At 46.2% G+C, this 72089-nt stretch overlaps 1 protein-coding gene across 1 annotated transcript in view; it reads right to left on the bottom strand.

Annotated features, from left to right (window-relative positions):
* Positions 1 to 71239: 71239 nt before the first annotated feature.
* Positions 71240 to 72089, bottom strand: part of LOC137527298 (mucin-1-like) — a 1724-nt gene continuing 874 nt past the window's right edge. The window contains exon 2 of the mRNA XM_068247806.1: positions 71240 to 72089. This exon is cut by the window's right edge and continues 359 nt beyond it. Within this exon, the coding sequence (XP_068103907.1) occupies positions 71240 to 72089 (850 nt within the window).

Raw genomic sequence — 72089 nt, 5'->3', positions numbered from 1 at the left:
ATATGCAGTGAGGTGAGTTCACTGAACAGTAAAGGTAGTTATATCCAGTGAGGTGGGTTCACTCAACAGTAAAGGTAGTTATATGCAGTGAGCTGGATTCACTCAACAGTAAAGGTAGTTATATGCAGTGAGCTGGGTTCACTGAACACAACAGGTAGTTATATGCAGTGAGGTGGGTTCACTGAACAGTAAAGGTAGTTATATGCAGTGAGGTGGGTTCACTCAACAGTAAAGGTAGTTATATGCAGTAAGCTGGGTTCACTCAACACAACAGGTAGTTAGATGCAGTGAGGTGGGTTCACTGAACAGTAAAAGTAGTTAGATGCAGTGAGGTGAGTTCACTCAACACAAAAGGTAGTTAGATGCAGTGAGGTGGGTTCACTGAACAGTAAAGGTAGTTATATGCAGCGAGCTGGGTTCACTCAACAGTAAAGGTACTTATATGCAGTGAGCTGGGTTCACTCAACAGTAAAGGTAGTTAGATGCAGTGAGGTGAGTTCACTCAACACAAAAGGTAGTTGTAACGATTGGTGTAACACAGAGAGGGTCTGATTACCGGTGAACTGCAGTCTCACCAGGAATACAGAATATACCCGATTATTGGTGATCTGCAGTATCACCGATAATCAGATATATCTACTAACCTCTGGACACCAGGGAGAACCAGTGAGTGTTTATGCAACAGTATACTTTGAGCATTACTTCAGAAGTATGTTCCTTCCTATGGCCTAGACGCTCCAGGAGGGAGGAGCTAGGCTTAAGGGTAGGAAGGTCAGAGCGTGAGTGACACCCAAGAGGGAGGGTGTCACTAACAGGTCTGGGAACTGCCTCTAACAGTAAGGCCAGTTCTCGAGGTCGGCTAGCCAGGTCCTCAACACACAGACAGATAAAGTACAGAATCAGGATGCAAATACAAAGTCCAGGAACGAGCAGAGTTTGGCAACAGGATATCAGAAATAGCAAGGTACAAGATCAGAGTTCAGAGGGATAGTCAGACAGGCGGAAGGTCATAACAAATAATACAATGCAATGTTCCTAAAGCTAAGGTGTGAACGCCTTGATGTCAACACCTTTGGAAACTATGCTAGAACACAGATACAGACAAGGTCTGAGTGGTACCACGTAGTGATCGCAACGGCAGACAACCAGAGAATGCCCAGCACCCAGTATATATAGTAAGGTACTCTCCAGCGCCTCCCTAAGTGCTGGACCAATGGCAAGAGGTGAAAATGTCAGCTGACTGGCCTGGTCAGCTGACCCTTTTCTGGCTGTCCTATAAGCTCTGCCTCTGAGCGCGCGCGCGCGTCTTTCTGAATCTGTGTGGACTAGCAGTCCCAGCCACACCAGACATGTCTTGCAATGTGACTCTTGATTCAAGTGCGGGGACCGCCGCCCCGCTCTCTAAGGGAGCGGCGGTTTCCCCGCGTCCGGCTGCACTGTCAGCAGCTCTGCCATCCGTGCAATCTGCCGCCTCCAACGCGGACTCCACCGCTCTGCCCATGCGGCATGCGGCGGTTTCTCCGCGTTGTGCCGCCATGTTGGATTCACTCAACAGTAAAGGTAGTTATATGCAGTGAGCTGGGTTCACTCAACACAAAAGGTAGTTATATGCAGTGAGCTGGGTTCACTCAACAGTAAAGGTAGTTAGATGCAGTGAGGTGAGTTCACTCAACACAAAAGGTAGTTAGATGCAGTGAGGTGGGTTCACTGAACAGTAAAGGTAGTTATATGCAGTGAGGTGGGTTCACTCAACACAAAGGTAGGTATATGCAGTGATGAGGTGGGTTAACTAAACACAACAGGTACTGGGTATATGCAGCACTGGGTAGTACAATGTGCAGCTCCCTGTCACACACACAGGTAGTCACTGAATGTGCTGGGCTGCTGGCAGTGGCACACACAGTATGAATTAGCAATGCTGTCTATGCAACAAAAGTGTCAGTTTGACACACACACACAAAAAAAAAAAAAAAAAGAACAGGATTAGCTTTGAGAAGAGCTGTTGAGGGGTGCTATAAAAGCAATAATAATCAGCCAGGAGCAAGCTAAGCAGCCAAGAACGTAACTAATCTTTCCCTAGGAGAACAATCTGCAGCAGCTCGCCCTAGTCTGTCTAATAGCAGGCAGATGAGTGAGTGTAAGGGGGGTGGGGCTCCAGGGCTTAGTGTAGCCTGATTGGCTACAATGTGCCTGTTGACTGTGATGCAGAAGGTCAAAGTTGACCCTCATAGTGCATTATGGGGCGAATCGAACTTCCACAAAAGTTCGCCTTCTCTCGGCGAACACGAACCACCTAAGCTCGCCTGGAACCGTTCGCCGGCAAATCGTTCACAACATCTCTAATTGCAAGCATGAATCCATTAAAACAATTAAAACATAGAGGTCTCCCAGATATCGCCAATTATAATTGGCATCATAGTAATTGGCATTAATAATATTTGTACATCGTGATTAATTAAATCATTCATAGATCATTCACTGGATGACACAGACACCACAAATACTTAAATGTGTATTGCACTATCACCATTCAGTCATAAAAAGTGTCCTGTGCTGTAAACATGAATACAAAAAAGCTGGGTGCATGCCCACGTCCCCACATGAAAAGCACGGACGTGTGCATACACACATATATGCAAAATCCAATTCCACCTGTGCAAAAATCGCAAAAATTCCTAATTCATAATCAAATGATATAACTCCAAAATTGATGCATCGCAAATGTGCACAACCTCAATACATAAAAATGAATACAAATACGGTACATGTGGGCACTCCAGTTATATAAACCAGAGTCTCCGTGCTAAAGTGCTACAGTGTCAATAGAAAGTACCCAACTGTGAGAGCCTAAGTGCGGCATCTGCTTACCCAGGAAGAGTCACAGCGGGAGGCCCGGGAGATCGCTTTGCATGGTCGCAGCTAACGGCTGCTTCTGAGGAGGCTACCAAACTGAAGCAGCTTGCCTAATTTAAATACTAAATCCCATTTATGTGGTGGAAAATAGCCAACCTTACCTTCATGTCCAAACTCTTACTCGGGCAAACCCCCCTCTCTTCCTGACTTAACAAATAACTTTAATGTTCCTCCCTCTGAAGTATTCAGATGCTTCCAGCGTCATCATTTCCTCCATTCTTTCCAACCTCCCTCCCAAGACACCCCCTATACATTTTTTGAATCAATATGCCTTAATGACCCATTAACACCTGGATTAATATCTTTATTATACTCTATTCAAAACCAAGCAACTGAATCCACAAAGTATGCTTTTATGAGGTCCTGGGAAAATGATATGGGTGAAACCCTTGATTGGCCTGAATGGAGGAAATCATTTGAAACTCTATCTAAAGGAAGCCTCTAAACTACAGCCATGGAGGTGTCTCTTCGCCTCCTCCGTTGCACATACCAAGTCCCCCAGAGACTAGCCCAGATGTTCCCTAAAGGCCCATACACACGGGCTACAACTGTTGCTGGAAACACATGGCGCGCGCATGTTGCAGCAACAGGTCCTCCATGTGTATGAGGCGCGCGCAAGCAACTGTTGCTAATCAGAGCTGTCTCCAGGCGATTGACTTGTTCAATCCCCGGCAACAGCTGTTGCAGCAACCGTCCCTAGTCTCATGGCCCATACTCACGAGGGACTTTTGTCGCCTCAACACGCGGCGCGCGCGTGTTGCGGCGACAGGTCGCCCGTGAGTATGGGCCGTCGCACACGCGCGCACCCCGAACTGTCGCCCGCCGCTCTTGTCGCCATGCGATTGAAAGTTTCAATCGCATGGCAACAGTCGCCGCCGCACCTCCGCCGCAACTGTCGCTAGTCCGCGTGAGTACGCGGACTAGCGACAGCAACCTCCATTGAGGTGAATGAAGCTTCCGGCGGGGGGAGGAGGAACGTCGGCGACAGCTTCCGTCTCGCCGCTGGTCTCTCTTCCGCGTGTGTACGCGGAGGGACCTGGAGAGAAGCTGTCGCCGGCCTGTCGCTAGCACGCTCACGTGTGCTGGCGACAGGCCACTTCTGCAGCCCGTGAGTACGGGCCATCAAGTCGGTGCGGACATGTGTATGCTAGTCTCTAGCAACTCTTGTGAGTCCGACAGTTCATTGAACCTGCGACAGAAGTTGCTGAGCAACAGTTTCCGCTATGTTGCAGACAGGTTGTTGCCGCGTGTATACAATCGTTGCAACTGTCGTTGCTGGAGACTTTCAACTGTTGCTTGTCTCCATGCAACTGCAGACATCCGTGCCTCGTGTGTATGTAGCTTAACACTTCTCCCCTTTGCTTCAGGGGATGTGCCACTCCTGGGACTATGCTTCACACTTGGTGGCAATGTCCAGTACTCTCACAACTTTGGACGAAAATTGAGTCGCTCCTCTCACAGGTGTTAAATTCACTAATAACAAAAGATATTAAAATGTTCCTTCTGGGTATCAAACCCCGTGGCATGTGCCCAGCAACAGCAACCCACAACCTCTCTCAACATATCGTTGCCACAGTTAAAGTTTTTATAGCCTCACAATGTAATCCTCCCTTGACTATGCTCGTATAGAGCGCCTTATTGACCAAAAAATTATCTATGAGCGAATTAATGCCAGAATTGCTGACACTCTCCCACAATTTGAGAAGGTTTGGCAACCCGGGGTAAACTATAGAGACGGGCTACAAATGTTTCAGATACTAAATGGTTAATGAAAGGGAACCAGAGAGGATCAAGAAAAGCTTTTATACATACCTGGGGCTTCCTCCAGCCCCATACGCACGGATCGCTCCCACGCCGCCGTCCTTCACTGCCTGAATCCGCCGATACCGGGTCCCGTCATTACCGCCAGTCGGCCGGCGGACGCGGCCAATTCTCCGCATCACAGGGGGCTCCCTCCATACAGGTACGCGTGTGGCTGCCTACTGCGCAGCCGCATGCGTACGGCTATGGAGAGAGCCTCGGTGATGCGGAAAATTGGCCGCGTCCGCCGGAAGTGACGGGCCCGGTACCGGTGGATTCAGGAAGCGGAGGATGGCGGCGTGGGAGCGATCCAGGCTTATGGGGCTGGAAGAAGCCCCAGGTATGTATAAAATCTATTTCTATTTTAACAAAGCATTCCTCTCTGGTTCCCTTTAATGAATAGTAATTTCTATATGATCCTTTTTATGTATCTTTAACCCTTTCTGCACGTGTGTCTTTCAAATCATACTCTATTGTCATTTCACCGCCACTTACCAACCAGTGACCACTGTCTAATTCACTATTTGTTCTATGTTGCTGCTCATGATACTTTCTGTATTACTGTTTCATTTCTTCCTGCATATGTTATGCTTACTACTAGCTCAATGTGTATACTTTTCTGCTGGGCATGTCTAGTCCTATATTCAATACTGTTTATTGTACCATATCATGCTTGCCCAAATAAAGTTTATTTTTGAACACTAAATACTAAATCCCTGCGCTGGATGCTAAGCGCGGCCATGCCTCTGATGTCAGAGAGCGTGCGCTCTGATTGGCACATGTCATCTACATCCGGGTCATATGAAACATTGCTAGAACTTCCCTACAGTGGCATAGCAATAGGGGTTTCAGAGGTAGCCACCGCATCAGGGCCCTTGGGCCAGAGGGGCCCCGTAGGGCCCTCCCTCAACTGCAGTATTAGCTCTTTATTGGTCCTGTGCTTGTAATAATCACTTCTATAGATGCTTTGAAAGATAATAATCATTACCAAGCTGCTCCCAATGCCCTTCTTGCATATCTGGCACTGTGGTTGTCCTTGTCAGGTTTTGGTGCGCATCAATTGTTATGTATAAAATGCTGGGGGGCCCCATGTATAACTTGCACCGGGGCCCCTAGCTCCTAAGCTACGCCACTGCTTCACTATCTAGGAAATAGGACGCGCGTGCGCTATTAAACTGTATGTGCTCCAGCACAGAGTTACAATAAATCTCTATATACATCTAACTAATTGCACAAAAGAGACCTCATCTATTTATGTTACAACAACAATATGTATATATATATATATATATATATATATATATATATATATATATACGTGTATATATATTATACAAAGCTGTAATTTAGCAATATTATTCTGCTTGAAGTGCACAGTATATTATTTAATTGTCTTTCCATAAATAGGGTAAAAGCAAGGCGTTTTGAATCAGGATGATACCATTTGTTGGCTAACTTCGAGATGAATAAACAGTGAGCTTTTGGCTTATAAAAAGACTTTGTTGGACTTTGTTCCTCCAATAGTGTAATAAAGCCATCTAGTGGACAAAAAACAGTGGTGCAGCAAAGGAAAACTTCAAGGAAACAACAGAAAGTGTGCAATAAGTGTTTAAACAAAATTAAGCAGGTGCATACATTTGAGCACCACAAAAAAAGAAATGGAATCAATATTTAGTAGATCCTGCTTTTGCAGAAATTACAGCCTCTAAACGCTTCCTGTAGGTTCCAATGAGAGTCTGGATTCTGGTTGAAGGTGTTTTGGACCATTCCTCTTTACAAAACATCTCTAGTACATTCAGGTTTGATGGCTTCCGAGCATGGACAGCTCTCTTTAACTCACACCACAGATTTTCAATTATATTCAGGTCTGGGGACTGAGATGGCCATTCCAGAATGTTGTACTTGTTCCTCTGCATGAATGCCATAGTGGATTTTGAGCAGTGTTTACGGTCGTTGTCTTGTTGAAACATCCAACCCCGGCGCAGCTTCAGCTTTGTCACTGATTTCTGGACATTGGTCTCCAGAATCTGCTGATACTGAGTGGAATCCATGCGTCCCTCAACTTTGACAAGATTCCCAGTCCCTGCACTGGCCACACAGCCCCAGAGCATGATGGAACCGCCACCATATTTCACTGTAGGTAGTAGGTGTTTTTCTTGAAATGCTGTGTTGTTTTTCCTCCATGCATAACACCCCTTGTTATGCCTAAATAACTAAATTTTAGTTTCAGCAGTCCACTGCACCTTATTCCAAAATTAAGCTGGCTTGTCCAAATGTGCTTTAGCATACCTCAAGCGGCTCTGTTTGTGCTGTGGGCTGGGAAAAGGATTCCTCTGCATACAGCATCTCCTTGTGTAAAGTGCACCGAATGGTTGAACGATGCACAGTGACTCTATCTGCAGGAAGATGATGTTATAGGTCTTTGGTGCTGGTCTGTGGGTTGACTCTGACTGTTTTCACCATTTATCGCTTCTGTTTATCCAAGATTTTTCTTGGTCTGCCACTTCGAGCCTTAACTTGATCTGAGTCTGTGGTCTTCCATTTCCTTAATATGTTACTAACTGTGGAAACAGACAGCTGAAATCTCTGAGACAGCTTTCTGTATCCTTCCCCTAAACCATGATGGTGAACAATCTTTGTCTTCAGGTCATTTGAGAGTTGTTTTGAGACCCCTATGTTGCTACTCTTCAGAGAAATGTAAAAGAGGAGGGAAACGTACAATTGACCCCTTAAATACTCTTACTTATAAGTGGATTCACCTGTGTATGTAGGTCAGGGGTCACTGAGCTTACCAAGCCAATTTGAAATCCAATAATTAGTTCTAAAGGTTTTGGAATCGATAAAACAACAAAAGTGCCCAAATTTATGCACCTGCCTAATTTTATTTAAACAATTATTGCACACTTTCTGTAAATGCAATAAACTTAATTTCACTTCTCAAGTATCTATGTGTGTGTCTTCTATATGATATATTTAACTGACATTTTTTATCGTAACAACCAACGATTTATACATGGAAATCATGACAATTAACAACGTTGCCAAAACTTTTGCACCCCACTGTATTGTTTCCCTGGTTTTTGCCCTCTAAACTTCGGTACGTCTTATATTGTGGATCGTCTTATACGGCGGCAAATACGGTAGGTTTTTTTATAACATTGCATCATTCTTTAATAATTGCAGTTTCCACAATACACTCAGCATTTTAAATGATTTCACAGAGCAGGCTAATGACCTTTTGAACTTTACTCTGCAGAAAAACCATAAACAAAGATACACAGTTGAGATAAGTGCTTCAAAAGACAGTGCTGTCCACGACTCAGAAAACAGGACTGTGTTTGACTCAAGTTGGGTCGAAAAGATCAAAGAAGCTCTTTTCAATAGATAACAACTGAAGTTTCTTAACTCTTCCTGTACTGGAAAACAATATGAGACTATTTCCTTTGCTACTATTTTTATATTTCTTAGCTGTACTACACATACAATTCAATGGTCTCTATTCACAAAACTTCTCAAACAGGACTTATTTATCATCTTTTAATAAAAATAAACTTTCAGCACATTTACAAGCAAAGTAATCATTCAAAGTAAGTTGTTCCTGGTTAACTTAATTTCAATATTACTTTTCTTACCTTAATTATATTACATTTTTGCTCTTTGGGAGCTTAACCACTTCACCCCCAAGGGTTTTTACCCTAACGGACCAGAGCAATTTTCACCTGTCAGTGCTCCTCCCTTTTATTCCCTAATAACTTTATTACTACTTATCACAAGAAAATGATCTATACCTCGTTTTTTTTCGCCACCAATTAGGCTTTCTGTAGGTAGTATATTTTGTTAAGAATTTTTTTTATTCTAAATGCGTTTTAATGGGAAAAATAAAAAAAATAATGGAAAAAAATCATTATTTCTCAGTTTTCAGCCATTGTAATTTTAAAATTAAACAGTCTCCTGTGGATAAAACCAACAAATTTTATTTGCCCAGTTGTCCCGATTATTAAACCGTTTAAATTATGGCCCTATCACAATGTATGGCGACAATATATTATTTTGAAATATAGGTGTTATTTTTCTGTTTTTTTTTTTTTTTTTTTGTTCTGGCCATAATTACAAGCCCCTATGTAATAAAGTAAAATTAATTTTCCCTCATAAAATATAGATTAAAAAAGCTGAGTCCCTAAGGCAACTATTTATTTATCTATTTTAAGCTGATTTTTTTTTTACAAGTTTTTTTTTTTTTTGGGGGGGGGGGGGGGGAGAAGTGTAATTTATTAATTTTATTAATATTGTGTATATACATATTATGTATGTGCCTGTGTGTAATATACTTTTTGGCCACAAGATGGCGCTAGTGAACACTCTCCCGTTATAGGAAGTGATCACTTTTTTTTTTTTTTACAGTTTATTAAACTTAACAGTTTTCTGTTTTATGAATGGACGCGGCCACTGTTCGCGGTCACGTCCATTCACTCCAGGCAGTGCGATTGGGTAGAGGACCGCTCGGTCCTCTTCCCCAATCACTTAGCACGGGAGCCCGATGGAAACAGCAGCGGTAGCGGCACGTACACTTGGGGAGAGGCGGCGGGAACGCACAACGTATTAAAACGTCATGTTGCCGTTAATAGGCTAAAACATGACGTTTTAATATGTGCCATTGTAATTAAATGGTTAAAGGACAACCGAGGTGACATGTGACATGATGAAATAGACATGTGTATGTACAGTGCCAAGCACACAAATAACTAGGCTGTGTTCCTTGTTTTCTTTCTCTGCCTGAAAGAGTTAAACCTCAGGTATACAAGTGACAGCTTCTGTTTGGGTCGGGACTTGGTCGGACTGGGTCAGACTATAGCATAACTTTCACTGATAAGTAACTACAGCCATAAAACACTTTCCTGTCAGTAAATGGCTTTTGAAAGCAGAAAAGAGATAAAAAGGGTCAGTAATTCATAGATTTTAGGTCTGTAGGATGTCTAAAAAGTCATTTTTAGGAGGAGGAGGATAGATACAATTATTTTTCTCATCAATTTAATTTCAACTCGGATGATGATTTAACATAGATAAGGTGAAAACAGGTGAAAGAAACTTTGTGAATCATGCCCATTATGATTATCCCATAAGTTTATTTTCCCTTCAGGTTTGCTATAAGATCTTTTTTAGTTCAATTTGCATTACCCACATTTTTGGACCATAAGACGCTCTTGACCATAAGAGGCACCAAGGTTTGGAAGAAAAAATCCAGGGAAAAAAATATATACTAAACCTGGTGCAGCCATGATGCAGGGGCATCTGGAGGAGCTTCTCCCACCCCCTCCTAAGCTGTCTCTAAGCTGCACTGCCCAGCTAAAGTAGCCCCCACTACCCCCCTACCCCATCACATCAGCCCCACTAAGCTTCCTGCAGCACCACTAAGTTTCCTGCAGCCCCTTCTGCAGCCCCATGTGTGATCTCTGTAAATAAAAGGCATTTAATGGAAGAAGAGAGATCCCAAACTGTGTGGTGTGGTGTGCTCCCATGCTTTGCTCCACATTGTTCTGCTCCCCCACCAATCCTTCTGCAGTCCCGACTTATTTATGAAAAAAAGGGGGCATCTGGTGGAGGAAGAGAGTTACCAAACTGTGCGGAGGGGTGGCCTCCCATGGTTTGATCTACCTAATTGTTCCCCCACTAAGCTTTCGTGACCCCTGCAGCAAAGTGCCTCCCCCCGTTAAATTTCCCATGACCCGGCAGCTAAGTGGCTCCTCACTGGGTTTCCCGTGACCCCTGCATCAAAGCAGTTCCCTCCGCTAAGTTTACCATGATTTCAGGAAATAAAAGCGCTCCAGTGTCCACAATGCAATAAAAGTTGTGCAGGGATGTACAGTATTGCTCTAATGAATGCACTGCAACATGTCTGGCTACCAAAATGTAATATGTAAATTAATGGTTTCTAGTGCAAATCACAGTATTCTGAATCAACTTCAGTTCTTAATGTGCAGCCAATGATTTTTCAATGCAATGGGATGAGTATCCACCAACACCAGGGCACCCTTTGGGGAACAAACTCACCAAAGTTAGGGCTGGTTCAGACGGACGCTTGCGGAGAGTTTACCGCAAGCGTTCGGACCGTCGCGGTAAACGCTCCCATTCAAGTGAATGGGACCGTTTACACCGAGCTTTTGCACGTTTACCCGAACGCGGCGTTCGGGTCCCGATTTTCGCGAGCGTTCGGGCTGCCCCTGGAAGCAACATGTAGCTTCCAGGGAGCGGCCAACCGCGACGGCTAATGTTCCCCTACGGGAAAAAAAAAACGCGACCGCATCACGACGCGACCGAAGGCTACTGAAAGCCTGACCGCGCAGCCGCCGCAATGCTCCCAGACGCGACGCTACGCAGACGTCCGTCTGAACCAGCCCTTAGATGACCACCGTTAGGTTAGTCAATAGCGCTTTATCACCGGGATCCTCCGTGTCATCAGGGTCCCAGTCCCTTGTGCTTCTTTGAGTGTTGTTTATGTGCACTTCAAAAGCAAAAAGCTCCCATAGCATAATACTGTTTTATAAAAGTTTAACTTTATTAATTAAAGCCACTCACATGAACCTCCAGTTTATATGCGCATAGTAATTTCATCACTGCCTTGTGACTCATCAGGAGCACTGAGGCCTAGACAGATCACCAGGATATTTATATGTTACTAAACGCTGCTATCTCACCATCCCTCCTCCCCAAAACCCCTCCTCACCGCTGTCAATCACTTTGCAGTTAATCCATCTCCTCCGCTTTTTCTATTACAGAGGAGAATCCGTTTACATACAAGTTTCCCATGACCCGGCAGCTAAGTGGCTCCCGCTAAGATTCCCATGACCTGGCAGCTCTGAGAAGAGACTCTCAGCTGATCTGCAAAGGAAAACTGAGAGCCCAATATAGTGTAGTAAGTACTGTAGCAAATGGAAAATTTTGAACGAGTACAATAGATATACTCACAAAGCAGGGTCACCGCAAAGGCAACCACTGTATAGGCAGGTGAGGAGCATACAACAGAAATGGGTTCGGGTAATACCTGGTGCCTCTGTGTTACCCGGACCAATTTCTGTTGTATGCTCCTTCACCCTTTTGCCTGAGGAAGTAGGTCTATACCTGCGAAACTCGTTGCAGTCCCTCTTTTTGGAGTATGCCAATAAATTCTGTATCAATTGAATAGACAGTTTCTGAAGTCTGCTTGCGGGAGGTAAGTCCACCACTGCCTCCCAAGCCTTTTTAACGTTTTATCGTTTTGCTTTATCCTGTTGGCGCCTCTGACTTGTACACAGTCTCAGCTCATCTGGCCATTCCTCGGTCTTCGGTCCGCTCTTGCTTGCATCCTCGCTGGCACTGGCAACTTTTCCGCTTGTATCCTCTGACTGAGTGACCACATGATTGGGTCCAGCAGTGATAGGATGCCAGCGGGGATACAAGTTGGTGGGTTGCCAGAGCCAGCGAGGATGCAAGCAGGAGCGGACCGAAGACCGAGATATGGCCGGATCAGGTGAGAGTTTCCTCTGAGAGCTGCCGGGGTCACGGGATTGTTAGTGGGGAGCCACTTAGGCGCTGGGGTCACAGGAAACCTAGTGGGGAGCCATTTAGCTTCCGGGTCAGGGGAAAATTAGCGAGGGGAGCTGCTTTGCTGCTGGGGTCACAGGAAACATAGTGGGGAGCCAATACGCTTTTGGGTCATGGGAAACTTAGCGAGGGGAGTCACTTTTATTTATTTTATTTATTTAAGTATTTATATAGCGACGACATATTATGCAGCACGGTACAGAGTATATTGTCTTGTCTTTAACCAGAGGGGCTCACAATCTAGTCCCTATCATTGTCATATGTCTATGTATGTATCAAGTAGTGTATGTATAATAGTCTAGGGCCAATTTAGGGGGAAGCCAATTAACTTATCTGTATATTTTTGGGATGTTGGAGGAAACCGGAGTGCCTAGAGGAAACCCATGCAGACACAGGGAGAACATACAAACTCCTTGCAGATGTTGACCTGGCTGGGATTTGAACCAGGGGACCCGGCGCTGCAAGGCAAGAGCACTAACCACTATGCCACCGTGCTGCAAGGGTCATGAAGGCTTAGCAGGGCAGCAGAACAATTAGCAATCTAAACAAGAAGAAGGGAGCACTCTATGGTGCATTAACTTTAAAAACTTTTATTGCGCATAAATAAAAACATACTCACAAGATCAAAGTGAATAATCGCTTATCAGCGGAGTTGCCTTTCTGCTTATCACCCAAGCAGCTACGTCCGTCCGCACTGTGGCCAGCAGCGCGGTCTCTGATGTAGAAGGTGCTTGTCTCGCTAGGGCTCGTCATGACGCCCATCCCCTAGCGAGACGAGTTCCTTCTACATCGGTGACCGCGCTGCTGGCCACAGCACAGACGGACGTAGCTGCTTGTTTAGATTGCTGTACATTTTCCCTACTAAGGAGCAGTGCAGTGCATGACCGTATAAAAGACTGAGAGGACTTCTGGAACTGTGTTTTGACTGCAGTGGTGTGTGCGCAAGGAATTGTTGTTCAGCAGAACAATTAGGTAGATCAAAGCATGGAAGGCCACATCACCTTTTTTTTTACATAGATCACACTGCCGGGGCTGCAAGTATATTAGCGGGGGCCGAAGTGGTTATTCTCATTGTGCTGGGGGGACTCCAGGAGGCGGGCAGAAATGCACAAAATGTATTATTTCGGACTATAAAATGCAGTGCGCCTTATGGTTTGAAAAATTTGGTAAACAGAATGTCTACCTAAACATAGCTCCCAACTGTCTTTTGGAGGGACAGTCCCTCTTTGGGAGCTCTGTCCCTCTGTTCCACTTTCCTCCTCATTTGTCCCTCTTTCAGGACTGTGTCCCTCTTTCTATGTAAATATATATATATATCTACTAAAAAAGTGTTCGATTGACTCTAAAGTTTATTCCCATCCTTTAATTGATATAGTACTAGTTTTAAAATGTTAATATGAAGGAAAATGAACCAGGATAGAAAGGACCAGTGTGGTTAGAATTATAAAACAACATATTTTTCATATGAAATAGTTATGGTATGCGTGACTAGGGGTGTGGCGGGGCGTGATCAGGGGTGGGGCAGGGGAGTGGCTTAAGTGTCCCTCTTTCTCATCTCAAAAAGTTGGGAGGTATGCCTAAATTATTTGCAAAGTACTATATTCATTGACTGACATCAAACGCTGTGACAATGTACAGTATTAGGTTACAGCTTTTATTGTTTGACTCTTTTCAGGTCGAAATAAGCAGAATGAGCCCCATATTCTCCGCTCTCCTGATATGTGGGATTGTCCTGAGCTTCCCTCATCTCTCCTCATGTCAGAACTGGGCGAAGTTTCAGCAGAAGCACATCAGATCCCGTGCTGTCACCTGTAACACCGAAATGAATCAGAACCTATTCTATATTAATGGAAAGTGCAAGTCAATCAACACCTTTATCATTTCTGCTACTGCCACTGTACAGGCGATCTGTAATGGTTATGCTAACCAACAAGTCACGAGCCCGACGACATTTACACTCAACGACTGCAGCTTTCAGAGTGGCACACCTGGAAGTTGTGTGTATGGATTCCGAGCACTGACTGACCGGATATGTGTAAAATGTGAGAACAACCTGCCTGTACACTTTGTGCGTGTCGGCAGATGTTAACACGCCTTCTGTAACTTTTTAATGCAGCCCAGTAGAAAGCTCTCTCATTAAGTCTCTCTGCATTGAAAATGTCAGCTTAGCAATATTTTAACCTCAAAGGCCAAATAGCAGCTTGACATTCTAGCTTGTCCAGCAGCTCCAGATCATAAATCGCTGCACACTTTATCAGAAAAACATAATTGTATTTGTTTATAGGGTTGAGTTCTCAGACTGGAACAGTTCCGAGTGCCGAAGATTCGCATTAGATTTCAGCCGTTTCGAGTAAAATCCCAAAACTCGGACTTTTCACTTTTCGAGTACCGCGTTCCGTGGGAAAATTGGCATCAGAAGCAGGAATTTTCTGCAAACAATATCTTTAGAACAATGGCCTGTGATAGGAAGTGGAACTGAAGCTGGTATATGAAAATTGCAACAAGAGCAGAAGATTATACCACTTCGCCCCACTGTAGAGACAGAGCTGGAACCAGGGCAGCCCAGCCAGAAGAATAGATGTAGACAAGGAAGTCCGCTCAATGTCTCCAGGTGCAAGTTTATTCAGGACTTGTCCCAACACAGTAAAAGGAGCATCCCGTGGCATGAATAAACTTATACCTCCTGGAGACATTGAGCGGACTTCCTTGTCTATATATGAAAATTGGGTATTAAAACAAGAATTTTCGGACTAAAGTGATGTCAACAAAATGGTCGCCGTGTAATGACCGGTCCCCGGTGGCCATGTTACGGTGGCAGAGCGAGCAGTTTTCCATAAGAATAGGAGCTCCAGGGGACCGACCAGGGGAGAGTATGCCTTTGTCCTCATATCCATGTGGAAAACTGCTTCTTCTGCCACTGTAACGTGGCCACCGGGGATGACCGGGTAGCCATTTTGTTGGGGTCACTTTTTGCCAAAAATTCTTGTTTCAAAGTGTTATTTTACAGTTTACAAACCTATTTTTTTTTCTATGAAACTTTAAAATCGATTTTCTCAAAAACTACATGGTCTTTTCACCATTTTTTTCCACCATGTTCCTACTGTTCTCACCAACATATGTATGTATTCGGTGATGATAGCATGTATGGGGGCTTTGCTGTTAATCATGGAAATCGGCGCCATTGAATTTAATAGAAAATGCCTGCGGAACACAAAAATAGGAACACAAAATTCAGAATTTGCCTGCGGAACGTCGAATTGAAAAAAAAAACGAAATTCGGCTGTTCCGATCAACCCTCTTTGTTTAATGCTCTTTTGATTTTCTTTAAAGAGATACTCTGCCACCTAGAAATTACACCATACATATTCCTGCGTCTCCTTGCATTGGTGTCACTTTATAACTTTTAAAACGTAAAACTTGCAGATACCTTACACCAGTGTTTAATATCTTGACTATATCATCAGTCTACCTCACTGCACCATACCAGCAGAAAGGCTACTGGGAGAAGCATGATGCTCACTCCAGCGCCTCACTGCACTATATAAGCAGAAAGGCTACACAGGGAAGCACAATGCTCACTCTAGCACATCACTGCACCATACTAGCCGAAAGGCTACTGGGAGAAGCATGATGCTCACTCTAGCACATCACTGCACCATACTAGCCGAAAGGCTACTGGGAGAAGCATGATGCTCACTCTAGCGCCTCACTGCACTATATCAGCAGAAAGGCTAATGGGAGAGGCACAATGCTCACTCTAGCGCCTCACTGCACTATATCAGCAGAAAGGCTACACAGGGAAGCACAATGCTTACTCTAGCACCTCACTGCACCATACTAGCCGAAAGGCTACTGGGAGAAGCATGATGCTCACTCTAGCGCCTCACTGCACTATATCAGCAGAAAGGCTACTGGGAGAGGCACGATGCTCACTCTAGCGCATACATGTCAAACTCCAGCCCGTGGGCCAAATCTGGCCCTCAGAGCCATTAAATTTGGCCCCCAAGGGGTCTCCCCACTTTGCATTATGTGTAGCCATCTCTAGACCACCAGGGAAGCTATATTGGAAGTGAAGCCCTAGAACACCAGGGAAGCTTTATGGGGGAGGTGGGGGAATGCACTAGACACTAGGGAACTGTTTTGGGGAGGGTTGGGACCACTAAACACCAGGGTATTGTATAGGGTAGGGATGACACCTAGACACCAGGGAACTGTATGGTAGGTAGGAGGACCACTAGACACCGGGGAACTGTATAAGGGTTGGATGGGAGCGATTAGACACCAGGGAACTTTATAAGGGAGAAAGGTGGCCAGTAGACATTAAGATTGGCCCGTGACTTGGTCCCAGAGTACAGTTAAGGCCCACTTTGTGTTTGGGTTAGACATCCCTCACTGTACTATATCAGACGAAAGGCTACTGGGAGAGGCACGTTGCTCACTCTAGCACCTCACTGCACTATACCAGCATAAAGGCTACTGGGAGAGGCACGTTGCTCACTCTAGCACCTCACTGCACTATATTAGCAGAAAGGCTACTGGGAGAAGCATGGTGCTCACTCTAGCACCTCACTGCACTATACTAGCAGAAAGGCTACTGGGAGAGGCACGATGCTCAGTCTAGCACCTCTCTGCACTATGCTAGCAGATAGGTTACTGGGAGAAGCATGGTGCTCACTCTAGCCCCCGAGATGGGTAAATTAAGTTCTGACCAAGGTCACTACGTTTGCGGTTATGACACGTTGTGTGCTTAACTTGGGTGCTTGAACTCTATATATCCAAACTCCGGCTATGGTGCAGCGGAGGTGATAATCATCACTGGAATTCTGCTAGTATATAGCCAAACTCTGGAACGGTTGCAACAAAGGTATAGCCGATTAACAGTATTGGCTATATGTATAGCCGGTTACTGTTATCAGCTGGAGCAAAGTAGTATCGGCACTTGGGAATAGTGTTAGGTGAAGGTGGGAAGTTAGTGTTAAGTGTGGGTGGGGTATAAGAGTAGGTAGTGGGGCAGTTAGTGTTAGGCACAGGTGGGGGGAGTTTAGTGTTAGGCATACATGGGAAGGATATTGTTAGCCATGGGTAGGGGGTGCAGTTAGTGTTAGGTATAGGTTGGGGAGGTTATGTTAGGCCTAGGTGGGGAGGTTAGTGTTAGGCGTAGGTGGGGGGAGGTTAGTGTTAGGCATAGATGGGGGGAGGCTAGTGTGCGGCGTGGGGGGGGGACGTTATTGTTAGAGGATAGGGAGAGAGATTAGCATTACAAAAAGACGGCAATAATGGCACACAATGCTAAGCCATTATTTAAATCACAATACTTAAATAGCCCCAAAACCCAGCAGCCATTTTTTAAAATTCCTTTCAGCAACTTCTGTGAGAAAAGGACAAAAAGACTTAAAAGCTGAGCTTAGGTACAGCAATATTTCTATGTAATTGAGATAGGCGATAAGTCTTTTTATATATATTGCCCAGAGTTCCCCTTTAAATATACACAATTATAAACCAATGGTTTGCATTATGGTGCATTCATACTATGCACGCTGCCTGGTATAATAACACTGCATATCACCTCACTGCCCATACAATCATATAGGCATGTTCACATCTCTGTGTGATAACCATACATTGTATGGGATGCGGTATCACTGTGCAAGGCAATGTGCATAGTGTGAATGCACCCTTGGGGCTGGTTCATACTAGCAGCACTTTTCATAAGATACATGAGGCAAATAATCTAATATCAGATTAGATCAGTCTCCTCCTAGCGGTTGCTAACTTGGCCGGGGCAGTGCGCCACCTTCGCACCCCCACGGCCGGTAGCTGCACCTTCGCACCCCCACGGCCGGTAGCTGCACCTTCGCACCCCCACGGCCGGTAGCTGCACCTTCGCACCCCCACGGCCGGTAGCTGCACCTTCGCACCCCCACGGCCGGTAGCTGCACCTTCGCACCCCCACGGCCGGTAGCTGCACCTTCGCACCCCCACGGCCGGTAGCTGCACCTTCGCACCCCCACGACCGGTAGCTGCACCTGTGCAGAATATTTGTGTATATATATATATATATATATATATACTGTATATACACACATGAAGTGATGTAGAGGCCTGCATTGGGTTCGGGTACTCGTTTTTATTTTAATTGGGTTGTAGGTTGGGTGTGGGTAGTGGGTTTGCAGGCCGGGTACCAGATTCACCAGAAAGCGGGTGCGGGTCGGGTGTGGGTCTGAAAAATTAGACCCAGACAGGCAATCAGGTTCGTGTACCCATTTTGATTTAATCAGATTGTGGGTCAGGTGCGGGTAGTGGGTCTGCGGGTGCGGGTCGGGTGCGGGTACCAGATTCACCAGAAAACGGGTTGCAGGTCGGGTTCGGGTAGCGGGGCTGCGGGTGCGGTTCTGAAAAATTAGACCCGTCCAGGCCTCTAAAGTGATGTGTATGTTTTCCTGAGGACAGCATAATCAGTGCATTGCAATGAGTCTGGTCCCATCACACGTGATCTGAATTGTGCGCTGTTGAAATGCAGGAGTGATTTTGGTGTGCTTTTGGCCATTCTTTCCTTTTTAACTCAAGTCAAAAAAATATAAAACAATAAAGCTCAGGTTTGTTATATAAAGTAGAGCCGAGGTGAACAAGACATAAAACAATAGAACGCCCAGTGTGGCAGTCAGACAACTCTGGAAATGCTGGAAGTACTGATGTGTTAGAGTAAAGATATGTGTGCTGAAGAGCTATGGGTTGCTATAGTGCCCTTCTGGCTGAGAAAGTTATCTGTGTATCTGTGTGACCAAAGATAGGAGTGCTCCAACACACACGACAGTTCCCCTAGGGGGTACTTACATCAGGAGGGGGGAGCCTATGGCATACAGGGCCGGATTTGTACTTTCCAGTGCCCTAGGCCTGCTGTCACCAAGCGCCCCCCCCCCCCCCCCCCCAAAAAAAAAAAATTTGTCCAACACTCTGACTAGCGATCATTGGTTTGAATGGGCTCATCTCAGTTGTGCTGCTCTGTCTCCCATTCAACAAATAATTCCTGTAATTTGCGCTCCTGCCCGAATGTGCACAGCACGCGATAGTGTTCTGGGCATGCATACTTGAGAAATGACGCTGATGTATGACCGGTACTTGTCAAGAATGCATAACACTGTACCGGCCTCAGTTGCTGAGCACATCTGGGCAGGAGCGAGATATTACAGGGAGCGCGAGTGGCCAGAGCATGCGCTGCTTCTTTGTCCTCTGTGCGACTGGCTGCAGTCAGAGCCACATACAGGTGACAGGGAGCGCGAGTGGCCAGAGCATGCGCTGCTTCTTTGTCCTCTGTGCGACTGGCTGCAGTCAGAGCCACATACAGGTGACTGACAGGGAGCGCGAGTGGCCAGAGCATGCGCTGCTTCTTTGTCCTCTGTGCGACTGGCTGCAGTCAGAGCTACATACAGGTGACAGGCAGCGCGAGTGGCCAGAGCATGCGCTGCTTCTTTGTCCTCTGTGCGACTGGCTGCAGTCGGAGCCACCAACAGGTGGCAGGGCAGTGCAATGGAGAGAAGCCCATCCAAAACAGAGAACAGGTAAGTAGAAAACATCCTGTCAAGACCCACTTTGGATGTTCTGTTGTAATTACAGTGGACCTGAACTCAGAACTTCCTCTCTGCTCTAAAAGATACGCAACAACATAACCTTTCAATAAAAACATTTTTGTTACAGCTGATAAAAATCCTGCAATAAATCTGCAGTGTGTCTACTTCCTGCTTTTATGGAAGCAGACATATGTTTAACATCCTGTGCTTTCAAATGAGCTTAGCTGTTGTGGCAGTCAGGTGACACAGTGTAGAGATTAAATTACAACTTGTGACACAGAGGAGGGGGAATTAGACAGGCTCTCGAAATACATACAGGGTACAGTTCTCTGTTTTCCTTCTGTCCTGTGCAAGAGTTCAGCTTCACTTTAAAGCATCTGAATGACATTTATTTATATTTGCTGAAAAATCTATGCATCTCTTTTGAATGCTGAATGTACATATGGTGGTGTGCTCTAACATATTGGCAGTATACGGGAAAAAAGAAGGCTTATTTAAATTGCCTTTAAAACGTTTTTTAGGGTAAATGAGGCATGTAACATCATGTTTTTTTAATGATGTGGGGACTTAAAATCTCTCTCTCAGATGGGAAATCCGAGTTTTCTCGGATAGTGCAGATTTTAAAAAAATATCCGAATTGCTATTCAAAGTTCGGATAGTGGAAAAAGTTCAGATTATCTGGGTAGTTCGGATACCCAAATATTGGATGAGCACCACTGCTCAGGTGTCATTTAAAATGACAATTTAGCAATGAAAGGGAAGAAAACAGCATTTTTTATCCTGCAGTCTCATAGATGGTAGGAGCTGGAAGACAGAAAATGAGTCAGGAAAGAGTTAACTAAGGAAGAGAAGCGACCACTGCTAAAACAGTCATAAATTAGGATTAGATAAATTAGCTGAGGTCAGTGTCAAAGTTGTAAAAGTGGTGAAGAAACTGCAGAGCTCTCTGATGTTTGGGAATGCTTGGCATTAAAACTCAGCGGAACTTAGTTCTATCTGCTTTGTAATGTAAATCCCTGGTATTTCTCACATCGATCTGTAAGTCTATCATACAAAGAAAGGAATGGATTATCAGATGACCGATATGATTGATCCTGATTGTTTTAACACATCAGGAAGTGAGAGAGAGAGATGCAGGGATTGGGGAACTGTGGAATTCAGCTATTAGTGCAGAGCAGGGCGCTGGCTGGCTGTGCTGCGGGACCAGAAGAGATGATTTACTTTGACATATGACCTCTTCTCTCTCCAAGTCATGCCGCCCTTCTTATCTTATCTAATTTTATCGCCCTAGGCCGTGGCCTTTCTGGCCTTTCCAGAAATCCGGCCCTGATGGCATACCTCCCAACATTTTCAGCACAGAAAACGGGACACTTAGGCCACACACCTAACCACACCCCCAATACACCTAGACACGCCCACCATTTTTTTTTTAAATTAATATTATTAATATGACTCTTGATAGGGGTGGAGGGGAGCGTGTGGGTGCCCGTGGGTGCCCGTGGGAGGAGGCGAGGAAAAAAAAACAGATTGAGGCACCAGCCCCGGGGATCTGTATGCAGGATGGATTGCCGCCGCTATTTCTCCCTCCCTCCTAATGTGCCCCCCCCCCCCCAGTGTCGCCCCCACCTGCCTGCAGAGAGTTCAATGCGGAGCGGGCTGTCATTTAATGATCTGGCAATTGCCTCTCCGTGCGTTTCATCTGCTCTTCTCGGCTTCCTGCTTCCTGTGATGTCCCAGTGGCCGGGACAGAAGGGGGGGCAGCGTGGGATGGCGGGAGGGCCCCCTCGCCCCCTCAAATCGATACAGTCCCGATCAAATCGGGACTGTTGGGGACTATGCCTATGGATCCTAAAACAGCTTCCCTCATCCTCCTCCGCAGCCGTTCCAGTGCTGGGACCCCCGAAAAAGAGCCTATCAATGCTTGTCTACAACTTACACAGGTGCACCAGCACTGCCCTGCTTGGCTTTCTTGGGAAAACTTAGGGCCCAGTGATGGCTAACCTTGGCACTCCAGCTGTAGTGGAACTACAAGTCCCATGAGGCATTGTGATACTCTGACAGCTCTAAGCATAACTCGGGGAGGCAGAGGCATGGTGGGTTTTGTAGTTTTGTCACAGCTGGAGTGCAAAGGTTAGCCATCACTGAGCTAGGCTGTATCGGGTCTGCACTACTACACAGGTGTGAGGTGTCTGCACCTGCACAGTATAATGGACACAATCGGGCTCGGCTAATTCCACCAGAGCCAGAGTGGGGCAGTGTTAGTACGCCTGAGTAGGGAGGCCACTCTTAGGGGTCCCAGCAATGGAACGGGCTGGCTTTCAGCTTTCAGGCAGTAGGAACTTATATTTTCCACAGGAGGGGGAAGCCTCTGGATCCTAAAGAGGCTCCCCCCTCCTGAGGTAAATAGAGGTTCCTACTGCCTGAAGCCAGCTCTTTTTGGGTGTACTATCAACTTCATTCATTTGTAGGTTGTTATGTTGTGGGTTACACATAGATGTACATTGTATTACTCTGATGTAACTGAGATATACTGTATCACTAGTGTTCAGTGTCTTTGTAGTTCCACTTTGACCATACTCCTAGCTTGTCCATACTTTGTCATGTTACAGGTTCTCTTTGAGTGTGACATCTTCCTGCAGCTTTTATGTTTTCTGTATCTGAAATCTGTTCTGCTTTATGCGCTGCAATAAACTTTCTGTTATCTGCAAGCTGCCTCTGGGCCTCATTTCACCACTGAACACTCTTATTGCCTAAATATCCAAATAACATTCAAATGTATTATTTACATGTGGGTAATTGAGAACATGCCAGATTAGTCATTTTATTTAAACCACACAGCTCCTGTAACATGACATGAGCAAGACTTGTATTAATGATCCTGGGAGGAGCAGAAATGCACATGAAGGTTTTTTTTCTTGTATAAACTGCTTTACTCTGCTTACAAAAACAAAGGGGGGGGGGGGGGGGGGGCATGCAAAAGTTGTGGGGAGGTCATGGCTGGATTTCAGGCAAGGCCACAAGGGCTATGGCCTAGGGCACCAGGAAGCAAGGGGCGGGCAGTGGTCTGGCACACTCATGTAGTTAAGCTGCCAAACATGTGAACTGCAGTGGTCAGGTAAGTGGCTGGGATGTGAGCTGTCACTCACTGTCACTGCCGTCCATTCTTCTTCAAGTCCAATCTCCCACCTAGCAGAGCTGTGGCGGGCTGGAAAATTTCTCACATCAAAGCATGCGTGACCATTGACCAAGGGATGGCTGGGGAAGTCACACAGTGCCGCTGGGACCGACGGGAGTAACCCCATGGCACAGGTACAGCAAGAGTGACCTCCCTGAAGAAGAATAAAGACTTGATTTGAAGCCACAGTAGGGAAAGAGAGGAGAGAGGCATGAAGCTATCGAAATTGTCTATAATTTAAAAATAACACCTTGAGGGAAGGTGCGAGCAGGAAAAAAAATAAGAACTACTTACCTGGAGCCAGGGGCGTAACTAAAAATCACTGCCCCCCCCCCCCTCTAAAACTTTGGATGGGGCCCCTCTACACCCCCACCCCTTCTCGCTTTCTGCACAGGTAAACTGAGAAACAATGTTATTTGATTGGCTAATGCACACTTGAATGTGTTTTCCCCATGCAGATAAAAACTGACAGCTGTCAAGCACTGCACACATTTTTTTTATCAATTACATTAACTTTTGTGATAAAAGGTGCATGTTTTCACACACATGGGGCCTGATTCACAAAGCGGTGCTAACAGTTAGCACGCTAGTGAAAAGCCCTTTATCATGCCTAAACTCTGTTTAGGCATGATAAGTTTAGGTGTGATAAGTTTAGGTGTGATAAGTTTAGGTGTGATAAGTTTAGGTGTGATACGTTTTTAGGCGTGATAAGTTTAAGCACCAACTGGGTTAGCACCGCAGTGCACAACTGATCAAAAGTTTTGCGCTAGCAAAGTCTGGTGCACTTTGCATAGAGTTTAATGGCGCTGCTTTGCGTGCGGGACTTTGTGCGCGATCTAAAAACTTATCTAAACTTATCATGCCTAAACTTATCATGCCTAAACTTATCATGCCTAAACTGAGTTTAGGCATGATAAAAATGGTTATCACGCCTAAAGTCTTTAACTGGGTTATCACCGCTTTGTGAATCGAGCCCCTGGTGTGCAGAAAACTGAACAGGGACTATCTACAAGAACATTGAATAGGGACTGTCTACAAAACTTTGTCTGCAAAACGTTGTAGGATTCCTTATCAGTGGCTGAGCAGATGCAGTCATTAGAACAATTGTGCAGAGAGCAGAGTTTTTTTCTCTCGTGCTCATAGCTGTCAGTCTCTCAGGACAGGGAAAAGAAACTTCTCCGCCCATGGGGCCCCCTAAGGCTTCTGGGCCCCCCTGCAGCTCCGCCTACCCCATACAGCTACATTAATCCATGCCATGCACTGATGAGGATCAATCAATCCAAAACAGTATGTATGAATGCTGGATTATTGTGGCTCTGTACTATTAACAAAACTGACTCATCAATGCATTCCAGCGGTTCTGGAGGTGTGTTTAGCTTACAGGGACAACAAAGAATGATTTGCAAATTCATCAGTGATGCATTGTGGGAGACATCATATGCTCACTCCAATCTGAATAATTGCAAATACTTTCTGTTTTAAGAAGGCATTCTGAGTTCAAGAGTTAACATAATGGATGCAGTATCTGCTTAGGCTGAAAAGAAAAGTGGAATTAAAAACTATCATGCCAACAAATAAAATTGCTATTCTTGTTCAAAGCCTTATCCATAGTTTTGAGCCAATGTATAAATTTAGTTTTTGTTATTAGTCTTTCTTTCTGCAACTTGAAACCATTCTTAAAGGACAACTGCAGGGAGAGGTACATAGAGGCTGCCATATTTATTCCCCCTTAACCCTTTTGGGACCAACTGCCTAACCCCCCTTAAGGACCAGGCTATTTTACATGCGGGGGGAACATTTGGGGGGTCAGGCTGCCAAATCCCTGGTAGGACTATCTGAGCATGGTGTCCCCAGTGTTGCCAGGTGTCCCCACTGTGGCCAAGTGTCCCCCGTATTGCCAGCAGCCTTTACTCACCTCCCAAGCTCCAGCGATGAGCAGCTCTAGCCAGGGCGGGATTTAGCAAACTTGCAAATGCTTCAATGCAGTGAGATCAGGCGAGCGCCTGACCACAGTACTCTGCTGCCAGCAGCCTGTGCAGCGGCCACCATGCTCTCTGTACACATTTGCAATGCATTGTGGCAGGCGGCTATGGACTTGGGCAGCATTGGAGACAGAGGGGAAGAGGAAGCTTCAGCACTGGAGACGAGCTGAGAAATGAGTGACACAGATGGCCGCTGCGGTGTGAAGGTGAGCTAACTACCTATACTGAAAGGGAGGGTGTCACAGACCGCAAGGCCGGTCTGTGGATGGGGTCAATCGATCAGCATCAGAAATCCTCTCACACGGTCATTTTGCTCATCACGAAGGGTAACCCGACTTCGCAATTTGATGAACTGATTCGCGGAGGGAGCGTTCAGATGCCAAATGACTCACCTCACACATACAATTCAAAGATCTGCCACCAAGCGGGTTACACAGCCCGCTACTGTAATTATACTAGGACTTCGAGAACGCTCTATTAACCCTTAGCAGTATGCAGGAACCTGGGTCAGATCGTTATATCTGGGCCGGGTTCTCGCATACGGGTTATAAAGGCACACTTCTATTAAACACAGGGTAGCGAGTTCAGGAGAATAGGTACGATTGTGTATGTTCAGCAACAGGTCATAACCGCTAAACGATTTTTAAAACGTTTAATAACAAAAATGCATTACATACATTTATATACACCAATTAACATATATCACAAAGCTTAAAAATAAAGGGGTAATATTAGAAAGTTCTTACTTAGTTATGGCTGATAGTCCATTTGGAGAATGAAGAAACAGAGTCCAGTTTAAAAGTAAAAACATGCAAAAGAGAGAGCGCTCTGAGTGACAAATAAATAGGAGCATCCACCCTGCCAAAGACAGGTCTCACCTGTTCAGAAATGGCTGCTCGTAGGACACAGCCTCTGATAACGTTTGCCCCTTTAGGGGCCAGGGACCAGGCTCACAATCCAGCTCCAGGCGGAGAATCCGGAGGGCCACCAGGGAGTCACGTTCTCAGTTTGGACACTTCCAGGGAGGCTGTAGTCAGGCCAAACATTAGATCCTGGCGCACACTCACTTTACGGGACCAAACGATAGTGAGCGGCGTCTATGCGATGTCAATAGCGTAATGAGTAGTATTGTGCGGCTAGCAGATATAACCGCTGTGACTTGCCGCAAATAAAATAGAGAGTGGTGAGCAGGGGCGTACCTAGAAAGCCCCGGGCCCCCCTGCAAAAAAAAATTCCCCCCCCCCCCTCCAGGGCCCGCTCAGTGACTTTTTGGGGGAAGGAGGGGTCGCAGCATAAAAGGAGAGCTGTGGCCGCAGATCGGTGGCATAGCCCCCAACCGGGACAGTCCCGATTTGGGGGGGCTGTCCCGCTATCCCGTTATGACCCCCCCAGTGTCTCGGGGGGCTGGGGGGTCAGATGTGCAAAAAAAATGATCGAGGCCCCAGCTGGCGGATGCGGTGTGTGGGATGCGGGTCTGGGATAATATTGTCCCTCCCTCCCTCCGAATGTGCCCCCCAGTGTCCCCCTGTATGTAGAGATTAGGAGCGCAGCGGAGCGGGCAGTCTTACCATTCCTTCTCGCGTACGGGCATCTGGTCTTCCATCTACTTCCTGTGACGTCACAGGAAGCAGGAAGCGGAGAAGACCAGATGCCCGTACGCGAGAAGGAATGGTAAGACTGCCCGCTCCGATGCGTACCAGATGCTCGATCATTTTTTTACCTCCTCACCCATGGGCACCCTCACCCTTCTCCCCACCCACAATTATTTTTTTAATAAAGAAGATATAGATATATATATATATATATATATATGATTGACTGGGGGTGTGTCAGGGGGTGTGGTTGGGGTGTGGCTTAAGTGTCCCGCTGTCTCATCTCAAAAAGTTGGGAGGTATGTCGGTGGGGAAAGGGGAAAGGGGAAAGGGGAAATGGGAAATCCTCCCCCCCCCCACCCCCCCCTCATCTCGGGCTCTCCTCTCAGCGCTCCCCTCCTGCAAGCAATCATTGGAGATGCTCATGGCAGCCGCAGCAGGCAAGCTGAGCACATACCTCCTTCTGGCCGGTCTCCGATCACTAAGTGCTTTATGGAACTTCGGGAAAGTTCTATGAAGCACTTAGTGATCGGAGACCTCCGGCCAGAAGGAGGTATGTGCTCAGCTTGCCTGCGGCCGCCGCGGCTGCCACAAGCACCACCAATGATTGCTTGCAGGAGGGGAGCGCTGAGAGAAGAGCCCGAGGCAGGGGTCACATCCCCTATTGTTACGCCAGTGGTGGTGATGTAGTAAGGTATAAAAAGGGGCTTATTTATTTATAAACACAACGCGTTTCTCAGAGAAAACGTTCTCTGTTTCATCAGGATAATATAAAACAAAATGGCGGCATCTCTTTTTATAGGAAATGCTAAACATTGGTTCTTTTGGATTGGCCAATCCACATTACATGGGCAGTACTATGCAAAATAGTGTGAGGTCATAAAGGTGGTACTAATGATGTAACTTCCACTAGGTGGAATATGTAAATAAGAAGGAGGAGTTGGAAAGCTGCTCCTTTATCACAATACTATAGAGATCACTGAATAAAACTATTAAAATTGTATATATAGCAATAACATTTTTTTTAGAAAGGATCTTCCTTATTTAAATTACTTGATCTTAAGAGGGAAGTAATATTAAAATTTCCCAATATTCAGTCACCATAATGGGGTACCATTAATGGTTGAAGAAAATATTAAATGACTTGCACACCAACACTGAGATCAAAATGCATAAAGTTTTGTATTTATAGAAAAATTGAACAAAGTTGGCTTGAGCTACAAATAAACAAAATGTTACAGTTTGAGTATACACAAATAATGGGAGCAAATCATGTGCCCCATGGGATAATAAACCTTGTCTGTTGGCTTTTTAGCTAATGAGTGCTAAACAACAATTATCCATATGTACAATCAATGTGGTAGACAACAACAGTTAATAGCCAGAGTAGACAAAAGGATAAATAGTGTACAAGGTTATCCCAAAAGGGTTAATACCCTGACAGCGCCGTTTCGGGGGTTTCCCTTCGTCAGAGGGTATATGCCTGGGCTCCTTGGATGGCTGCTGTGAGCAGAGTAGAAGAAAGACACAATATATACCTATCTCAATGGTGGCACGCCCGCTCCGGACATTTCGGGCCGGCCCGAATGGCGCCGATGACGTCACATCCGGAATCACCTGTCCCCACTCTGCGCCGCCAACCATGACAGAGCGGCGTGAGCCAGCCCCGACTCGGCCGCCGCGCATGCGTGGGCGGAGACAGACGTCCGGGTACGCTTAGGGAAGAGAATGCATACATAATAAGAACAGAAGTCCGTAGGCGGGTCTTTGACATTGTAGCAAACGTGTCCGATTCAGAGCATAGGGCAGCGCCACCTGGAGGATACATAAAATAGTGCAATTAGTTCATTTATATATACAGCTCATAGTTTAAGGAGAACCCTAAAAAATAGAAAAAAAGAACACGGTGCAGATTAGCACCAGCAAGAAATTTATGATAAGCTATCCATATTGCTAAAATACACAATGAGTACGCCAGCATGGACAGCACCCACTTATTTAAAGCAAGATGAGCTATCTCAAAAAAGGAGCTAAACTGGTATCCTCATTCATACCTTGGGGGAATTTACTGCCCAACCTATAGATTCAATATAACTCTCTCTGCATCAATTTTAGTTCACGATCCCCTCCCCTGTAGGATGGGGCCACCTCCTCAACTACCCTATATCTCAATTGTGTGATGTTGTGTCCAGCCTGCATAAAGTGACGGGCCACTGGGGAGCTCACTTCACCGCAGCGTATATTGCTGCGGTGTTCACTAATTCTCGTCCTTACGTCTCTTGTTGTTTGGCCTACATACAGTTGGCCACAGGGGCAAAATAAACAGTAGACTACAAATGTAGTTGGACAGTTAGCAAAAGTTTTTAATAAAATGCGTTCACCTGTACGTGGGTGAGGAAAAGAAGAGCCCCTATAAACATACCCACATTGAGCACAGTGCCCACATGGGAACATTCCCGTGGGATGTGGTAAAGTTGAAAGCCAATTACCTCGATTCTCATCAATTGGTCTGTTGCTTTTAGCATGGACCAGAGTATCTTTCACATTTTTGGATCGTCGGAAGGCACAAATAGGCGGTTCAAGGAATGTATCACCCAATGCTGGGTCACTGTGCAGTATGTGCCAATGTAGCCTTACAACTTTCTGTGCCTGGAGGGATAAAGGAGAATACGTTAGGACCATTGGAATACGATTGGAATTGCTCCTAGGATTGCAGGTGAGTAAAGAGGTCCGATCCTTATCAGCAGCCCTTGAGAGAGCGTCAGATAGAGTTTTGTCATCATAACCACGTTTACTAAAATTGTCGAACATGATACCAGCCTCTCTAAAGAAGGCACCATCGGTAGAAGATATACGACGCAAGCGTAGAAATTGACTATATGGTAGTCCTTTCTTCAAACGTTGGGGATGGTAGCTCTTGGCCTGCAAATATGTGTTCTTATCCGTCGGTTTCCTATAGGGGGAAGTATGTAATACTCCCTCCTGTACTGATACCAACACATCCAGAAAATGGACCTCGGACTGGCTATACTCCAAACTGAATGTAATAGTGGGAAGATAGTGGTCCAAGTCATCCTTAAAGAATAACAGAGATGACTCATTGCCAGTCCAGATAAAGAAGATATCATCAATATACCTCAGCCAACATAAAGTCTGGCTGAGGTATAATGGATGTGTATACACATAAGAATGCTCAAACGCATCCATGAACAGATTCGCATAATTTGGGGCCACATTGCTGCCCATTGCTGTGCCCTGCTGCTGTTGGTAATAGCTCTCCTCGAAACGAAAATAGTTGTGAGTGAGAACCATATGCAACAAGTTCAGAAGGAAATCAACCAATGGTTCAGTCATGTTCATTTGATTAAGATTGTGCTTGATGACACTGATACCTGAGGCATGAGGGATAGAGATGTAAAGGCTGGTGACGTCCATCGTGCAGAGGATCACAGCAGAGAGGCAGAGGAGGAAGAGGACGAGCAGGGGCAGGAGGCAGCACAGGAGATCCCAGAGTAACCAGGAGCAAGACCCAGGGGAGGAACTAATAGTGAACTTGTCATCCCGCACACTCACTGATATTGAGAAAAAGGTACTGGGCAGAGGATTGAGTTTTGTCCCTACTCACCCAGGATCACCATTGGAATTAGACTGTGACCTCTTTAATTTTTTTAGGACACTCCGCATTAAGGCCTTCTTCTCCAGACCTGACCCCGACATCAGACCCCTCCATTATCTGCCCATCCCTTCCCATCGGAAATTGACCTGAAGATGTGCAGTGCAAAAAGTAAGTGGCTTCCACCAACCACATGCCACACAGTGGAGACTTTCATCAACTTGGTACAGCGTGACCTCGGTGATGTTGGGAGACTTGGTCATGCAGCTCATTCAAATTTGTCCTCTCAAGAGCGCAGTGTGCTCAATGCTCTCTGTTCTGATCCTGAGCTGGTGATCAAGCCTGCTGACAAAGGCGGGGCCACTGTTGTCATGAACTACAGTGACTATAGGGGTGAAGTTATGAGACAACTCAATGACACTAACACCTTAAACTTTCAGGTGACCCGACTATGAGCATTAAACGCGAGATTGACCAAATTATCTCCGATGCCTTGGAGGTTGGCATTATCTCTAAGCAGTTATCTGATTTCCTTTTAACTCCATTTCCTCTAACCCCTTTGTTTTACACTTTACCCAAGATTCACAAAAGCTTGGTGAACCCCCCTGGAAGACCTATTGTGGCGGGCACGAACTCTATCTTTCAACCTTTGGCTATCTTATTCGATCAGACCCTGCGTCCAAGGGTCTCATCCATGCGCTCTTATCTATTGGATATCACTGACTTTCTCTCAAAAATCTCTAACTTTGGTTCTTTTCACTCTCCTATCTTTCTCTGCACGATGGACGTCACCAGCCTTTACACCTCTATCCCTCATGCCTCAGGTATCAGTGTCATCAAGCAAAATCTTAATCAAATGAACATGACTGAACCATTGGTTGATTTCCTTCTGAACTTGTTGCATATGGTTCTCACTCGCAACTATTTTCGTTTCGAGGAGAACTATTACCAACAGCAGCAGGGCACAGCAATGGGCAGCAATGTGGCCCCAAATTATGCGAATCTGTTCATGGATGCGTTTGAGCATTCTTATGTGTATACACATCCATTATACCTCAGCCAGACTTTATGTTGGCTGAGGTATATTGATGATATCTTCTTTATCTGGACTGGCAATGAGTCATCTCTGTTATCCTTTAAGGATGACTTGGACCACTATCTTCCCACTATTACATTCAGTTTGGAGTATAGCCAGTCCGAGGTCCATTTTCTGGATGTGTTGGTATCAGTACAGGAGGGAGTATTACATATTTCCCCCTATAGGAAACCGACGGATAAGAACACATATTTGCAGGCCAAGAGCTACCATCCCCAACGTTTGAAGAAAGGACTACCATATAGTCAATTTCTACGCTTGCGTCGTATATCTTCTACCGATGGTGCCTTCTTTAGAGAGGCTGGTATCATGTTCGACAATTTTAGTAAACGTGGTTATGATGACAAAACTCTATCTGACGCTCTCTCAAGGGCTGCTGATAAGGATCGGGCCTCATTACTCACCTGCAATCCTAGGAGCAATTCCAATCGTATTCCAATGGTCCTAACGTATTCTCCTTTATCCCTCCAGGCACAGAAAGTTGTAAGGCTACATTGGCACATACTGCACAGTGACCCAGCATTGGGTGATACATTCCGTGAACCGCCTATTTGTGCCTTCCGACGATCCAAAAATTTGAAAGATACTCTGGTCCATGCTAAAAGCAACAGACCAATTGATGAGAATCGAGGTAATTGGCTTTCAACTTTACCACGTCCCACGGGAATGTTCCCATGTGGGCACTGTGCTCAATGTGGGTATGTTTATAGGGGCTCTTCTTTTCCTCACCCACGTACAGGTGAACGCATTTTATTAAAAACTTTTGCTAACTGTCCAACTACATTTGTAGTCTACTGTTTATTTTGCCCCTGTGGCCAACTGTATGTAGGCCAAACAACAAGAGACGTAAGGACGAGAATTAGTGAACACCGCAGCAATATACGCTGCGGTGAAGTGAGCTCCCCAGTGGCCCGTCACTTTATGCAGGCTGGACACAACATCACACAATTGAGATATAGGGTAGTTGAGGAGGTGGCCCCATCCTACAGGGGAGGGGATCGTGAACTAAAATTGATGCAGAGAGAGTTATATTGAATCTATAGGTTGGGCAGTAAATTCCCCCAAGGTATGAATGAGGATACCAGTTTAGCTCCTTTTTTGAGATAGCTCATCTTGCTTTAAATAAGTGGGTGCTGTCCATGCCGGCGTACTCATTGTGTATTTTAGCAATATGGATAGCTCATCATAAATTTCTTGCTGGTGCTAATCTGCACCGTGTTCTTTTTTTCTATTTTTTAGGGTTCTCCTTAAAGGGATACTGTAGGGGGGTCGGGGGAAAATGAGCTGAACTTACCCGGGGCTTCTAATGGTCCCCCACAGACATCCTGTGCCCGCGCAGCCGCTCACCGATGCTCCGGCCCCGCCTCCGGTTCACTTCTGGAATTTCTGACTTTAAAGTCAGAAAACCACTGCACCTGCATTGCCATGTCCTCGATCCCGCTGATGTCATCAAGAGCGCACAGCAAAGGCCCAATATGGTGTGTGTCTGCGCAGTACACTCCTGGTGACATCAGCGAGAGCGAGGACACGGCAACGCAGGCGCAGTGGTTTTCTGACTTTAAAGTCAGAAATTCCAGAAGTGAACCGGAGGCGGGGCCGGAGCATTTGGGAGTGGCTGCGCCAACACAGGATGTCTGCGGGGGACCATTAGAAGCCCCGGGTAAGTTCAGCTCATTTTCCCCCGACCCCCCTACAGTATCCCTTTAAAGGGAACCAGAGAGGAACGGGGGGTGAAAAAAGAAACAGATTTTATACATACCGGGGGCTTCTTCCAGCCCCATAAGCCTGAATCGCTCCCACGCCGCCGTCCTCAGCTTCCTGGATCCGCCGGTACCGGACCCGTCACTTCCGGCGGACGCGGCCAATTGTCCGCATCACAGGGGCTCCCTCCATACATGTACGCATGCGGCTGCGCAGTTAACAGCCACATGCGTATCTGTATGGGGAGAGCACCCTGTGATGCGGAGAATTGGCCGCGTCCGCCGGCCGACTTGCCGACTCGCGGCAATGACGGGACCCGGTGGCGGCTGATGCAGGCAGCGGAGGAGTGCGACGTGGGAGCGATCCGTGCGTATGGGGCTGGAGGAAGCCCCAGGTATGTATATTGCATCCTCTCTGGTTCCCTTTAAACTATGAGCTGTATATATAAATGAACTAATTGCACTATTTTATGTATCCTCCAGGTGGCGCTGCCCTATGCTCTGAATCGGACACGTTTGCTACAATGTCAAAGACCCGCCTACGGACTTCTGTTCTTATTATGTATGCATTCTCTTCCCTAAGCGTACCCGGACGTCTGTCTCCGCCCACGCATGCGCGGCGGCCATGTCGGGGCTGGCTCACGCCGCTCTGTCATGGTTGGCGGCGCAGAGCGGGGACAGGTGATTCCGGATGTTACGTCATGACGCCCGCGGCGCCTGCCTCGTGACGTCATCGGCGCCATTCGGGCCGGCCCGAAATGTCCAGAGCGGGCGTGCCACCATTGAGATAGGTATATATTGTGTCTTTCTTCTACTCTGCTCACAGCAGCCATCCAAGGAGCCCAGGCATATACCCTCTGACGAAGGGAAACCCCCGAAACGGCGCTGTCAGGGTATTAACCCTTTTGGGATAACCTTGTACACTATTTATCCTTTTGTCTACTCTGGCTATTAACTGTTGTTGTCTACCACATTGATTGTACATATGGATAATTGTTGTTTAGCACTCATTGGCTAAAAAGCCAACAGACAAGGTTTATTATCCCATGGGGCACATGATTTGCTCCCATTATTTGTGTATACTCATACTGTAACATGTATATTTGTGGCTCAAGCCAACTTTGTTCAATTTTTCTATAAATACAAAACTTTATGCATTTTGATCTCAGTGTTGGTGTGCAAGTCATTTTATATTTTCTTGTATGTGTAGGGCCATTAAGGTGGTCCGGTTTACCGACTTTTGCACCCATTTGCTTCTTATACTTTGTACCTGCATGGCAGGTGTGTGAACCAGGTGTGCAAACCTTTCTCATTGAAATTGTACCATTAATGGTTCCCTGGGGTATATATAGATAAAAAAAAGAGAGGGAAGTGGTATAATGTGAATTCGCTCACAACTGCACATGGTCACAAACAAAATCAGCACCATGCACACAGATCCACATATGTATGTACATGTGGGCTGTGGGCCTGCCCACCAATGGCTGTACCCCGCAGCCAAACTCACCTGTTGTTCACAATCAAATCTTCCATTATATATTTTGTAAATAAGGAGGGGGAAAAAAACCACATACATATATATATATACTAGCTGGTCGCCCGACGTTGCCCGGGTATGTAATTGGCTAGTGTTAGCTCTGTCCACTTTTTCTAATCCTAACACACAATTACCTAGTTTGTGATCTTTGCAGTCTTTGGCATCAAAAATTGGCTGTGGCTCCACTACTTTGAAAATCAATAGGTGAATTTTGATTAACTTTTGTAGGCTCCACCTACTTTTCTGAATATTAATCCCAATCACCCACTGTGCAAAGTTTAAGAATCCTGCCATTGACAGACAGTGTAAGAATGGCTGCAGTTTACATTCTGGCAGTTACATTTTTATTTTTCTCCACCCACTGATGTCCTGATGTTTCCCGGGTATGTATTTGGCTGCTGTTGGCTGTGGCCACTTTTTCTAACCCTAACACACAATTGTCAACAGTCAATGACCAAGTTTGTGAGATTTGTGGTCTTTGGCATGAATAATTTTCATTGAAATGAAACACATCTGATTCGCTGTTTGTAGCCCCACCCCTTTTCTAAATATTTAACCCCAGTCACCCAATGATCAACTGTACCAGGTTTGAGGCTTGTGCCATTAACAGTGCAAAAATGGCAGCAATTAAATATTTGCCTTGAAAATCAATAGGTGAATTGTGATTGGTTTTTGTAGGCTCCACCCACTTTTCTGAATATTAATCCCAGTCACCCAGTGACCAACTGTGCAAAGTTTTAGAACCCCACAATTAATAGTGTAAGAATGGCTGCAGTTTACATTTTCCCAGTGAAATTTGTGTTTGTCTCCACCCACTGAAGACTCGGCATTGCCCAGGTATGTATTTGGCTGGTGCTAGCTCCGCCCACTTTTTCTAACCCAAACACAAAATTACTTAATGACCAAGTTTGTGAGCTTTGAGGTGGCTAATGGTGTAATGGTTAAGGGCTCTGCCTCTGACACAGGAGACCAGGGTGCGAATCTCGGCTCTGCCTGTTCAGTAAGCCAGCACTAATTCAGTAGGAGACCTTTGGCAAGTCTCCCTTACACTGCTACTGCCAATAGAGCATGCCCTAGTGGCTGCTGCTCTGCTCTGGCGCTTTGAGTCCGCAAGGAGAAAAGCGCAATATAAATGTTATTTGTCTTGTCTTGTCTTGTCTTTGGCATCAATAATTTGCATTGAAATAAAATAAATTTGATTGGCTGTGGCTCCACCCCTTTTCTGAATTTGAACCCCAATCACCCAATGGCCAACTGTACCAGGTACAGGTGATTAACAGTGCAAGAGGCTTGTGCCATTAACAGTGCAAGAATGGCATCAATTAAATATTCCCCTTGAAGATTAATAGGTGGATTTTGATTGGCTTTTGTAGGCTCCACCCACTTTTCTGAATATTAATCTCAGTCACCCAGTGACCAACTGTGCAAAGTTTGAGAAACCTACCATTAATAGTGTTAGAATTGCTGCAGTTTACATTTTCTCAGTGAAATTTGTATTTGTCTCCGCCTACTGATGTCCCGGCATTGCCCGATTATGTATTTGGCTGGTGTTGGCTGCGCCCACTTTTCCTAACCCTAACACACAATTACTCAATGACCAAGTTTGTGAGCTTTGCGGTCTTTGGCATCAATATCCTGTATTAAAATGAAATCAATCAGATTGGCTGTTTGGGGCTCCACCCCCTTATATAAATTTAAACCCCAGTCATGCAATGATCAACTGTACCAGGTTTGAGGCTTGTGCCATTAACAGTGCAAGAATGGCAGCAATAAAATATTCCCCTGAAAAATCAATAGGTAATTTTTGATTGTTTTTTGTAGGCTCCACCCACTTTTCTGAATATTAATCCCAGTCACCCAGTAACCAACTGTGCAACGTTTGAGAACCCTACCATTAACAGTGTAAGAATGGCTGCTGTTTACATTTTCCTATTAAAATTTGTATTTGCCTCTGCCCACTTATGACCCTGCGTTGCCCGCTTATGTATTTGGCTGGTGTTGGCTGTGCCCACTTTCCTAACCCTAACACACAATTAATCAATTACTCAATTACCAAGTTTGTGAGCTTTTTCGGTGTTTGGCAACAATAATTTGCATTGGAATGAAACAAATCTGATTGGCTATTTGTGGCTCCACCCCCTTTCTGAAATTGAACCCCAGTCACCCAATAATCAACTATACCAGGTTTGAGGCTTGTGCCATTAACAGTGCAAGAATGGCAGAAATATTCCCCTTGAAAATCAACCAACTGTGTAAAGTTTGAGAACCCTACCATTCACAGTGTAAGAAAAACAAAAGTTTGCTTTCTTAATACAGAAAGAATTTGCAATGAAATTGAACCCCAGTCACCCAATAATCAACTATACCAGGTTTGAGGCTTGTGCTGTTAAGGGGTTATGCTGCCACCTACTGGCAGCCCAGATATTATCACAGGAAATGTTTATTAGATGTCATCACAGGAAGTACTTCGTTGTTGTAACCTCTTTGCTTCTTGCAAGACTAGCAGCATGAATAAAGCAGCTCTGAGTTGATTTGCAATCTGCACCTTCTCTGCATTCTTGAACTAACAGAAACATGGTGTCAGAAGCCTGAAACACACACACCATCCAATCATCCAGCTGGAAAAGAAACCTTCAGTATACAGAATAGAACTCAGTATTCAAGCAACCATGTATGCAAACACAATACCTCCACCATCTGAGATGAAGATGTCTGGTGACCTGGCTAACAACTGGGAAACTTTTAAAGCTGAATTTCAGGACTTTATGTTAGCTTCCGGACTGCATGAGAAACCGGCAGAGGTACAGGCAGCCACTTTGAGGCGTGTAATGGGAAGTGAGTGCAGACACATCTATCGTTTTAATCTGAATTTGAATGAGGAACAGCAAAAGAGTGCTACTGCTATCTTGGATGCCCTGGAGGGGCATTTTAAGCCAACAAAAAATGTCATCTTTGAGCGCTTTGTTTTTGGATCCCTCAAGCAGGAAGAAGGTGAGACAATTGACTGTTTTGTAACTAGATTAAGGGAGAAAGCAGCCACATGTGATTATGGACAGTTAAAAGATGACTTGATCAGAGACAGGCTGGTGTTAGGTATTGCTGATGAAAACGCACGCCGTCGCTTGTTAAGAGAAAGGACACTTACTCTGGAGTCTGCCATTGATATTTGCCGAGCTGCAGAGCAAACAGACTTGCGAATGAAAGTGCTGACGCAGGCCAGAGTGGATGACAGTATTAATGCGACAGTTTCCCAAAAGCCAGTGCCTCAAAGCAACACAAAGCCAAGCACAGCACGATATCCTAACTACCCCAGAATCCCTGAAAAGTGCAAGTATTGTGGCAGCACACACAACCGGGGGAGATCCCAATGCCCAGCTTTTGGCAAGAATTGCCGACTTTGCGGAACCCCCAACCACTTTGCAACAGTGTGCCTAAAAGCAAAACGAGACCAGCGTCAGCTGCATACAGTAGATGATCAAGCTGAGCTTGAACAGGAGGCAGATGATGAAGATAATGGACAGATATACACCGCTAGTGCTATGGGGTCACCCAGCTCCCGAGGGAAAAAGTGGTTTGTCAACCTACAGCTCCACGGCACCCGACAGCATTGCCAGCTTGACTCAGGAGCAACATGTAACGTTATGAGCCTGCAGGATAAACGCAAGATAGCTCCCAAGGTAAGACTGAAGCCTAGCCAGACAAGACTGAAGCTGTATTCAGGTGAGGTGATGAAGTCATTGGGCCTTTTTCAGACTGAATGCTTCATAAAAGGTCTCTGCCACAAACTGGAATTTGAAATAGTCAAAGCAGACCAGAACCCACTCCTATCAGGTTCAACGTGTGAACGTTTGGGTCTGATGCACATTACTATTCCAGATGAACTCCACAATATGGAAAGCCATACCACAGGGGTGCTAACAGAAAAACAGCTTACCAGCACATACCAGGATGTGTTCAATAGTCCAATAGAGTCTCTACCTGGGGAAGTGCACTTTGACCTAGATCGAACTATCACACCTGTACAATGCTCTCCACGCAATGTTCCAGTTGCACTTAGGGAAGCCGTCAAAGCCCAGCTGGACAAACACATACAGGATGGGAACCTAGCCTCAGTGACTGAACCCACAGACTGGATAAGTAACATGGTTATAGTCAAAAAAGCTGACAAAATTAGAATTTGCATTGATCCAAGGGCATTGAATAAAGCACTGAAAAGGTCCCACTATATAATGCCGACACTTGAGGATGTCCTTTATAAACTGCCCAAAGCCCGCATTTTCTCCTTGGTGGATGCCCGGGATGCATTTCTACAAATCAAATTGGACACAGAGAGCAGCTTTCTGACCACCTTCTGGACACCTTAGGGCCGAATGCGCTGGCTCAAACTACCCTTTGGTGTGTCGGTAGCCCCAGAAGTGTATCAAAGAAAACAGCATGAACTACTAGCCGGCCTGCGAGGTGTGGAGCCAATTGCAGATGATATACTAATAGTGGGTTGTGGAGACTCACTAGAGGAGGCCACTCGTGACCATGATGCTAACATGATTGCTCTTATGAACCGCTGCAGAGAAGTGAAGCTTAGACTGAGCATCAAGAAGCTACAGTTTAAACTAAATGAAGTTCGCTTTCATGGTCACATTCTATCAGCAGGGGGGTTGAAGCCAGATCCTGAGAAGGTAAGGGCAATAAAAGACATGCCTGCTCCAACCGATTCCAAGGGAGTACAAAGGTTTATCGGATTTGTCACCTACCTGTCAAAATTCATGCCCCATCTCTCGGAAGTTTGTGAGCCTTTGCGCAGGCTTGTGGATAAAGACACACTATGGCACTGGCTGCCAAAGCACCAGGAAGCAGTTGATGAAATCAAGCGACTAGTCTCCACAGTGCCAGTACTAAGATACTATGACATTAGCAAGCCAATTACAGTTCAAAGTGACTCCAGTCAGAATGGCCTCGGCTGCTGCCTATTGCAGGATGGACAACCTGTAGCATTTGCTTCCAGGGCTCTCACCCCAACTGAGCAGAATTATGCTCAGATCGAGAAAGAATGCCTAAGCATTGTGTTTGCTTGCCACCGTTTCCATAGCTACTTGTACGGTCGGGAAAAGATCACTGTTGAAACCGATCACAAACCACTAGTCGCAATATTCAACAAACCTTTGCTTAGTGCTCCAAAACGACTTCAAAGCATGTTACTCTCGCTTCAAAATTATGCTCTAGCGGTAACCTACAAACCAGGCCCATATATGTATGTGAGTGACACTCTGAGCAGAGCCACACCACGCTTGCATCCAGCAGATGCACCTCATGTTCATCATTCAGTCTGCAGCTTGCACAGTGAAGAACTTGACATAGAGTGCATAAACCAGGCTGACTATTTAAATGTCACGCATCAGCGTCTGTCACAGATCAGAGAGTCCACCGAGCAAGATGAAAACCTCAAGATCCTTAAATCAGTTGTGCTCAATGGATGGCCTGACACAAGGGCAGAGACACCTGTTGCTATCAGAGAGTATTGGGCCTACCGGGATGAAATAAGCCTACAGGATGGAGTGTTCTTCAAGGGACAACGTATTATCATCCCAAAGCAACTACGTGCAGAGATGCTACGACGCATTCATTGGAGCCACATTGGTGGTGAGGCATGCTTCAGACAGGCTCGAGAAACGCTGTTTTGGCCGAATATGCACGGGGAGATTAAAGACTATGTAGGGCAGTGCACTGTATGCAACGAATACGCACATGAACAACAAAAAGAGACTATGATGTCACATCCCCTCCCTACACGGCCATGGCAAATTTTGAGCATGGACATATTCAACTACGCTGGCAAGGATTTTCTGCTGATCGTTGACCACTATTCAGACTTTTGGGAAATAGAACTATTACCAGACCTGTCAGCAGGCACAACCATTAAAAGATGTAAGGCTCAACTTGCCAGGTATGGCCAACCTGACCGAGTCGTAACAGACAATGGTCCACAATTTGCTTGTGCTATGTTCGCCAGGTTCGCTCAGGAATGGGGTTTTGAGCATGTTACATCGTCTCCAATGTACCCTAAAGCTAATGGCAAAGCAGAATCGGCAGTGAAGATTGTCAAAAGCCTGTGCAGGCGAGCAAAACGTGCAGGGGATGACCCATGGAAGTCAATCTTACTTTGGAGGAATACACTGACAGCTGGCATGGACACTAGCCCTGCACAACGTCTAATGGCCCGCAGGCTGAAAACTCCTCTCCCAGTGACTGATGCACTGCTGGAGCCATGTGTTGCTGTAGAGGTACCCAGAAAGCTGCAGTACAAAAGACAAGTGGCAAAACATACCTATGATAAAACGGCCAGGGACCTTCCTGCACTAAATGTGGGACAAAACATAAGAATGAAGCCTCTTCCAGGTGACAGGACCAGACTATGGAGATTAGGAACTTGTCTCCAACAAACAGCTCCTCGCTCTTATCTGGTTGAGGTGGAGGGTACACTGTACAGGCGCAACCGGGTGGACCTCAGACCAGCAGAGTCTAGTCCTACTAGGCTTACAGGAACAGAGCCCAGTGAAACGCCAAGACCAGAAATGCCAATGGAGGCCACAGAGGAGGCAACAGTGGAAGTTCAGCCGGAACGTTTGCCTGAAACTGACAGCACATTGGCCTCTCAGTCTGGGGGCACACCTGAGATACCACGCTACACACGCAGTGGCAGGCGAATCCGGCCACCAAAAAGACTTGACCTCTAAATAGTTGTAAGCAGTCATGTTTAGCTACCGTTGAGCATTTACATACTGTATATGCATATTAGTAAGTACAGTGGACTAAATAACCTTACTATTTGAATGCTTGAAAGTTTGTTTTAAAGTTTGTTATATATATAGTTAGAAAAGGGGAATGTTAAGGGGTTATGCTGCCACCTACTGGCAGCCCAGATATTATCACAGGAAATGTTTATTAGATGTCATCACAGGAAGTACTTCGTTGTTGTAACCTCTTTGCTTCTTACAAGACTAGCAGCATGAATAAAGCAGCTCTGAGTTGATTTGCAATCTGCACCTTCTCTGCATTATTGAACTAACAGAAACATGTGCCATTAACAGTGCAAGAATGGCAGAAATATTCCCCTTGAAAATCAACCAACTGTGTAAAGTTTGAGAACCCTACCATTCACAGTGTAAGAAAAACAAAAGTTTGCTTTCTTAATACAGAAAGAATTTGCAATAATTCAGGTTGGAGTGAGCTTACAATGTCTCCCAGTGCATCACTGTTGAATATATGCAAATTAACCATTGTTACCCTTAAAAGCTAAACACACCTCCAGAACTGCTAGAATGCAATGATGTGTCAGCTTGTTAATTTGTACAGAGCCATAATCAGTGGTGCTCAAATACCCCTTTTCAAAATTCGAGTTAGGTCGAATTCGAATAGTAAATTATTCGAGGTCAGTCGAATATTCGAGTCGAATAATTTTTACTATTCGATTCGACCTCGGAATTCGAGCTCACTATTCGAGTCGGTATTCGAGCTCATTATTCGAGCTGACTATTCGAAATGGCCTTAAATAGCTTCCAACACTTGTTTTGAGGGTGAATGATGCAAGAAACCTCTTTTTTTCCAAGTAACAACAGCAAGTGATTATGTGGGGATGTTCCTTTAAAAAAAAAAAGTTGAAAAGAGAAGTTGTGTCCAGAAATTTGTTCAGTACTGTATATACTTCTTCTTCTTCTTCTTTATCTTCTATATCTTCTTCTTCTTCTTCTTCTTCTATATCTTCTTCTTCTATATCTTCTTCTTCTATATCTTCTTCTATATCTTCTTCTTCTTTTATATTGTCTTCTTCTTCTTCTTCATCTTCTTCATCATCATCTTCTTCTTCTTCATCTTCTTTTTCTTCATCTTCTTCATCTTCTTCATCTTCTTCTTCATCTTCTTCATCTTCTTCATCTTCTTCATCTTCTTCTTCTTCATCTTCTTCATCTTCTTCATCTTCTTCTTCTTCTTCTTCATCTTCTTCTTCTTCATCTTCTTCATCTTCTTCATCTTCTTCTTCATCTTCTTCATCTTCTTCATCTTCTTCATCTTCTTCATCTTCTTCTTCATCTTCATCTTCTTCTTCTTCATCTTCTTCTTCTTCTTCATCATCTTCTTCTTCTTCATCTTCTTCATCTTCATCTTCTTCATCTTCTTCATCTTCTTCTTCTTCATCATCATCTTCATCTTCTTCTTCTTCATCTTCTTCTTCTTCATCTTCTTCTTCTTCATCTCCTTCATCTTCTTCATCTTCTTCATCTTCATCTTCTTCATCTTCTTCTTCTTCATCTTCTTCTCCTTCTTCTTCTTCTTCTTCTTCATCTTCTTCTTCTTCTTCTTCAATATCGTCTTCTTCTTCACTTATTTCTCTTTTCAAATTTTTTTTTTTAAAGAAATGCAGCTATTTTTGAGCGTAACAAATAGCTGGTGGCGCACGCATGTTGGAAGCGCCATTGTATGTGCTCCCTGGCAGTGGAAACACACAGACAGCAGGAGGTAAATTCAGCAGCAGGAGGAGGAGGATGAGTGTGTGGCAGCAGGCAGTCAATGAGGCAGGCAGCGTGACATAATAGCCCTGGTGATACCAGGGCTGTAAATAAACACAGCAGGCAGGAGGTCCCAGACAGCGGTCGTGCAGCCCACATTGTGTCCAATACACAACTGGGACAACACAGTTTTCAACCCGGGCACCTCCGAAAAATTAAACCTTTTTTTTTTTTTGGTTTTTTTTGTTTTGTTTTTACAACAAATTACACAGATATAGCTATTTTTTGACGTAATAGCTGGTGGCAGAGTGGCAGCAGAAGGTAAATCTGTGTACCCTGGCAGTGGGAAACACAGACAGACAGCAGCAGGAGGAATGGAGGAGTAATTATGTGTGCAGCTATTGTTTGACGTAATAGCTGGTGGCAGAGTGGCAGCAGAAGGTAAATCTGTGTACCCTGGCAGTGGGAAACACAGACAGACAGCAGCAGCAGCAGGAGGAATGGAGGAGTAATGTGAGCAGCTATTGTTTGACGTAATAGCTGGTGGCAGAGTGGCAGCAGAAGCTAATTCTGTGTACCCTGGCAGTGGGAAACACAGACAGACAGCAGCAGCAGGAGGAATGGAGGAGTAGTGTGAGTGTGGCAGCAGGCAGGCAGCGTGACATAATAGCCCTGGTACCTAGCGGTGATACCAGGCCGTAAATGAACACAACAGGAGGTCCCAGACAGCGGTCGTGCAGCCCACATCGTGTCCAATACACAACTGGGACAACACAGTTTTCAACCCGGGCACCTCAGAAAAATTAAACCTTTTTTTTTTTTTAATGGTTTTTTGGTTTTGTTTGTAAAACAAATTACACAGATATATAGCTATCAGGCATGGTCGGAATAGCCGATTTCCGTTTCCGGCACAATTCCGCATTCCGACATATAGAAATTCCGTTACCGTTCCATTCCGACGGTATACCGGGTCAATTCCGCGGAATTCCGATTTACACGGAATTCCGTCGGAAAAATTTTAACATCTCTCTCTCTCTCTCTCTCAAAACAGCTTATATACCATAGCTGGGATTTGAACCCAGAACCTAGTGTGTAGTAGGTATCTGTCTTACCCTCTAGACCATGACCCACACTACATGCTAAAGCTGCCGGTAGCATAAACCATACTTCCATTATGATCAATTCGATAGAAAAAGTAGCATGATTAAGGATTTGTACTTTTTGAAAAGCATGCTTATTTATATACCATAGCTGGGATTTGAACCCAGAACCTAGTGTGTAGTAGGTATCTGTCTTACCCTCTAGACCATGACCCACACTACGTGCTAAAGCTGCCGGTAGCATAAACCATACTTCCATTATGATCAATTCGATAGAAAAAGTAGCATGATTAAGGATTTGTACTTTTTGAAAAGCATGCTTATATACCATAGCTGGGATTTGAACCCAGGACCTAGTGTGTAGTAGGTATCTGTCTTACCCTCTAGACCATGAACCACACTGCATGGAAGTGGGTATCTGTCTTACCCACTAGTAAGGCTGAGGCTGGAGAGGCTGCAACCTCAGGGCGCAGTGTAGGAGGGGGTGCACAATTCATTCAGCTGTCATTCCCAATTGTGTTTGAAGCAGAAAGAAATAAGAAAAGGTGATACATGGCAGCGACAGCAAGCCAGATAAGTAGAGATTAAGGTGTTGGGGGTGGGGGGGGGGGGCCTGGGGCACCTCTTAGTGTAATAGCAATCAGTGTGTGACAGCTGGGGTGGGAGGGATGGGGGGGCGCACTTTGCTGTCTCAGCCCTGGGTGCTGAAGGACCTTGTCCCACCTCTGACCACACTACATGCTAAAGCCTGGCCCTGAGTGTGGTTGATGGTCTAGAGCAGTGGTCCTCAAACTAAGGCCCGCGGGCCGAATGTGGCCCCCTAAGGCTTTCTTACCGGCCCCCCACACAGAAAATGTATTGCTTATAAATGCAGTCAGCTACATCTTTAAATATTGGTGGTCCACATATGGAATAGCAGTGCAGCACCCCCCATCCACATGGAAGCCAGAAAGCAGAAATTTTGCTGGTTTCCAATCAAATTCCACATCAGGTGACACTGCTGTCCAATTGGCTTGCAGATTGTCACCTGGGTATGCTTCACTGTCTGGTCCGCAAAGACTTCTACATCATTTTATGTTTACTCCGGCCCACCAGCGGTCTGAAGTATGTTGACCCGGCCCTCAACCCAAAATGTTTGGGGACCCCTGGTCTAGAGGGTAAGACAGATAGCTACTACACACTAGGTTCTGGGTTCAAATCCCAGCTATGGTATATAAATAAGCATGCTTTTCAAAAAGTACAAATCCTTAATCATGCTACTTTTTCTATCGAATTGATCATAATGGAAGTATGGTTTATGCTACCGGCAGCTTTAGCATGTAGTGTGGGTCATGGTCTAGAGGGTAAGACAGATAGCTACTACACACTAGGTTCTGGGTTCAAATCCCAGCTATGGTATATAAATAAGCATGCTTTTCAAAAAGTACAAATCCTTAATCATGCTACTTTTTCTATCGAATTGATCATAATGGAAGTATGGTTTATGCTACCGGCAGCTTTAGCATGTAGTGTGGGTCATGGTCTAGAGGGTAAGACAGATAGCTACTACACACTAGGTTCTGGGTTCAAATCCCAGCTATGGTATATAAATAAGCATGCTTTTCAAAAAGTACAAATCCTTAATCATGCTACTTTTTCTATCGAATTGATCATAATGGAAGTATGGTTTATGCTACCGGCAGCTTTAGCATGTAGTGTGGGTCATGGTCTAGAGGGTAAGACAGATAGCTACTACACACTAGGTTCTGGGTTCAAATCCCAGCTATGGTATATAAATAAGCATGCTTTTCAAAAAGTACAAATCCTTAATCATGCTACTTTTTCTATCAAATTGATCATAATGGAAGTATGGTTTATGCTACCGGCAGCTTTAGCATGTAGTGTGGGTCATGGTCTAGAGGGTAAGACAGATAGCTACTACACACTAGGTTCTGGGTTCAAATCCCAGCTATGGTATATAAATAAGCATGCTTTTCAAAAAGTACAAATCCTTAATCATGCTACTTTTTCTATCGAATTGATCATAATGGAAGTATGGTTTATGCTACCGGCAGCTTTAGCATGTAGTGTGGGTCATGGTCTAGAGGGTAAGACAGATAGCTACTACACACTAGGTTCTGGGTTCAAATCCCAGCTATGGTATATAAATAAGCATGCTTTTCAAAAAGTACAAATCCTTAATCATGCTACTTTTTCTATCGAATTGATCATAATGGAAGTATGGTTTATGCTACCGGCAGCTTTAGCATGTAGTGTGGGTCATGGTCTAGAGGGTAAGACAGATAGCTACTACACACTAGGTTCTGGGTTCAAATCCCAGCTATGGTATATAAATAAGCATGCTTTTCAAAAAGTACAAATCCTTAATCATGCTACTTTTTCTATCGAATTGATCATAATGGAAGTATGGTTTATGCTACCGGCAGCTTTAGCATGTAGTGTGGGTCATGGTCTAGAGGGTAAGACAGATAGCTACTACACACTAGGTTCTGGGTTCAAATCCCAGCTATGGTATATAAATAAGCATGCTTTTCAAAAAGTACAAATCCTTAATCATGCTACTTTTTCTATCGAATTGATCATAATGGAAGTATGGTTTATGCTACCGGCAGCTTTAGCATGTAGTGTGGGTCATGGTCTAGAGGGTAAGACAGATACCTACTACACACTAGGTTCTGGGTTCAAATCCCAGCTATGGTATATAAATAAGCATGCTTTTCAAAAAGTACAAATCCTTAATCATGCTACTTTTTCTATCGAATTGATCATAATGGAAGTATGGTTTATGCTACCGGCAGCTTTAGCATGTAGTGTGGGTCATGGTCTAGAGGGTAAGACAGATAGCTACTACACACTAAGTTCTGGGTTCAAATCCCAGCTATGGTATATAAATAAGCATGCTTTTCAAAAAGTACAAATCCTTAATCATGCTACTTTTTCTATCGAATTGATCATAATGGAAGTATGGTTTATGCTACCGGCAGCTTTAGCATGTAGTGTGGGTCATGGTCTAGAGGGTAAGACAGATACCTACTACACACTAGGTTCTGGGTTCAAATCCCAGCTATGGTATATAAATAAGCATGCTTTTCAAAAAGTACAAATCCTTAATCATGCTACTTTTTCTATCGAATTGATCATAATGGAAGTATGGTTTATGCTACCGGCAGCTTTAGCATGTAGTGTGGGTCATGGTCTAGAGGGTAAGACAGATAGCTACTACACACTAGGTTCTGGGTTCAAATCCCAGCTATGGTATATAAATAAGCATGCTTTTCAAAAAGTACAAATCCTTAATCATGCTACTTTTTCTATCGAATTGATCATAATGGAAGTATGGTTTATGCTACCGGCAGCTTTAGCATGTAGTGTGGGTCATGGTCTAGAGGGTAAGACAGATACCTACTACACACTAGGTTCTGGGTTCAAATCCCAGCTATGGTATATAAGCTGTTTTGAAAATCTGCAATTCCCTACTGCATTGGATGGATGGATAGGAGGAGGAGGAGGAGGAGGAGGAGAGAGAGAGATTTTGTTATTCCGGAAAATTCCGTCGGAATTAAAAAATTTCCGCGGAATTCCGTTTGAGAGGAATAGGAATTCCGATTTGACTACAGGAATCGGAATTAACCTAATTCCGGCCGGAATCACGGAATTTATAATTCCGCGGAATTTTCCGACCATGCCTGATAGCTATTGTTTGACGTAATAGCTGGTGGCAGAGTGGCAGCAGAAGGTAAATCTGTGTACCCTGGCAGTGGGAAACACAGACAGACAGACAGCAGCAGCAGCAGGAGGAATGGAGGAGTAATTATGTGTGCAGCTATTGTTTGACGTAATAGCTGGTGGCAGACTGGCAGCAGAAGGTAATTCTGTGTACCCTGGCAGTGGGAAACACAGACAGACAGCAGCAGCAGGAGGAATGGAGGAGTAGTGTGAGTGTGGCAGCAGGCAGGCAGCGTGACATAATAGCCCTGGTACCTAGCGGTGATACCAGGCCGTAAATGAACACAACAGGAGGTCCCAGACAGCGGTCGTGCAGCCCACATCGTGTCCAATACACAACTGGGACAACACAGTTTTCAACCCGGGCACCTCAGAAAAATTAAACCTTTTTTTTTTTTAATGGTTTTTTGGTTTTGTTTGTAAAACAAATTACACAGATATATAGCTATTGTTTGACGTAATAGCTGGTGGCAGAGTGGCAGCAGAAGGTAAATCTGTGTACCCTGGCAGTGGGAAACACAGACAGACAGCAGAAGGGCAGTACACAGCAGCCCACTGTAGGTGTAAAATGTGTGGCTGCAGGCGACGTAATAGTCAAAGTGAACCAGGCTGGCTTAGTGAGCAGGAGCCAGGAGGTGGTAAAGGGTGGTAAGGCACATTAACGATGGTTCTTAGCCAGTTCATGTCCCCCTCTCGCCGACAACAGGGGCCAGGAACTCGCCTTCCACCCACGCCTGGTTCATCTTGAGAAACGTCAGTCTGTCCACAGACTTGTGAGACAGACGTGAGCGTTTCTCGGTGACCACACCACCAGCTGCACTGAAGCAGCGCTCGGACAGCACGCTGGAAGGGGGGCAAGACAGCACTTCCAGGGCGTACTGCGCCAGCTCGCTCCAGATCTCCAGGCGCTTGACCCAATACTCCATGGGATCAACAGGGGCATCGCTGTCAAGCCCGCTGTAGGACCCCATGTAGTCAGCCACCATGCGGGTCAGGCGCTGGCTGTGACCGGTGGAGGATGCTGCTGCATGCACCTCCTCTCTAGTCACTGCTGCCGGAGCCTCTACAGTCCTGTAGAGCTCATGGCTGAGAGACAGCAGGTCTGTGGGGCGCTTGCTGCTGGATGCAGGCACCTGCTGCTGCCTCTGTGCTGGCTGTTGGACAGTGGGGGTGGAAGGCTGGGGGAAGGCTTCCTCCAAGCGCTCAACAAGGGCCTGCTGCAAGCTCCTTATTTGTTGCGCTGGGTCTCCTCCTGCAGGCGGCAGGAACTGGCTCAACTTCCCCTTGAGGCGTGGGTCCAACATCATGCTGATCCAGATGTCCTCCCTCTGCTTCATCTGGATCACCCTGGGGTCTCTGCGCAGGCACGTCAGCATGTGCGCTGCCATTGGGAAGAGGCGGGCCACGTCTGCTGGCACATCGACGGCAGTGCTGCTGTCCTCATCCTCCTCCTCTGCCTCGTCAGCCTCATCCTCTCTCCACCCCCGCACCAACTCAGCTGCACTGTGCTGCTCCCCCTCATCACCAGCAAGGTCAGGGACCTCCACCAAGTCCTCCTCCTCCTCCCCCTCAGAGGTGGACTGTGCAGCTGCTTGCCGCTCCTGCTGGTCCAAGGCTGCCGCTCCCTGTTCCAGCAAAGCATCGAGGGCCCTGTTCAGCAGACAAACCAGGGGCACCCACTCGCAGACCATAGCATGGTCCCTGCTCACCATGTTAGTGGCCTGCAGAAAGGGAGCCAGCACTAAGCACACCTGCTGCATGTGCCTCCAGTCATCATCGGGGACGATGGACGGGATGTTGCTGGTCTTGTCCCTTCTCTGAGCGGCGGAAACAGTGGCCAGGGCAAGGTACTGGTTGACAGCGTGCTTCTGTTAAACCAGACGCTCCAACATCGCCAGGGTGGAGTTCCAGCGAGTCGGAACGTCAAGGATCAGCCGATGGCGTGGCAGATCCAGCTCCTTTTGCACGTCTTCCAGGCTCGCACAGGCTGCAGCCGAGCGCCGGAAGTGACGCACAACGTTCCTTGCCGTTTCCAGCAGTTCGCCCATCCCCTGGTAGGTGCGCAAGAACTTCTGCACCACCAGGTTCAGCACGTGGGCAAGACAGGGGATGTGGGTCAGGTTTCCCCTGTCTATTGCGGCAACCAGATTGGCCCCATTGTCGGCCACCACCTCTCCGACTCTGAGGCCTCTGGGGGTCAGCCAAATCCTCTCCTGCTCCTGGAGTTTGGCCAACACATGGGTTGCCGTCAGCTTGGTCTTCCCAAGGCTGACCAAGTGCAGCAGCGCTTGGCAGTGGCGGGCCTTCATGCTGCTGCTGAGGCGGGGGGTTTGGCCAGGTGTGCCGGAGGATGGCAGAGGATCGGAGGAACCTGCTGCAGTTCCCCTGACCCTGCGGGGTGGCACCACCCACTGTGTTGCTGCTGCTGCTGTGCCCGCTGCTGCTCTCCCATCCTCACCCCCTTCCACCAAGCTGACCCAGTGGACAGTGAAGGACAGGTAGCGGCCTGTCCCGAAGCGGCTGCTCCAGGAGTCCATGGTGACGTGGACCCTTTCACCAACCGCGTGCTCCAGCCCTCGCTCCACATTGGCCATCACAAAGCGGTGCAGTGCAGGAATGGCCTTGCGGGAGAAAAAGTGTCTGCTGGGGAGCTGCCAGTCTGGGGCTGCGCAAGCAAGCAGCGCACGAATGTCGCTCCCCTCCTGCACGAGCGTGTACGGCAGGAGTTGGGAGCACATGGCCCGTGCCAGCAAGCCGTTCAGCTGCCGCACGCGACGGCTGCTGGGAGGCAGAGCCCTAACCACCCCCTGGAAGGACTCGCTCAAAAGGCTCTGGCGTGGCCTTTTGCTGGCACGGGAATCAGCAGACACAGCGGAGGAGGCCACTGAGGACTGGCTGCCAGAACAGGCCTCAGTGTCGGCAGCAGGAGTTGCAGAGGGGGGAGGAGCAGTGCGTTTCCGCACTCCTGCTGGTGCTGCTGGAGGAGCAGGAGGGCGGGTGGCTGCTGTTGCTGCTGCTGCTGAAGGCTGTGCAGTGATGGGTGTGGTGCCACTGCCAGCACCAGATGCCTTCAGCCTCTGGAACTCCTCATGCTGGTGGAAATGTTTCGCAGCAAGGTGGTTGATGAGCGAGCTGGTGCTGAACTTTAAGGGGTCTGCACCTCTGCTCAACTTCCGCTGACAGTGGTTGCAAGTGGCGTACTTGCTGTACACAGTGGGCATGGTGAAATATCGCCAGATTGGTGACAGAAACATCCCCCTACGGCATGGAAGCGCTGCTGCCTGTCTCCCTGTGGTGGTTGGGGGGGGGGCTTGGGGGGCTTAGGTGCGGCTGGTGGTGGTACTGGCAGATGCTGCTGCTGCTGCTGCTGAGCCTGAGACACCAGCAGGCTGTGGGACCTGCCTACTGCTGCTGCCAATGCTTGCAATGATGCGCCTCCTTGCAAGGCCCACAAGAGCATCCTCCTCCTCCTCCTCAGAGCTGCTGAGGACGACATCCCCTGGAGGTGGTGGCACCCAGTCTCTGTCTGTCACCGGGTCATCATCATCCTCCCCCTCCTGAAACATGTCCTGCTGGGATGATGACCCCCCAAACTCCTCTCCTGATGCATGGATGGGCTGCTTGACTGTCGCCACAGTCTTGCTGTCCAATCTCTCATCCCCCAAAGTGCCCATCAGCATCTCCTCCTCAAAATCGCCAACAACAGCAGACAATACCCTGATGGTGCCTGGGGTAAAAATACTGCTGAGTGACAGGTCGCCAACTTGTGACGGTGAACTGGCCTCCTCCCCAGACCCTGCTGGGCGGCTGCTGCGAACAGGGGTGGTGGTGGTGGTGGTGGTGAGGGTGGAGGCCTCGGATGCAGAGCTGATGGCGGGCTTCTCATCCTCCGTCATGAGTTGCACCACAGTGTCTGCATGCTTTTCCTCAATGGGACGTTTCCGACCCGGCTGGAGGAAAATCGGAGCAGGTGCTACACGCTGCTGCTGCTGTGTCTCTGCAGCGTGAGTTGCAGATGCTCCTGCTGGGCGGCGCCCAAGGCGTCCACGGCCAGTGGCTATGGGAGGAATGTTAGCCACTGACGCTGCTGCTGCTGCGGAACTGTGCATGGTGGCGCGGCCGCGGCCTGCCACAATGCTGCTCCCTCTCCTCCTGATTCCCTTGCTGCCCTTCCCCTTGCCCAAACCGCGCTGGCTGCCACTTCCAGACATCTTCGATGTTTTGGGCGTATAGACAAAAGTTTTTTAAAAGGGCGGGTGAAAAGTGGGGTACTTTAATGGAGTGGGTTGGTGGGTGAGGTGACTGAGTGAGTGTCCCTAGTACAGTAAGTAAGTAGTAACAGTCAGGAAGTACAACTAGCAGTTACAATAATCAGTAGTAATCACAAGTAAATTTAGTGTGTGTACACTACAGACAGTGAGTGCACGCACGCGCAAACACGCGCAGGAGCTAGCCTATGAACAGTGACTGAGTGAGTGTCCCTAGTACAGTAAGTAAGTAAGTAGTAACAGTCAGTAAGTACAACTAACTAATTACAATAATCAATCAGTTATCAGAAGGAAATAGAGTGTGTGTAGTGTGTACACAGACAGTGAGTGCACACACGCAGGAGCTAGTAGCCTATGAACAGTGACTGAGTGTCCTAGACTCCTAGTACAGTAAGAGTAAGTAGTAACAGTAAGTACAACTAACTAATTACAATAAGCAATCAGTTATCAGAAGGAAATAGAGTGTGTGTAGTGTGTGTACACAGACAGTGAGTGCACACACGCAGGAGCTAGTAGCCTATGAACAGTGACTGAGTGTCCTAGACTCCTAGTACAGTAAGTAGTAACAGTAAGTACAACTAACTAATTACAATAATCAATCAGTTATCAGAAGGAAATAGAGTGTGTGTAGTGTGTACACAGACAGTGAGTGCACACACGCAGGAGCTAGTAGCCTATGAACAGTGACTGAGTGTCCTAGACTCCTAGTACAGTAAGTAGTAACAGTAAGTACAACTAACTAATTACAATAATCAATTACAATAATCAATCAGTTATCAGAAGGAAATAGAGTGTGTGTAGTGTGTACACAGAAAGTGAGTGCACACACGCAGGAGCAGCTAGTAGCCTATGAACAGTGACAGTGAGTGTCCTAGTACAGTTACAGTATATAACTACAATACTAATACAATCAGTAGTAAAGGACAGCAGAAATACTGGTATAGAATAGAGAGAAATAAACAGAGGACAGGAGGACAGCTGCCCACACAGGCAAGGCCCTGAGGCCTAAAGCTGTAAGCCTGCAGCAGCTGGCCTGTCTCTATGTAACACAAAAGCTACTAACTAAAATACAATGTCTAACTAACTAACAACAATATAGGTGTGTATAGGAGGTGTATGTGAGCAAAAACGCTAGGTAAATGACCACAATAGAGCTCTTGCTAAGCCAAAGCACAAAGGAGCAACTCTCTCTCTGTACAAGTCTCAGGCAAGCACGGAGAAACGGAACATGGCGGCCGCTATTTATAGGGTAGGGGCTGGCCAGGGTCCCCCTCTGTGATTGGCTGCCGTCAGAGGGCCTGGGAGCCCTCTGATTGGCTCTAAGGGCATCAATCTGGGCTATGACGCTATTCGAGCTCGGTACCGAGCTCGAATAGCGCCGTTTGCTCGAATAGCTCGAATAGTGAATGGGCTATTCGAGTGTACTCGAATAGCCCATTCGAAAAGCTACAGCTATTCGGAGCTCGAATACCGAGCTCGAATAGCTGGAAAAGAGCTCGAATATTCAAGCTACTCGAATATTCGAGCTCTGCTGAGCACCACTGGCCATAATAATCCAACATGCATATAGACTGTTTTGGATTGTTTGATCCTCATCAGTGCATGGCATGGATTACTTTGGCTCTATGCAGTAGGGCTTGTAACACCGAGAGGTACAGACTAACCAGCAAGCTCATAGTGACCCAGAACTCATTGGAGTGTGAAAGGGACTACAATGGTCCTAAAAGCCCCCTTACTAAGATGTTAAAAAAAACAAAAGTTTGCTTTCTTAAAACAGAAAGAATTTGCGATAATTCAGGTTGGAGTGAGCTTGAGATGTCTCCCAGTGCATCAATGCTGAATATATGCAAATTAACCATTCTACCCTTAGAAGCTAAACACACCTCCAGTGTAACAGTGTAAGAGTGGCTGCAGTTTACATTTTCCAGTGAAATTTGTATTTGTCTCTTTTTGGTTATGAGAATGAAAAGTATCCTATACTTTATTCCAGGTAATGTACTATGTGTGTGCCAAATTTCATTCAAATCCGTTCAGCCGTTTTTGCGTGATCGAGTAACAAACATCCAAACATCCAAACATCCGAACTTTCCCATTTATTATATTAGTAGGATATATATATAGTGGGTTGCAAAAGTATTCGGCCCCCTTGATGTTTTCCACATTTTGTCAAATTACTGCCACAAACATGAATCAATTTTATTGGAATTCCACATGAAAGACCAACACAAAGTGGTGTACACATGAGAAGTGGAATGAAAATCATACATTATTCCAAACATTTTTTACAAATAAATAACTGCAAAGTGGTGTGTGCATAATTATTCGGCCCCCTTTGATCTGAGTGCAGTCAGTTGCCTATAGACATTGCCTGATGAGTGCTAATGACTTAATAGAGTGCACCTGTGTGTAATCTAATGTCAGTACAAATACAGGTGCTCTGTGAGGGCCTCAGAGGTTGTCTAAGAGAATATTGGGAGCAACAACATCGTGAAGTCCAAAGAACACGCAAGACATGTCAGAGATCAAGTTATTGAGAAATTTAAAGCAGGCTTAGGCTACAAAAAGATTTCCAAAGCCTTGAACATCCCACGGAGCACTGTTCAAGCGATCATTCAGAAATGGAAGGAGTATGGCACAACTGTAAACCTACCAAGACAAGGCCATCCACCTGAATTCACAGGCCGAACAAGGAGAGCGCTGATCAGAAATGCAGTCAAGAGGCCCATGGTGTCTCTGAACGAGTTGCAGAGATCTACAGCTCAGGTGGGAGACTCTGTCCATAGGACAACTATTAGTCATACACTGTACAAAGTTAACCTTCATGGAAGAGTGGCAAGAAGAAAGGCATTGTTAACAGAAAGCATAAGAAGTCCCGTTTGCAGTTTGCCACAAGCCATGTGGGGGACACAGCAACCATGTGGAAGAAGGTGCTCTGGTCAGATGAGACCAAAATGGAACTTTTTGGACAAAAGGTAAAACGCTATGTGTGGCAGAAAACGAACACTGCACATCACTCTGAGCACACCATCCCCACTGTCAAATATGGTGGTGGCAGCATCATGCTCGGGGGGTGCATCTCTTCAGCAGGGACACGGAAGCTGGTCAGAGTTGATGGGAAGATGGATGGAGCCAAATACAGGGCAAACTTGGAAGAAAACCTCTTGGAGACTGCAAAAGACTTGAGACTGGGGCGGAGGTTCACCTTACAGCAGGACAATGACCCTAAACATAAAGCCAGTGCAACAATGGAATGGTTTAAAACAAAACATATCTATGTGTTAGAATGGCCCAGTCAAAGTCCAGATCTAAATCCAATCGAAAATCTGTGGCATGATCTGAAAACAGCTGTTCACAAACGCTGTCCATCTAATCTGACTGAGCTGGAGCTGTTTTGCAAAGAAAAATGGGCAAGGATTTCAGTCTCTAGATGTGCAAAGCTGGTAGAGACATTACCCTAAAAGACTGGCAGCTGTAATTGCAGCAAAAGGTGGTTCTACAAAGTATTGACTCAGGGGGCTGAATAATTACGCACACCCCACTTTGCAGTTATTTATTTTTAAAAAATGTTTGGAATCATGTATGATTTTCGATCTACTTCTCACGTGTACACCACTTTGTATTGATCATTCACATGGAATTCCAATAAAATTGATGCAGGTTTGTGGCAGTAATGTGACAAAATGTGGAAAACTTCAAGGGGGCCGAATACTTTTGCAACCCACTGTATACAGGAACTAGAACAGTGAGATTGTCATCAAATACAAAATTTATGCATTAATATCCTATATCCCTATTAACCCTCCTGGCGGTTTATTAAAATCCGCCAGGGGGCAGCACACCCCCTTTTTTTTTTTCATGTAGCGAAACAAGGCTTCTCAGCGGCATCCCCCCAGCCCCTTCGATCGCCGGAGATCCCGTTCAAAGAATGGGATCTCCTGGAGGGCTTCCTCCGTCGCCATGGCGACGGGCGGGATGACGTCACCAACGTCGTGACATCAAAGAAGACTCCGATCCACCCCTCAGTGCTGCCTGGCACTGATTGGCCGGGCAGCGCACAGGGTCTGGGGGGGGGGGGGGGGGCTGCGGTGCGACGGATAGCGGCAGATCGGTGGGTAGCGGCTTCGATCGGATTGCACACGCAGCTAGCAATGTCCTAGCTAGTCTATACCTCCTAGTGTATTTCCTCTAAGCATTTATTAAGGCCACTTGGTTCTAGTGTCCCCAATTTGAGTATCCAATATGATTCCCTCCTAAATAAGGTGCAAAATCTTTCATGTTTATTGGCCATAGGAATTTGTTCTATAATAGTAGCTTTTAGAAGGTTATAATTTTTTCCATAAGCCAATAAAAAGTGATTTGAAACACTATGCTTGCTCTCCCCCTTTTTTATGTTAGATCTATATTTATTGAGCCGAGTTTGAAATTTTTGGGAAGTCCTTCCTATGTAGAACAAATTGCAAGGGCAAGTTAGTAAATAGATGACGTAGGTACTCTGACACGTTATATAAGATTTGATTATAATCTTGTTTTATTCAGTGATCTTGGCCAATCCCAAAGAACCAATGTTTAGCATTTCCTATAAAAAGAGATGCCGCCATTTTGTTTTAGATTAGCCTGATGAAACAGAGAACGTTTTCTCTGAGAAACGCGTTGTGTTTATTAATAAATAAGCCATTTTTTATACCTTACTACCTCACCACTCTCTATTTTATTTGCGGCAAGTCACAGCAGTTATATCTGCTAGCCACACAATACTACTCAGTACACTATTGACATTGCATAGACGCCGCTCACTATCGTTTGGTCCCGCAAAGTGAGCGCTCTCTCTTTTGCATGTTTTTACTTTCTCTAGTGGATACTGAGAGCTGCCTAAGGAAGATTGCCAGATCGCACCAACAGGGAACTGTCTACATTCCCGATTTGCATTGCAGTTTAAAAGTAGGCATTAAGGTTAAGAGTCCTTGAACACAGCATGCGTCGGTTTTCCTTGAACACATGCATTGACTTTTCTGGTCGATGGAATTTGGAGAACTGGGTGGGTTTGGTGCCGCCCCACTTTTATATGACCTGAGTTTTGGGCTGTCACTACGTGGAAAGTAGGTGGGTTTAAGGCGGGGTTACCTCCTAATCAGCAGGTTGCCGCCCCCAGACTCAGAGCAAAAAATGTAACATTTATGAATTCTGTGTGAATTCTGTGTGACTCCGCCCCAGATTGGCGCATCGCAAATCCGAGGCTATATTCATGAGCGGCCTGCGACCCGGTATCAAATGAGGCTACACTTGCCTATTCTCTCGCATTCGCTCTACGCAGGCCAGATAAAGTGGTTTTCCTACGGATTCCTGACAGTTAGAAAATTGTAGTTCAGGTGAATGATAGAGCTGATTTATAGGTATCAGAAAATGTGTTTTTTGTCTTTCGGTGACAAGGCTATTTTGAATTACAAATACATAAAAGTTCTCTTTGTTTGATTGTATGATTTTGGAGGGAATCTCTTATCTTACTGGATGGATTTCCTTTGGGGAATGAGCTGTGTACCGAATGGCTCTGCCTAGGAGGTCGGCCACGTGTGAAATTCCTTTTCCGACCTGACACAGGATGTGGGTGAAGGGCTTTTGCTTTCAGTGGAAAAGAGCAAAAGGAAAGGTATTTGTTTTATTCTACACAGGACTGACAGTAATGGGCTGGACCATTACGCAAGTCGTTGGCGATTGCGCAAGACTTTCCGTAATGTTCGCCACAGAGGGGGTGGTAAAAGGAGGGATTAAAGGAGTCATCTGGCTACCAATACTAGAGGGAAAGGGGGGAGGGGTCATCTGGCTACCTATACTGGAGGGGGGAGGGGTTGTAATCAGGTTACCTATACTAGAGGGAAGTGGGGGAGGGGTTATCTGGTTACCTACACTGGAGGGAAGGGGTCATCTCGCTACCTATACTGAAGGGGGGTGGCTGGTGACAGCGGCCTTGGGCAGTAAAGAGTATAAATCTGGCCCTGGCCCCACCCCCTTTCCGCTCTGGCCATCATCCTCGCTCGCACTGCCGTTAAGTTCCAGGTTGCGGCTTAATGACGTCATCAAGCCGGGACCCGAAACGTCAGAACAAGCAGAGATGCCAGCCAGAGCAGAGGGGAGCGATGATCGCCGGGGGAACGTCAGGAACGTGAGTGGATCCTCTTCTTTCCCTCCTGGCGATCGTAGCGATCCCGTTATCAAGAGCAAATTGCGATGGCTCCTGATCACTGAGGTGAGATGTCAGCTGTCATATGACAGCTTAATCTCCCCTCTCGGGTGCGCACGATTGCGTCGGGGGCGAAAATGGCAGGTGGCGTAAATCCTACACGGCATCAGGTTTAGACAGCCACAAGTGCGGTGTAGGATTTACGCTCAGCGTTCCCCAAAAGGGTAAGCAATACCAGTTGCCTGGCAGCCCTGCTGATCTATTTGGATGCAGTAGTGTCTGAATAACACCAGGATCAAGCATGCAGCTAATCTTGTCATTTTTGATCTGCTGCATGCTTGTTCAGGGTTTATGGTTAAAAGTATTAAAGGATCAGCAGGACAGCCAGGCAACTGGTATTGCACAAAAGGAAAAAAAACATGGCAGCCTCCCTACAGTTGTCCTTTAAAGAGCAACTATTAAAGTTAACTGAAATTCTAAATGCCACTTACAGTATATTTCCAGTAGTTATTAAAAAATTGCAATACAAAGGCTTTTTTTCATCTTTTCATGTTGTATGTGAAGAAAATATGACATTTACAGAGAACAGTTTTCACTGTGGGAACTACTATGGAGGAAAATGTCCAGCACATCCAGCATATAGAACCATCCTTCAGGCAGGAAACACACTTGACTTTCAGTTTTCCGCGCGTGTTTTCCTGCATACTTTTTCTGCACACCAAGTGTGTTTCCATGCAGGAAAACGCGGGGTTTTTTTCACAGCAGCTGATGTAATTGATAGAGAAAACTGCCAAAATGTGCAGATTCAGGATGCAAAATGCCAGTTTTTTTTCTGCGTGCGAACAACACAGTAAGTGTGTACTAGCCCATTGATTAACATGAGTTCTCAGTTTTTCTGTGCAGAAAACATGTACGAAAACAGTCAAGTGTGTTCCCTGCCTCACTGTCTGACTGTTATGCTGGATACACACGGTGCGTTCCCGCACTCGATGCGCCGCTCGATTCCCGTCTGCTCGATTATTTCCGACATGTCCGATTCGCGTTTCGATGGATCGTTAGATCGATTTGGCATACTTTACATGAGAATCGACCTAACAATCATTGAAATGCATGGAGTAGAAAAGCACAACAGAGGCGCCAGCAAGAACAAAATATCTAAAAACCGTTTAAAAGGAGGGGTGTGGGTGGACTCTGCTCCCTCAGGTAAAAGACCAGCCAATGAGCCGTAGATAAACAACAATACAATTTATTGGGGAATCTCCAGGTAATGCAACGCGTTTCACGGGCAAAACTCCCGCTTCATCAGGCAATCAGGACGGAGAAACACATTAGTAGGTCAAGTTCTGGTGAGAACGCTTCTGACAGAGCGACATTTTTAATACCTGAGTGGGGTCAGGTTACAATTCTCCCCACTTGCCGTTCCAGTGGTTGCCTGTTTGGCGACACAACCTTGTGAGTATATCTACTACTAATTTACATTTGCCTCAACTTTTTCTGACATACTACACCATATCGGGCTCCCGGTCTCATTTGTGTTTTTCATAATCATTGAAATGCGCTCGGAAATGCACGGAAATAATCGAGCGGCGCATCGAGTGCGGGAACGCACAGTGTGTATCCAGCATAATCCTGTGACTGGAATCTCTTCAGAATGAAAGAAAGCATAAATGAGTGTAAATAACTCATCAGCTGCAGCTCTGTGTGCCTGATGCGTTTCTCCCTTTCTCTGCTTTGCGGTGTAAACAGTTTACAGACAGCAATAGCTCATTCTGAAGGGGGGGGGGGGTGCAAGAATGGAAATAAAGTACAGCTTCTTCTCTTCAGATGCTTTTTCTGTAGCTGGCACATCTCTAAGCTGCACTCATGTGATCTGTGAGAAAACTGTGTGTGTGGGAAGTGCAGAAACAAATATTGAGGGCTGGTTCACACTTGGCGCTTTTTTCAACACTTTGCTGATCGCGGCGATCAGCCAAGTGCTGCTACTAATGTATCCCTATGGGTCCCTATACATTCACACTGCGGCATTTGCGATTTTGATCAATCGCAAACGCGCTGCATGCAGCGTTTTGGGGGCAATTGCGCTGTGATTCTCGTTCTATTGAACAGGAATCACAAGAGCAAATCATGCTGAATCGCCCAGTGTGAACCGGCCCTAAAACATTCCTCTGTGAATAGGGACAGAGAAGTGGAATATGGTATGGCTATAGCCTTCAGCAGCAACGCCAACACAAACTGTTACAAACAGCTGGTAAACAAGGCTCTTTTTTTACCACAGGCTGTGCTGAGAGTCCTCTGAAAGCTTTCTAGTGTTGCTGGCTAAAAGCTCTATAGGTATGTGGGGTTTACAGAAGGACAGTTTATTTGATAGTTGTTCTTTAACCACTTTTGCTTTTAGGACATAGCTCCTACGTCCAAAAATGCATGCTGGACATAGGAGCTACATCCATGAAAAAACCTGTTGCCGTGGTCGATCACGCGTTCACCTGCGGGAGTACTCATCGCCTCCCGTTAGCCCGGAGATCAATGAATGGATTCAGTTCACTTAGCTCCCATTCATTGATCTAATCCCCGTCATCAATGAGATGCCTGCGTCATTGCGATCTTGGAAGTAACACATCCACACATTACTTCCTGTTTAGCGTACTAATTGTAAGCAACAGAAATTAATGCGTGAGGACATCTTGTGGCCAAATAGTAAAATTACACTCACATACATTTATTTTACAAAACAGACCTACACATGATTTAAAATTAACTCCTTTCTTTCTACCCTCTTCCAAAACAATCTATATATATAAAATCGGATTTGTGTGTGTGTGTGTGTGTGTGTACAGTGGTGTGTGTGTGTGTGTGTGTGTGTGTGTGTACAGTGGGTTGCAAAAGTATTCGGCCTTCTTGAAGTTTTCCACATTTTGTCACATTACTGCCACAAACATGCATCAATTTTATTGGAATTCCAGGTGAAAGACCAATACAAAGTGGTGTACATGTGAGAAGTGGATCGAAAATCATACATCATTCCAAACATTTTTTACAAATCATTAACTGCAAAGTGGGGTGTGTGTAATTATTCAGCCCCCTGAGTCAATACTTTGTAGAACCACCTTTTGCTGCAATTACAGCTGCCCGTCTTTTAGGGTAATGTCTCTACCAGCTTTGCACATCTAGAGACTGAAATCCTTGCCCATTCTTCTTTGCAAAACAGCTCCAGCTCAGTCAGATTAGATGGACAGCGTTTGTGAACAGCTGTTTTCACATCTTGCCACAGATTCTCGATTGGATTTAGATCTGGACTTTGACTGGGCCATTCTAACACAGATATGTTTTGTTTTAAACCATTCCATTGTTGCCCTGGCTTTATGTTTAGGGTCGTTGTCCTGCTGGAAGGTGAACCTCCAACCCCAGTCTCAAGTCTTTTGCAGTCTCCAAGAGGTTTTCATCCAAGTTTGCCCTGTATTTGGCTCCATCCATCTTCACATCAACTCTGACCAGCGTCCCTGTCCCTGCTGAAGAGATGCACCCCCCGAGCATGATGCTGCCACCACCATATTTGACAGTGGGGATGGTGTGTTCAGAGTGTTGTGCAGTGTTAGTTTTCTGCCACACAGCGTTTTGCATTTTGGCCAAAAAGTTCCATTTTGGTCTCATCTGACCTGAGCACCTTCTTCCACATGGTTGCTGTGTCCCCTCCATGGCTTGTGGCAAACTGCAAACGGGACTTCTTATGCTTTCTGTTAACAATGCCTTTCTTCTTGCCACTCTTCCATAAAGGCCAACTTTGTACAGTGCATGACTAATAGTTGTCCTATGGACAGAGTCTCCCACCTGAGCTGTAGATCTCTGCAGCTTGTCCAGAGTCACCATGGGCCTCTTGACTGCATTTCTGATCAGCTCTCTCCTTGTTCGGCCTGTGAGTTTAGGTGGATGGCCTTTTCTTGGTAGGTTTACAGTTGTGCCATACTCCTTCCATTTCTGAATGATCGCTTGAACAGTGCTCCGTGGGATGTTCAAGGCTTTGGAAATCTTTTTGTAGCCTAAGCCTGCTTTAAATTTCTCAATAACTTGATCCCTGACCTGTCTGGTGTGTTCTTTGGACTTCATGGTGTTATTGCTACCAATATTCTCTTAGACAACCTCTGAGGCTGTCACAGAGCAGCTGTATTTGTAATGACATTAGATTACACACAGGTGCTCTCTATTTAGTCATTAGCACTCATCAGGCAATGTCTATGGGCAACTGACTGCACTCAGACCAAAGGGGGCTGAATAATTATGCACACACCACTTTGCAGTTATTGATTTGTAAAAAATGTTTGGAATCATGAATGATTTTCGTTCCACTTCTCATGTGTACACCACTTTGTATTGGTCGGTCACGTGGAATTCCAATAACATTGATTCATGTTTGTGGCAGTAATGTGACAAAATGTGGAAAACTTCAAGGGGGCCGAATACTTTTGCAACCCACTGTATGTGTGTATGTGCCGCGATCACGCGAAACCGGCTTGACCGATTTGAATGAAACTTGGTACACAGATCCCTTACTACATGGGATGATATGTTCTGGGGGTCTCGCGGCCCCCCTGCACACCTGGGCGGAGCTACAAACAGCAAATCAGATTCCACCCATTCAAGTCAATGGAAAAAATGTAAAAGGCTGCCATTCTCACCGTAATCAAGTCCCCACACATGGCACAGTTGGTCACTTGAGGACCGATGTTACAAATCCAGGAAAAGTGGGTGGAGCATAAAACAGCCAATCAAATTTCAGCCGTTCATTTTAAATGGGCAAATGTAAACTGCAGCCATTCTTACACTGTTAATCGCAGGGTACTCAAACTTGCCACACTTCGTCACTGGGTAAATGTGATTAAGATTTAAGGAAATGGGTGGAGCCTACAACAGCCAATCAAAATTCACTTATTGATTTTCAAGGGGAATATTTAAACTGCTGCTATTCTTACACTTTTAATGCCAGAGGCTTCAAACTTGCTACAGTCGGTCATTGGGTGACTGGGGTCCAAACTCACTAAAGGGGTAGGGCCACATACAGCCAATTAGATTTCCTTGGTGGATAAACAGCTTCCATTCACACATTTTTGATGCCAGGAACCTGACAGCTCACGAACTTGGTCATTGAGTGACTGTGTGTCAAGGTTGCAAAAAGTGGGCAGAGCCAAAACAACTTTTGCTGGGAAAATATAAACTGCAGCTATTCTTACACCGTTAATGGCAGGGTTCTCAAACTTTGCACAGTTGGTCATTGGGTGACAGATTAAGATTTTGGAAGGTGGGTGGAGCCTACAACAGCCAATAAAAATTGACCTTTTGATTTTCAAAGGGAATATTCATCTGCTACCATTCTCTTATACTGTTAAAAGCAGATGCCTCAAACCTGGTACAGTTGGTCACTGGGTGACTAGGGTCCAAATTCAGGAGGGGGGCGGCGCCACAAAAAGCCAGATTTGTTTATTTTTCAATGGGAATATACAAATTATTGATACCAAGGACCCCAAAGCTGATAAACTTGATAATTGAGTGACTGTATGTCAAGGTTAGAAAAAGTGGGCGGTGCCAACAAATTCATTTTTTACATTGCAGGGTTCCCAAACTTTACACAACTGGCCACTGGGTGACTGGGATGAATATTCAGAAATGTAGGTGGAGCCTACAACAGCCAATCAAAATGTACCTATTGATTTTCAAGGGGAATATTCACATTGCTACCATTCTTACACTGTTAGTGGCAGAGGCCTCAAACCTGATACAGTCAGTCATTGGGTGACTGGGGTCCAAATTCACTAAAGGGGTGGAGCCACAAACAGCCAATCAGATTTATTTCAGCCATTCTGTTATTGGCAGGGTTCTCAAACGTGACACAGTTGGCCACTGGGTGACTGGGACTAATATTCAGAAAAGTGGGTGGAGCCTACAGCAGCCAATCAAAATTCACCTTTTGATTTTCAAGGGAAATATTTACATTGCTGCCATTCATGCACTCTTAATGGCAGAGGCCAAACATCTGCTACAGTCAGTCACTGGGAGACTAGGGTTTAAATTCTGAAGGGAGCGAGCCAAAAACAGCCAATCAGATTTGTTTAATTTCAATGGTAAAATGCAATTTATTGATGCCAAAGACCCCAAAGCTCATAAACTTGGTCATTAAGTGACTGTATGTCAAGATTAGAAATAGTGGGCGGAGCCAAAAACAACTAACTTTTTACATGGGGAAATGTAAACTGCAGCTTTTCTTACACTGTTAATGGCAGGGTTCTCAAACTTCACACAGTTGGTCACTGGGTGACTAGGATTAATATTCAGAAAGTAGGTGGAGCCTACAAGAGCCAATCAAAATTCACCTATTGATTTTCAAGGGGAATATTGAAACTGCAGCCATTCTCACACTGTTAATAGCAGAGGCCTCAAACCTGCTACAGTCGGTCGTTAAGTGTTTGGAGTTCAAATTTAGTAAAGGGGCGGAGCCAAAAACAGCCAGATTTCTTTGCTGGATAAACTGCTTCCATTAGCACAACTTTGATGCCAGGAACCCAAAAGCTCACAAACTTGGTCATTGAGTAGTGACTGTGTGTCAAGGTTACAAAAAGTGGGTGGAGTTAAAAACAGATTTGTCTGGGAAATTGTAATCTGCAGCCCTTCTTCCCTGTTATTGGCAGAGTTCTCAAACTTAGCATAGCTGGTTACTGGGTGACTGGGATTAATATTCAGAAAGGTGGGTGGAGCCTAAAAATGCCAATCAAAAATCACATGTCACTTTTCAAGGAGGATATTAAAATTGCTGCCATTCTTGCACTGTTAATGGCACAAGCCTCAAACCTGGTACAGTTGGTCATTGTGTCACTGAAGTTCAAATTCAGAAAAGGGGACAGAGCCACAAACAGTGAATCAGATTTGTTTCATTTCATGGGAAAATACAAATTATTGATGCCAAGGACCCCAAAACTCACAAACTTGGGCATTGAGTAGTGACTTTGTGTCCAGGTCACAAAAAGTGGGCGGAGCCAAAACCAAATTTCACTGGGAAAGTGTAAACTGCAGGCCTTCTTACACTGTTTATTTCAGGGTTCCCAAACTTTGCCCAAATGGTCACTGAGTGACTGATATTAATATTCAGGGAAGTGGGTGGAGCCTATAATAGCCAATCAAAATTCACCTGTTGATTTTCAAGTGGAATATTTAAATTGCTGCTATTTGTACACTGTTAATAGCAGATGCCTCAAACCTGCTACAGTTGGTCATTGGGTGACTAGGGTTCAAATTCTGGAGAGGGGCGGAGCCACATACAGCCTATCTGATTTGTTTAATTTCTATGGGAATATACAAACTATTGGTGCCAAGGATCCCAAAGCTCACAAACTTGGTCATTGAGTGTTTGTGTGTTAGGGTTAGAAAGTGGGCGGAGCCAACACCAGTCAAATACATACCCGGGCAATGCCGGGTCATCAGTGGGTGGAGACCAATACAAATTTCACTGGGAAAATGTAAACTGCAGCCACCTTACACTGTTAATGGCAGGGTTTTTAAACTTGGCACAGTTGGTCACTGGGTGACTGGGATTAATATTCAGAAAAGTGGGTGGAGCCTACAAAAGTGAATCAAACTTCACCTGTTGCTTTTCAAGGGGAATATTTAAGTGCTTCCATTCTTGAACTGTTAATGGCACAGGCCTCAAACCTGGTACAGTTGGTTATTGGCTGACTGGGGTACTGTAATGAATAGCGGAGATGCCGCCGCGCGGTCTGGCGGCGGCTGTCTCCGCGTTCAGACCGGCGGTTTCCGCACAGCAACATGTGTCTGGTTTGCCTGGGCCTTCTAGTGCACACAGATGGAGAGCTACGCGCTAGAAGACAGGACCTTTATGCCAGCAGGAGAGGTATCAGCTGATCAGGACGATCAGCTGATCCCAACGGAACTCCTGATTGGCTTAGTGGCTGGGGGCGGCGCTGTGGAGCGCTGTAGTATATATAGATCTTGCTTGTCAGTTGCTGGTTGTCTGCCGTTGCGAATACTTACGTGTGAGCACTCAGACCTCAGTCAGATCCTACAGTGTGTTAGAACCAGGTGGACCTGGGAATTCACACTTAGCCAGATTACGCTCTTGTTATTTACTGTGTTATACTTTAGACCAGTTCCGGGGTGTTGAGACCAAGGACCTCACACCCAAGCTTAGGATTACTGTGTCATTGCTGTGTTATACCTTAGACCAGTTCCGGGGTGTTGAGACCAAGGACCTCACACCCATGCATAGGATACTGTGTTATTCTTTAGGCTAGTTCCCGGGTGTTGAGACCAAGGACCTCACACCCCAGACTAGGATTGTGCTTCATATCTGTTATGACCGTTTGCTCTGTCGACCTCTTTCTTGCTTTCTGATTCGGTACCTCTGCCTATCTGCCTACCAGTTGCCAACCTTGCCTGTACCCGGTTACCGAATCAGCCTTCTGTCTTTGTACCTTATCAGCTCGTGTGTTGCCGACCTGGCCTGCCCGACCCTTCTGGCTGTCACTCATCCCTCGAGTGTTCAGTCTGTCTGTACTACCCATGACACTATTCCACCAAGTGTCAGTTAGCTGCAAGGACCTCCTGCTCCTCAGAGAGTCCTTCCTGCAGTGCAGCCAGTGGCCTCTATCCCATAGGAGTCCCCTGGCTGCAGTACAGTCTGATTCCCAGTTTACCAGGGAATCACTGGCTGCAGGATTATCTCTATCCCCTTCTCTTAAAGAGATAGTCCCTGCACAGCCGGGGGCCACCTGCTCCTCAGGTGGTCTCTGGCCGAAGTTATCTGTATCTCCCGCCCCACGGTAGATAGCCTACAGTTGCACCAAACACTTACACTTTATTTGGTGTCCAGAGGTTAGTCATACTTGTATTATTGGTGATTCTGCAGATCATTCATAATCAGGTATACATCTGTATTGTTGATGATTCTGCAGATCATCAATAATCAGATTCTCTCTGTGTGCTGACACCAATCGTTACAGGTTCAAATTCAGAAAAGGGGGTGGAGCCACACACAGTCAATCAGATTTGTTTCATTTCAATGCAGATTATTGATACCAAAGACTGCAAAGCTCACAAACTTGGTCAGTGAGTAATTGTGTGTTAGGGTTAGAAAAAGTAGGAGGAGCCAACACCAGCCAAATACATACCCGGGCAACGCCGGGCAATCAGCTAGTACCCAAATAAAACTTTTAATAAAAAATAAAAAAAATAATAAAATAAATTTCATTACAAAAAACATAAATAAATAGTTACCTTAGGGTCTGAACTTTTTTTATTATGCATGTCAAGAGGGTATATTACTATTATTTTTTAAATCATGAGCGATGGACGCAAAACTAAAAAAATGCATCTTTCCTTCCAAATAAAATATTGGCGCCATACATTGCGATAGAGCCATAATTTAAACAGTGTAATAACAGGGACAAATGGGCAAATAAAATACGTGGGTTTGAATTATGGCAGCATGTATTATTTTAAAGCTATAATGGCTGAATCTGAGAAAAAATTAATTTGTTCTCAAAATATTCCTGTTAAAATGCATTTTGAAAAACAATTCTTAGTAAAATGTACCACCCAAAGAAAGCTTATTGGTTGCGGGAAAAAAAAAACATAGATCATTTTGTTGTGATAAGTAGTGATAAAGTTATTGGTGAATGAATGGAAGGAGCGCTGACATGATGCATAAGGTAAAAAAACACTGAAGGCTGAAGTGGTTAAAAAGTACCAGAGCTGTTGGAAAAATTAGATTTGATACTCACCCGCAGCTTCCTCCAGCAGCATAAACACTTGCGAGTCCCACACCGTCATCCCACAGTCTGCCGTTCAACCCTGGTAATAGGCTCAGTTGGGTCTAGTGTGGGTCTTCTGTGAATGCGCGGAGCTCCTGAACATGCGCAGTAGACCCAGACTAATGTGACTGAGACAGTTACCGGGGTTGATCGCAGCTGAACGGCAGACTGTGGGAGGACGGTGTGGGACTCACAAGTGTTTATGCTGCTGGAGGAAGCTGCGGGTGAGGATCAACTCTTCTTTTTCCCACAGCTCTGGTTTACTTTAAGAACAGTAACCCGAAGCTCATTTACCATTTTAGCCTTTTGGGCGTGACGGTCACATCCAAAAGGCTGCTGCTGTGCTGCTGCGCGTTATCGCTCGTGTGCCTGCGCACTCCCGTGCCGCCCCCCGTTAGCCCAGAGATCAATGAATGGGAACATAGTTCCTAGTAGAAAGACCGACGGCTTCTTTGAGAAGCCGCAATCGTTCTGAAGAAAAAAAAAAAACGTTTCCCGTCCTCCTTATACTTCCAGTAAGCGAGAATGCTCGCATCCAGGACTAAAAAAAAAATTGACTCTGGCCATCTTGTGGCCAAATAGCAAAACTACATCTACATACATTTTTTTTTAATGAAATATACACACATTCTTACATTTAAAATTGACTGTTTACCTCCCACACCATAAATTACACAAATAAAATGATCAATGAAAAATTTAAAAAAAAAAAAAAAAAAAAATAGTTACCTAAGGGTCTGAATTTTTTTAATATGCATGTGAAGAGGGTATATTAAAAAAAATTAATTACAAGCTTGCAAATAGTGAAGGACGCAAAACTGATCACCATTTGGCCCTGGTGGCCTCTGAACTCCATTATCAGCTGAACACGGAGCAGTCAGAAGAGAGAAGAGCAGGAGCGAGAAATACATCATGTACCAGCCTGGTCAGTATTTACATAGCCTACTCCACTCTAACTTAGCCTGGAGCTTTTTTGTCACCCCCTCTGCTGGTGACACCTAGTGCGGTCCGCACCTACTGCACCCCCCTAGTGACGCCACTGGTGAGTAGTATTTGAGCTGTGTTTTCAACATCCTGTCAGCAAACAGTAACCACGTCTGAAGAAGGCTTAACAGCCGAAAGCTTACTTATGCTTATGCTTTTGGGCCCTTTCACACTGGGGCAGGGCCGAATTTACCATAATGCACTGTAGGGACATGCCTACAGGTGGCTAATGATAGAAAGGTGACACACTCCCCACTTTCCTGCCTTACCAATGCAGAGTCCTGAGTGGAGTGTAAATGAGAGGTTACTCATCCGGGTCTCTGCATTCCACTGACCAGATCTCCCTTTAGTCAGGGGCACCGATAGCTACCTAATACTTGGGGGCATAGACGGCCTTTGACCTGAGTGACCGGAGCGGTCGTTCAGGGTGCCAGCTTCCAAGGGGGTGCCTATAGCTGGTTACCTATACTCAGGGCACCTATACCTGATTTCCTCCTATACTGGGGGCACCTATAGCTGGCTACCTATACTGGAGGCACCTACGCTTGGCTACCTGGCTGGTGGTGATGCTGTGGAGAGGCTGGCAGTGATGCTGACGCCTGGCTGACAGTAATGCTGTGATCTGGCTGGTGGTGAGACTGTGGCCTCGAACACTTCCATTCCAGTGCAGGAGACTTGGGCGCAGTGGCAAGTAACTTCAGCACCGTCAGAAGACGGAGCTGAAGTTACTTATAAAACACTATAATTCAGCCTGCAGCAATTGCTGGAAGCCGAATTATTTCATTCCCTACCATCCATGGCGGCCTGGAGGGGGAATAGTATTTAACGTCGCCAGGTACTTGTGCAGAAGCAGGATCAGCCATATACCGGCTGTATCCTGCGCCCAAGTCTACTGCGCCCAAGTCTATTCCTCTCATACGTCGTGGCCTGGCTGGCAGCGATGCCGTGGACTGGCTTTTGGCGATGCCGTGGAATGGCTGGTGGTGATGCCATGGACTGGCTGGCGGCGATGCTATGGACTGGCTGGCAGTAATGCTGTGGACGGGCTGGTGGTGATGCTGTGGACTGGCTGACAGTGATGTTGGTCTGGCTGGCGCCGATGCCATGGACTGGCTGGCAGTGATGCCGTGATCTGGCTGCCGGTGATGCCGTGATCTGGCTGCCGGTGATGCCGTGATCTGGCTGCCGGTGATGCTGTGACCTGGCTGCCGGTGATGCTGTGACCTTCCTGCCGGTGATGCTGTGGAATGGCCGGTGGAGATGCTGTGGAATGGCTGTCGGTGATGCAGTGGACTGGCTGGCGATGATGCTGTGGACTGGCTGGCGGTGATGCTGTGGACTGGCTGGCAGTGATGCTGGCTCGCGGTGATCCCGTGGCCTGGCTGGCGGTGATGCTGGGGCCTGGCTGGCGGTGATTCTGGGGCCTGGCTGGCGTGATGCTGGGGCCTGGCTGGCGTGATGCTGGGGCATGGCTGGAGGCGATGCTGTGGACTGGCTTGCGGCTATGCCGTGGTCTGGCTGGCAGCGATGCCGTGGACTGACTGGCAGTGATGCTGTGGACTGGCTGGCGGTGATGCTGTGGACTGGCTGGCGGTGATGCTGTGTACTTGCAGGCACTGATGCTGGCTGGCAGTGATCCCGTGGGCCTGGCTGGTGGTGATGCTGTGGCCTGACTGGTAGTGATGTCATGGCCTCGCTGGCAGTGATGCAGGCCTGGCTGGCAGTGATATTGTGGACTGGCTGGCAGTGATGCTGGCCTGGCTGCCAGTGATGCCGAGGCCTGGCTGGCGGTGATGCTTGGCTGGCTGGCTGGCAGCAATGCTGTGACCTGGCTGGTGGTGATGCCTTGGTCTGGCTGGCAGAGATGCTGGAATGGCTGGCAGTGATGCCGTGGCCTGACTGGCGGTTATGCTGTGGACCGGCTGGTGGTGAAGCTGTGGACTGGTTGGTGGTGATGCTGTGAACTGGCTGGTGGTGATGCCCTGGCCTGGCGGTGATGCTGCAGCCTGGCGGTTGTGATGCTGCAGCCTAGCTGGTGGTGAAGCTGTGGACTGGCTGTTGTTGCTGCTGGCCTGACTGGTGGTGATGCTGGCTGGCAGTGATCCCCGTGGCCTGGTTGGCGCTAATGCTGTGGACTGGCTGGTGGTGATGCTGCGGCCTGGCTGGCAGTGATGCTGCGGCCTGGCTGCCGGTGATGCTGCGGACTGGCTGCCGGTGATGCTGCGGATGGGCTGCTGGTGATGTTGTGGACTGGCTGGCGGAGATGCTGTGGCCTGGCTGGCGGTGATGCTGTGGCCTGGCTGGCGGTGATGCTGTGGCCTGGCTGGCAGTGATGCTGTGAACTGGCTTTCGTGGCTGTGATGCTGTGGCCTGGCTGGCAGTGATACTGGCCTTGCTGGCAGTGATGCTGTGGCCCAGCTGACGGTGATGTTGGCCTGGCTGCTGTGGCTTGGCTGGCGGTGATGCTGTGGCCTTGCTGGCAGTGATGCTGTGAACTGGCTTTCGTGGCTGTGATGCTGTGGCCTGGCTGGCGGTGATGCTGTGGCCTGGCTGGCGGTGATGCTGTGGCCTTGCTGGCAGGGATGCTGTGAACTGGCTTTCGTGGCTGTGATGCTGTGGCCTGGCTGGCAGTGATGCTGGCCTTGCTGGCAGTGATGCTGTGGCCCAGCTGACGGTGATGTTGGCCTGGCTGCTGTGGCTTGGCTGGCGGTGATGCTGTGGCCTTGCTGGCAGTGATGCTGTGAACTGGCTTTCGTGGCTGTGATGCTGTGGCCTGGCTGGCAGTGATGCTGGCCTTGCTGGCAGTGATGCTGTGCCCTAGCTGACGGTGATGTTGGCCTGGCTGCTGTGGCTTGGCTGGCGGTGATGCTGTGGCCTTGCTGGCAGTGATGCTGTGGCCCAGCTGACGGTGATGTTGGCCTGGCTGCTGTGGCTTGGCTGGCGGTGATGCTGTGGCCTTGCTGGGGGTGATG

This window comes from Hyperolius riggenbachi, chromosome 8 (genome assembly GCF_040937935.1).
Source record: "Hyperolius riggenbachi isolate aHypRig1 chromosome 8, aHypRig1.pri, whole genome shotgun sequence".
Classification (NCBI taxonomy): domain Eukaryota; kingdom Metazoa; phylum Chordata; class Amphibia; order Anura; family Hyperoliidae; genus Hyperolius; species Hyperolius riggenbachi.
Note: the sequence above shows the minus strand (reverse complement) of the source record. Positions and strands in the feature narration are given on the sequence as shown.